The 72089-nt window shown below is 42.5% G+C and overlaps 2 protein-coding genes across 4 annotated transcripts in view; both read right to left on the bottom strand.

Annotated features, from left to right (window-relative positions):
* LOXL2 (lysyl oxidase like 2) overlaps positions 1–13660 on the bottom strand; it is a gene marked incomplete at its 5' end in the record, with an annotated part of 95268 nt that extends 81608 nt beyond the window's left edge. Inside the window, one exon of one of the 2 annotated variants that reach the window (XM_081076972.1) lies at positions 13401–13660. The remainder of the gene's footprint in view (positions 1–13400) is intronic. The other variant, XM_081076970.1, reaches the window with a different exon arrangement.
* Positions 13661–31454: 17794 nt separating this feature from the next.
* On the bottom strand, positions 31455–63930 carry ENTPD4 (ectonucleoside triphosphate diphosphohydrolase 4). 2 transcript variants are annotated; one of them, XM_081076911.1, is made up of 13 exons: positions 63739–63930; positions 58457–58555; positions 56478–56675; positions 55750–55955; positions 52787–52937; positions 52124–52227; positions 46922–46981; positions 46499–46653; positions 44684–44850; positions 41740–42064; positions 38091–38176; positions 37009–37170; positions 31455–35551 (listed from the first exon to the last, which is right to left on the bottom strand). In XM_081076911.1, the coding sequence occupies exons 2-13, from the start codon at positions 58462–58464 to the stop codon at positions 35323–35325; spliced, it is 1851 nt and encodes a 616-aa protein (XP_080933037.1). In that variant the 5' UTR covers positions 58465–58555; positions 63739–63930; the 3' UTR covers positions 31455–35322. The 2 variants fall into 2 exon arrangements, with proteins under 2 accessions (XP_080933037.1, XP_080933038.1); XM_081076912.1 differs by having other exon boundaries at positions 46523–46653.
* Positions 63931–72089: the final 8159 nt, after the last annotated feature.

Raw genomic sequence — 72089 nt, 5'->3', positions numbered from 1 at the left:
TTGATCATGAGAAACGTTACTTGTCTGACAACCATGATTCATTGGTGGACATCTTTAGCTTCGAAGTTTATGTCGCCCCAGGAACTTTCTGGTATATTCTAGAAACAATGATTTCTATGATTCCAGGAGTGGCATTGTACTGATAATGGATGAATATTTGAAAATCCTTTACTTAATTTTGACCCAATAGGGTTCCAAAAGGAAAAGGAGAAAATGTAAAACGGGGATTTCAAGAGTCCCTTTCTTAGGTTGCTATTTTGACAGATGATTCATTCCACCTCAGAAGGAATGTGAAAGCCCTGCTCCCCCAAAATCTCTGAGTCTCCAGATTTCTTTGGGGCTTACTCAAATGTTTTTCCTCCCCCAAAAGCAATCCCATTTGAATCACTTTATCATCCACGTGAAAAAGGCATTCTGGGTTGTAGAACTTGCCTAACAATCTTTTTTGCAAAGCCAATTTGCTATTGACTTCCCTAGTGCATTCTTAAACACTATCACACAAACTGTGGCCTCTTGTCATGACACCTCACTTTGTGGCACCCTCTAAAAAATGCCCAGTGTGACCAACTGAGTCCTAGTTAAGTCCTATTCAATAACAAGGGCACACACAGATGGGGGGGCATTATAAAAATCATACACTATTTGTGCATAGTGTATTTCATGCACGTAAGAAAAGCACTGTTCTTACACAAGCTGATCCTCTTAACTGTTTCCCCTCCCGATTCCCACCAACACCTCTATCTGGGGCATAGAACTTTCCCAAAGCACGCCTTGTCCATCCGGCTCCAGCTCTGCTGACAGCTCTGCTGCTTTAGGCCCCTGGTGGGCAGGGAAATGATTCATTCCTTCCTTCACTTGCTCCACACTGTGTGCTGGAGCTCCCAGTAACGGGTTTGCCTGCTCCAGATAGGCCGCATCACAGAAACAACCGTGCCACTCTCTAGCCAGGAGCAGTGGCCCCTGGTGCAAAGGGCACTTGCTCCATTGTTAAACAATGGAGCGCAGGGCTCAGCTGGAATCTTCCACCCAGGCGGAATGCTTCCCTTGACGTTTCTGCCAGATGTCGGCATTGAGCTCTGGGGTCAGGGGTGGGGTGGGGGCTGTCTCCTCCAACAGATCCTCCCCCACAGGCCCCTGGGGACTCCTGCTTGACCAACAGCAGTGATGAATGGTCCCCATTCAGGGCCCAGCACACACTGGGAGAGGCTACCCCAGCTGTGGTCCGGTGCGACTCTGGACTCACAGGGAACACATTCCTTTGCGGAGGAAGGCTGTCTTGGGTGAATGAGGCGTGTTCAGAAAAAGAGGGAAACTGGTGGGGGTCACAGAGGACCCTTCTGAACCACCTCCGATAAGAATGCTGACTTTGACACCAGGCTTGGCCAGGGCTGGTCCATTTGGCCCCTGGCCAAAGATTCCACCTCAGTTTCATCTATTTCTGGCCACAGACTGGGAATATTCAGGGCACAGTTTAATGGTGCGAAAGTAGGCATACAAAGCTGAGCTTTTTTTTTCAGCCTCCAGAAAGAGGCCTTTGTCAGGCATAATTTGTTATGACCAATGGGGGTTCCCCACAGGCCACCACCAGCTCTGGGTGGAATCTCATGGTTGACCAGGTTGTTTTCAGGGGAGGCTGAAGGTACAATTTCAAACACTTTAAAATGTGCCTGCCGGAGACTCTCGGATTGGATCAGAAAGAGAAAGCCAAATATTTAGTGTCTGTATGAGACACTTCTGATCTCTAAAGCACATAGCACATAGAGAAAGGGCAGGCAGGGGAAAACCCCAAATCAGTACTGCTACTAAAAGACAGTACCATTACACGTGTTTCCCCGAAAATAGGACCCATTCGGACCATCGGCTCTAATGCCTCCTTTGGAGCAAAATTACTATAAGTCCCGGACTTTTATTATATAAGATATGGTCTGGTATATTATATTACCTGATATTATATTTATTATACCTGGTATTATATTATATTATACTATATTATATTACATTATACCCGGTGTTATATTATATTATATTATATTAATTATATTATACTAATTATATTATATTATATCATATCATATCATATCATATCATAAGACCCAGTCTTATCTTAAAATAAGACTGAGTCTTATATTAATTTTTGCTCCAAAAGATGCATTAGAGCTGATGGTCCAGCTAGGTCTTATTTTCGGGGAAACACGGTAGTGGCTTTCCACGGTAGTGGAAAGCAAGTGAGGTGTGGATGCCTATTGGGTTCAAATTACCCAACCCCCATCCCCTAAATAAATGGAGACATGGTTGACTACAGGATAACATATAATAATTGAAAGAACATGGTGCTGGCATTTGAGAGTGGTCTCAGATTAAAATCCGGCTTTTAAATGGAAAAGAAAGGATCTTAGGGTCTTAGCGGGTTACATAAGAAGTATCAAGGGCCTAGTACAGTGACTGGAACATAGCAATTTTCAATGAATGGTAGCTATTATAACTATAAAGTCGTGACAACCTGGAAAAATTGTTGGAGGGGCATCCCTTCACCCACTGACCACTCTTAACACACCCCTTGGGGGACAAGTTTTAACCATCTTCCCACCTCCCCCATCACACACCAGAGATACACTGATTTCCAGAACTAACAGTCCGTAGTCAAATTGGTCTGAATTTCTGTGCCACTTTGAAGGAGATACTGAAATCCATAAAAGTCAGGCAGCAGGAGAAGAACAGAAGTCAGGGCCAGAATGGTGTGTAAACTTGGCAAGCAATCCAATCATTGCAAAAAGTCTGGTTTCCATGGGAGTAAGTGGAGTTAGCATGGGGCCACCTGCATGCACATTCCTGGAGGTGGTGGGTGCCGAGGGTTGGTCTAGGCACAGACACTGACACCGGGAGGGGCTTGGACAGTGCAGGTAAGGAGAGAATACCAGGTGTGAGGTGGAGGGAGTCCTGGGCTGGTGGGAATGTACAAATCAGTGTTACTAAGAGATGGCCCCTCAAGTAGCCAAGGAGGCATCTCCTGACATCAGTTCCTAAGTGATGTCTTCCTCAAGCCTTCCCTGTTTAGCTTCCCTCATGCCTCAGGGCACGCTAGTCATAGAAAGATTCACCTTTGGCTTTGTACACCTTCTGTGTCTCCAGGAGCTTCCAGGCCAGGCTCCCACCCAAGAGAGGCAACCTGGACCAACAGTCAATTCGTCAGGCCTGAGCCCCTCCGATGAGAACTAGACCCAGAGGGCCCAGTGAAGGAAGGAGCAGCTTGTACAGAGCCCACAGTCACATCTCTGACTTATCTGGAAATGTTTGGCTACACTGGAGAGAGGATAGGAGTCCTGTTCTAAAGTTTGTTAAGAGCCTATGATCTGGGATCCTGCTGTCCATAGAAGCACTGGCTCCCTTCCATAAGCCCAGTGAGTAATAGCAGCAGGCACCAACTGCCACATCACCAAGGCTGGCCAGGCTCAGCTGCACAATGCCAGCTGGTACTGTGTCACTGGCGATCATTCCTGCAGATAATAGCATCCAGAGAGCAGCGGTAAGTAGAGCAAGAGACCTACAAGTTCTTTCACTTACTGAGGGAAGCAGATACTTTCTCAGCTACCTTTGAACCTGATCAATGTCATTGGTGCCAATCATAAGTCTTTTTTGGGCCTCCTTCTAAGAATGGTTCTCATATTCTTACTGCATCTCCAAGCATGGCATGACTCCCACTGGCCTCCACTCTCTTTATCATGACACACACTAGCTTCAACCTGCAACCCTGAGCTCTAGCCACGCTGACCTGAGTGCATATGGTTCCTAGAAGACATTTGCTTCCACCCTAGTGCCTTCGGGCTTGCTGTTGTTCTCTGTTCTAGGACACCACATATCCACTTCCTGAATTCCCCCTCTTTGTTTAGAATAAATGTCCAATAAATTTGAGGTGAACTGAGAAAAAAAAAAGATACTATCAAGAAAGAGAAAAGACAACCACAGAATGGGATAAAATATTTGTAAATCATATACCTGATAACGATCTAGTATCTAGAATATTTAAAAACACTTACTACTCAAGAAGAAAAACTCAAGCAACCTATTCTTTGTTGAAGAATCTACTCACATGAGCAAATAAAAAATTCTAAGGAATCTGCTAAGACTGTGGGAACTGATAAAAGAGTTCAGCAAGGTTATAGGATATAAGACCAATATACAAAAATTACGTATAGCTGTTTCAAAAATGAAATTAAGAAAATAATTCCATTTATGATAGGATCAAAAAGAATAAAACACTTAGGAATAAATTTAACAGATGCAAAGTTTATACCCAGAAAACTACAAAACACTGTTGAAAGAAATTAAAGAAGATCTAAATAAATGTAAAAACATCCCATGCTCATGGATTAGAAGACTTAATATTGTTAAGATGAGAATACAAACTGATCTACAGAGTCTTCACAATCCCTATCAGAATCCCAACTGACCCTTATGTGGAAATTGACAAACTGATTCCAAATCCATATGGAGTTGTAAGGGACCCAGAACAGCCAAGACAATTCTGAGAAAGGAGAACGAAGTGGGAGAACTCACACTTCCCAATTTCAAAAGGTACCATAAAGCAGCGGTTATCAAGACTGTGGTACTTGCACAAGAACAGACATAGCGATCATTGGACTAGAACTGAGAGTCCAGTAATAAACTCATATATCTATGATCAATTGATTGGAACAAGGGTACCGAGACCATTCAATGGGGGAAAGAACAGTCTTTGCCAAAGGTAGTACTGGAATAATTAGATAGCCACCTGTAAAAAAAAGAAGTTGGACCCTGACTCACACGATTTACAACAACTTGATTCAATACATATCCAAGACCTAAATATAAAAGCTAAAACTTTCAGAAGAAACTCTTAGAAGGAAACACAGGAGTAAATCTTCATGACTTTGGGTTTGGCAATGGCAACACAGGCAAAAACACAGGAAACAAAATGGAAAATCTGTATAGTGGATTTCATCAGAATTAAAAACTTTTGTGCATTAAAAGGAATTGTCAAGACGTTTCGAGAACCAGGGCAGCAGTAGTAGATAGCATAAAGGGCATATTAACCAAGTATGTATTGTATTTGCATGCCTGTTTCCCTCCTAAGACTGTGAACCCCCTAGAGGGCAAATACATCTCTAGATCCTCTGTCCTTGGCTCAGAACAAAAGTTCAGTAAATTTGAGGTGAACTGAGAAAAAAAGGAGATACTATCAAGAAAGAGAAAAGACAACCCCAGAATTGGATAAAATATTTGTAAATCATATACCTGATAAGGATCTAGTATCTAGAATATTTAAAAACACTTACAACTAAAGAAGAAAAAACACAAACAACCCAATTTAAAAGTGGACACAGGACTTGAATAGACATTTCCTCAAAAAAGATATATGAATGGCCAACAAGCACATGAAAAGATGTTCGATATCATTAGTCACTAGGGGAAATGCAAATCAAAACCGAAATGAAATACTACTTCACACCCACTAGGATGGCTACAATTATTTTTGTTTGGGGAAAAAGTAAGTGTTGACAGAGATGTGGAGAAATTGGAACCCTCCTACATTGCTGGGGGGCATGTAAAATGGTGTGTCCACTGTGAAAAACAGTTTGCAGTTCCTCAAAGAGTTAAACATAGAATTACCATATGACCCAAGCAATTCCACTCCTACCGCGTTTCCCCGAAAATAAGACCTACCTGGAAAATAAGCCCTAGCATGATTTTTCAGAATGACATCCCCTAAACATAAACCCTAATGTGTCTTTTGGAGCAAAACTTAATATAAGACCTGGTCTTTTTGGGGGGGAAACACGGTACTTATATAACCAAGAGAACTCAAAACAGACGTTCAAAGAAAAACTTGTACACAAATGTTCATAGCAGCATTATTCATAATAGCCAACAGGTAGAAACCCAAATGTCCAGCAACAATGAAAGGATGAACAAAATGTGGTGAATCCACACAATGGAATATTATTTGGCTATAAAAAGGAATGAAGTATGTATATGTGCCATAACACATTATGTGTCGTGAAAGAAGCCAGACAAAAATACCAAATATGATTCAATTTATATGAAATATCTAGAACTGGCAATATACAGAGAGAAAGTAGGTTAGTGACTGTTTAAGAGTGAGGGTGGGAAGTTGGAGGAAAAGGGGGCAATCGCTAAGGATACAAGTTTCTCTTCGTGGTCATGAAAAGTCCTAAAATTGACTGTGGTGATGGTTGCATGTGACTAGACTAAAATCCATTAACTTGAACACTTTAAATGGGTGAATTTTATGACATGTGAATTATAGCTCAATTAAGCTCTTAAAAAATCTACTTAAATGACACTTCGGTTTAGTAATATCTATTTATTAAGCATCTGCTTAATAAGAAACTGTACTAGGCACTGGGAATTCCAAGATGAATCTGTCATGGGTTCTGTCTTCAAGGGGCTCACAGTGTACTTACAGAGCAATAAGAGTATAGAAATAGAGGCAGAAATAGAACTAGGAGGCAGTGATTATACCTGGGGAAGCGGAACCGGGAAAGCTTTAGACAGTTGATATCTGAGCACATTTTGAAGGAAAGTTTGAGTGTGACAAGGTAGGTGTGGGGAGGATGGGGGGATCATTTCAGGCAGGTCTGTGTGGTTCACAATTACAAGATGGAAAGTGGAAGGGCTGGGTGAGTGGCTGTGGTGAGAAGTAGAAGATGTGAGGTTGGAGAAGCAAGCAGAGGGTCATGAGGAAATGTGAATGTCATGCTAAGAAATGTTGAGTTTTCTTTGGAGGATGAAGAACCAATGAAAAGCAAGCCGGAGGGTAATGGGGGCAGATCTGTGGTCTAGAGCAGCAGTCATCAAACTACTGTCCAAGGGCCAAATCTGTAAATAAAGTTTTTGGAAATAAAGTTTTATTGGAACACAGCTATACTCATTTCTTTACTAGTTATGTATGGCTGCTTTCCCACTAAAACAGCAGAGTTGACCAGCTGCCACACAGGCTGTATGGACCATAAAGTCTAACCTATTTGCTATCTGGCCCTTAGAGAAAAAAGTTTACCAATCCCTGCTCTAGAAAGATCACAGTGGCTACCGCATAAAGGATGGTTTCTTATGGGTTAAGACCAAGGGAAAGGAGGCCACTTAGGAAACTTGCAACTCCAAGCAACGGATGACAGTGGGTCAACATCATGACTTTGTCATAACAGATGATATAAGAGGTTGGTAGTTGGGTGGAGAGGCGGGCATGGCTTTGAGAGATGCGGGGAAGAAAACGCACGTGGGGAATATCAATTTAAGAAAATTAAGAATGCCAAGAGAACCCACAGGGCTTCACAGACATCGAAACTTTAGTTTTTTCTTCTTAATCATTAAAATGGTCCCTAAACATCATGTTTAGCAGAGTGCTCTCTGACGGAGCACCTGAATTCAAGGAAGCTTAAAAGTATTGTTAAAAACGATTCTTACAATTCGCTTAGGGGCATGCAAATAACCTGATGGAGAGTCTTCCTCTGTTCATGTATTACAACAAGTGCAACTCCACAAATTCTTTGTCTATGCTCTAGGCGGCTGTTGGCACTAGGCAAGCACCATGGGGCTGGTTGCCAGGCATAGAGTATTCTTTTTTTTTAATTAAAGTTTATTGGGGTGACAATTGTTAGCAAAGTTACATAGATTTCAGGTAAATTCTGTATTATATCATCCATAAATCACATTGTGTGTTCACCACCCAGAGATTCTTTTTTAAAAAAATTATAGTTGACACAGAATATTATTCTTGACTGGTGATGTATTTTTCAATACACATGTCAAATATCATGTCATTCATTTTTGTGTCTCCTACAGTGACTGGCAAATGTCTGGTACATAGAAAGTCACTAATAAGTCATTTTGGCTAAAAAGAGGAAGAGGACCAGGTGGGAAGAGAAGAAGCAAGGAAAGGAAAGCAGAAAGACAGGATAGGGCCATCACATTTTTCACTCAAGACTTAAAACTCATGCTCTAGCAGAAGCTGACAAAAGATCAGAAGTTCTCCAGGTACGCGAAAGCCCTCTGGGCCCAGGAATAGCGAAGAACAAAACTTAGTGGTGATATCCTAATATAACTACAATCGCAAATCCCAAATATGCTGTACTATCTTCCCTAGATGGTTTAGGGAAAAAGGTTGCTGAAATCTCCCAACTATTCTTGTGGCCTTCCACGTTATAGATTGCATTTTTTCAAACATCTCTTCCAAAATGCCTCATGGTAGAAAAAAATGAATATCCAGAACAGGTGTTTGGATATCCATGTTCATAGCAGCATTATTCCCAATTAGCAAAGGTAAAAATAACTGAAAGGTCCACCGACAGATGGATAGAAGGGGATTCTGACACATGCTACAATATGCGTGACCCTTTAAGACAATACATTAAGTGAAATAAGCCAGTCATAAAAGAACAAATACTGTATGATTCTACTTATGTGAGGTACCTAGAGTAGTCAAACCATAGATACAGAGAGCAGAATGTGGTTTCCAGGGGCTGAGAAGGACGGGGGAAATGGGGGTTAGTGTTTAATGGATACAGAGTTCCAGTTTTGGAAGATGAAAAAGTTCTGGAGATGGATGGTGGTGATGGTTGCACAACAATGTGAATGTATGTAATGTCACCAAAATGTACGTTTAAAAATGGTTAAAATGGCGAGTTTTATGTTATATATATTTTACCACAATAAGAACAAAAAGTTTGCCCAGGTGTTGCTTAGAATTGGTGCCATTAATCTATGTGTGCTATTCTTTGGCGAGGGAGAGGGGTGAAGAGTTTACTTTAAAATTTTTACTCAAATTTATATTTGTATTGGTTTTAAAAAGCTTCAGAAAAATGTTTAGAAAAGTATCTCTTTTTTGCTTTTGTCCCCCCTAGATCTCTGAGTCATGCAGGCACTCTGGAAAGCTTTGCTGTTTATGCCGGGACATCAATGGTTCCCAGGATAAGGCTGGGGGTAGGGGAAGTCCATGGATCCAAGATCAAGAAGGACAGTTTAAAGATACTATCTGAACAAATGAAGCTGTTCACAAGTCACTGAATAAGTTATCTTCACATGAAGTGTATGCTTTATGGACAAGCGACATTATCTCCTCAGAACATACTCTTAGCATTACGTAGGCAACTCATCAATGGGCACAAACAGGAACTGCTGCCATGGGACATCCACGTGGCCAAGTGTGTCTGCTTATCTGACCGAGACATCGACAATGAAAAAACTGAACAAGAAAACGAATCACCTTTCACATATAATAATATTAAAGGTATTCCAGTGAAGGAATCAAAACACCTTGGGCAAGAAGAACTGATTAACTATTATCCTAATCACATCCTCATTTTCTGTTGAGTTAGTTACCACTCTCCACCCCGAACTTACCACACACACAACTTGCCCAGGTAGATTGTTTCTGCCAGGGGAAATGCAAACGAGTTTTTAAAACTCTGTACGGAAATCTTATCTAAACTGCCACCGTCAGGCTTTATCACCCTCAGACAAGTGGTTATTCTAAAAGGGTGGTCCTGGAGCCGAAAGACTTCTCTGAGACAGGTGTCCGGGGAAGACTGGACAGCACTCCTGGCCAGGTTGTGTTCCTTGCCACACACACACCATGCTTTCCAGCAGGAGTACTGCTGGAATTACTCGTATAAGAATATCTAAAGACTCGCTTCAACCTAGACAAGGCTGGAGACTTAAAAGGTAAGCAGTGCATTGCTGCCGACGCATCTCTTGGACCTCTGCTTGGCTCTGCCTTTCCGGCCCACAATCACCAACGCTGCTGGTTCTGTGGCCTGGAGCAGGGCACGCACCAGCCACTCTATCTGAGGCTTCATGGACCACCCAGCGTCCAGAGCACAGGTGGGTCTGTGTGAATCTGCCATGCAGACTGACCACAAAAGACTTTCTCCGAGTAATGACAAGCTGTTCTTTTGAGCCTAGGCAGCCCCAGATGAGGAGAACTTTACCTCCTAGTGCTTCTAAAATGTTAAAAAAAAAAAAAAAAAAAAGGAAGCTACTGCAGCTGCTGATGTGGAATCGCCTAGAAATTCCACCCCCATGGAGACAGCCTGTTAGTTACGGGGGAACAGAATGGGTGGTCGCCAGAAGACAGTGTAGTTTAAGGTGATTGCTTTGCCCCTTTTGAGTTTTATAGTTAAATAATGGGATTGGAGCAACCAGTCTCTCTCTCCTTTAACCGGTTGTTTTATGGAAGGTCTGTTCCTTCCATGTCTATTTCAGGGCAATGAACGTAAGAGCAGAAAATCTAGGAGTTAAAGAAATAAGAGAGTCCATCTTCCCACACAGCCAGCCAAGGAAGAATTCCAACTCATGAGCCTCATTAATAAGATGTAAGAATGATTTCTTTATCACCCCATTTCAAAGTGAATGAAAATGCTAAAAGTAAAAATTCAGGTGTTCTCTATCCTCACCAGACAAAGGCAGAACAAAGTTGTTCATAAGTGAAGGACTGCAGAGGGAAGCCTCTTCTCTCTCATAGAATTTAGGAGCCTCCAACTAAAGATTCCAGCTGACCAAATCCTCGAGTGATGACCAGTGAGGGGTAACTGTCCTTAATGAGATTTCTTTCTGGGGCATTTGTCTCTTCCAGGAATTCCAGCTGCAGTCACTTCACTCCTCATACTTTCAGACCCAGGAGACAAAGGATGGGGAAAGATGACACCTTCTAGTTCAGAGAGCCATCTAAGCAGCAGAGATGTAAATTGTTTTTGTACAGTTTTACAAATAAACCCAGGCTTCCTGATTTTGCAGCCAATTCATCTCCAGCACCACATGGCCAATTACTAAATATTTACACAGGGATTTCTGATACAGGTGTATAGGAAGTGATAAGCCCAGGATGAAGCCAGAGCCAGAATGAATGCTTCAGAGAATAGCTGATATTCCCTGAGCAGCACTGAGAACAGAACCACTGCTGCCCAGGGGTGGGGAGGCTGGGGCAGGTTCTGGCTTCACTAATCGCCAGCTGTGCCATCTGGACAGCTTATCTTTTTGACAGTTAACTCAACTATAAAATGAATTCAATAATACCCATCTCACTCTTTAGTGGGATATTGTAAGGCTCAAATAAGGAAAAACATACAATATGAACAGAAATTATACAAATCAACAGAACTCAGATCAACCATAAAAAGATATTTTGGGGAAATTTTGAATATGGACTGGGTATTAGATGATACCAAAGAATTATTGTTCATTTTCTTAGGTATAATACTGGTTTAAAGGTTAATGTTTTTCGAGATCACACTGAAATCACACATAGGGATGAAATTACTTGATGTCTGGGGTTTGCTTTAAAACACTTTAGTGAAAACAGCGAAAAAAATAAATGAAGCAGTGAGGCAAAATATTGATAACTGTTGAACTTGAGTGAGGAGTATATGGGGTCCTTCTCTCTACTATTGTGCATATTTGACATTTGTCAGAATAGTTTTTAAATGAACGGTGCAGAATATTCCGGAACAGAATTTTCTTAGAAAGCTTCACTGATGGTCATCTCTAGAGCACAGAAAATCTTTCTCCTTCACAAGGCCCTTCCACACTGGCCATCCAGTGGTCAGAACGCAAGGACTCCGGAGAAGGGAGGGAGGGGCCAGGCAAGGACCCCAGCTATAAAGGAGGCAGATGGAAATGACATCACAGACTTTCCTGTCTGTCCTGTACTAAAATGTCAGCCAACCTGTAAATGTCAAACGCATACTTTGTCTTCAGACCTAAGTTTCATATTCAGCTTTGCCACTTAATGGCTAAATGACCTTAGAACAAGTCACTTTTTAACACAACGTCACAGAGACACACACACACACACACCACTGAGACTGGATCTCTTTGGGCCCCAAGAGCCACCAGAGGCCCATGGGGTGCACACACTTTACCATGGCTTTTGATGGTCACCCAGGAACAGATACTAGGAACCAGGAAGGTGAACAGGACACGGGGTGGGGTGGAGGGAGATGAATAATTTAGCTAAGGCAGCGTCCTGTGAGTCCAGTCATTCATTTGGGAACTGACTGACCGGGGAAATAAACACCTCGTCTTCCTCCTAAGTCCCATCTCTCACCAGTAAGTACACAATACACCATAAAAAAGTAAATAATTCCACCAAGAGTGACAAGCGGGCTTCGGGGGTTCCAGGACAGACAGGCTAGCAGTGGTGTAAGGGATATGGGTTCGAGACCCACACTGACTAACCGAACGGCCTTGAGCTTCAGCACTTTTCCTCTTCTGCTAAAAGAAACATTGGACTGATCTCCGCAGTTCCAAAATTTTAGAGGATGCTATTTATCTGGGGCACCTTTCTGGCTTTCACGCATCTCTCTCCTCTCATCAGGGCTTGGGGTTTCCTAGACATGAGTCGTTCAGCCCCCTCCCCACGCCGTGTTCTGCCTTGTCCCCTCACCCAAGGCAGGTATTTGCTGGGGTGGGGGATGATGGAGAGATAAGAATCTCGCTTTTGTCTTCCAATCATTGCTATTTCGGCGCTGATTTGCAGCGACACCGCAGGCAGGCAGCTACACCAGAGGGCTCCCAGATTCTTGGAGAGGGTGGGGACGGAGCGCAGTGGCCAAAGCGCCTGCGTTAAAGTTGCAAACACCGAGGACCACGGGAGTATCGCGCAGGACTGGGATTAGCTCTACCCCTCGGCTATCCTGCACGCGTGACCTGTAGGTTCGCTTGTGCTGGTTCTTACTCCCGGGCCTTTCTGTAGTAACGGCAGGAAAGGCTCCCTGGTTCCCGGACCATCCAGAGCAACCCGAGAGTGAATACCTGGCGTGTGGACCGCGCCTCTCCTCTCACAGGACTCAGGGCGCTTCTGCGCCCAGCTGGGGAGAAAACCCAATTCCAAGCTGTGGGCGCTGAGCTCCCAGGCGCAACCCCAGTGGCCTCCACCTCAACCCCGTTTCAACGCACCTCAGTGCGCCCCGCGACCCCGTGCGCTCTCCTTCCCCCAAAGCCAGCAGTCCCGGCACCAGCACAGCCCCAGTGTCCCTGGCCCCTTGCTGCACTCCCCCTAGGCACCAAACGCACACCGCGCCTCGACTGGCTCTGTTCTGCCTGTTTGCAGGCGCCCCTGTTGAGCAAGGAATGGAGCGAGCGCCCCGCGCCCCAGGGCGCTCCAGCTGCAGCGCTTCGCGGGGCCCCTGTGAGGTGGGGCTGGGTGGGTCCGCCCAAGTAGGGAAGGGGCCCCGTTAGCCCGCACGTCACAGCATCTCTGCTTGGCTGTGTGTCCCCGTTGCCTAAGTCTGGGAACCCCAAGCACCGAGAGACGTCCTCGCGGGGAGTGGAGTCTGGAGACTCCGCGGGGCCACCCCCGCTTCCCCCCGAACCCTGCGGGGACGAGGGGCTGCAGGAAGCGCTCTTACTTGGCAGCAGGGGTCAGCCCTGGCTTGACGGAGTCCAGCTTTCCACGGTGGCTCCTCTCCGCGCACGTCGCCGCGGAGCCCCTTTCCCGAGCAGAGGGGCCTTTGGAGAGAGAGCTCCGAGCTCAGCAAGCCGCGGGCTGGAGTCGCTCCTTGACTCTTTTTCCCGGTACTTTTAACGGGAGTCAGACGGCAAACCCCTCCCCGGGCCCACCCCCTTCCCTGAAGGCGGCCACCGCACAGGCCCGGCCCCCAGCTCCTTTTGTTGTAATTCGAGAACGCCCACTCCCGGGGTCAGAGCGGGCTGTGCCGGGAGGCTGCGCGCCAGCGGGGCAGCCCTTTCAGGCTCTTCACGCCCAAGTTTCAGGAGCCAGAGATGCTAGGAGAGGGATTTTCCTCTGGGAGATTCCTCTACCCCCCACCTCCAAATGGCTCCCTGAATTTAACCCTTCGGTGTCTTTCTCCACCAGTTTGAGGGTGCGAGCCAAATCCGTCTCCTATTCAGAGATCCCAGCATTGCGTGGCACATAGTAGACACTCAATAAAAACTGATTAAGGGAGTTTAGAAACTTTCATCCATCTCTCCTGGGTTTCTCTTCTGTGGGAAAAGCAGATTTCTAATCTGAAACAGACAGCCCTCTTTTCCCCCAGCAGAGTACATGTGTGGCCTTCCCCAAGCCTCTCTCTCCTCTGAGAATCAATTCTCTCCTTTGCGAATTACAGGGTTTGGATTCAGTGATCTCTAAGGTGCTTCCCCGCAGAGCAGGACCAGGATTAACAAGACTCGTGCTCAGGGGACTGAACAGGACACAGCTAAGAGGTGTGGATCCTGCAGAAGGACGTTCCATGCCTGGCTCAGAAGCTCACACTGGAGGCAGAGTAAGGTGGTTATGTAGGTTGGGGGATCCATCTGTGCAGATTCCCAGGGCTCCTTAAACCAGGGCAAGACTTAACCAGGCGGTAGTCAGACAGCAGTAAAACAAGAGACCAGTCTGCGGGCCTCTGTGCAGACAGAACCCGGGAGTTGGACTGTTAACAGACGCTGTCTGTATCCACCTCCCACTCCTTCCTCAGTCGTCTCTTCTCACTCCATTCCCTCTCTAGCAAACCCACAGTACCAGAGGTGATAGATGATGACTCCTATTGTCAGCCTGTCATGCAGGGTGTCAACTCCCGCTCCCCTCACAAGAACGCAGGATATGGCGAGACAAAAAAGGAACCCCAACAAAGCCATGGATAGTGGAGTCATACCACGATAGTCTCGCTGGTGGCTGTGTTGGAGACACAAGAAGCAGGAGCCACACACACTGCAACGCTCCGTCCACTTTTCTGCCAACCAACCTAACTTGTTAACTGCAATCTGCGGTGCTAACTGCAATCTGCACTTGCCAGCCACCATCATTTGCTAGCGTAGCCACAGCAGTTATATTAGTGGCCAATGGCTCACTGGTTACAGCTGACGGCCATCCAATCACAGTTGATAGCCATTTACTACCTGAGCCAGCACCTTTCCACATGAGGCTGAGAGCCTGGAAACTGCACTCCTGGCTGTGTCCCCACACTCCTCTCCAGGGTCTCGCCTCACAATCTACGCGATAAGCATCTTCCGCAAGGGGCCCTGTGCGAGGAGCCTGGAGGTGAATGCAATATCCTGGACACAGCCAGGCTCTCTGGGCACAGCCAGGGTTTCTCAGGGTACCACCAGTCCTTCTGGGCACAGGAGACTTTCTGGGCTTCTTAGGGTACCACCAGTCTCCCCAGGCACAGCCAGGGCTCTCAGGGCACCACCACTCTTTCTGGGCACAGCCAGTCTTCCTGGGCACAGCCAGGGTTTTTTAGGGTATGGTCAGTCTTCCTGGGCACAGCCAGGGTTTCTCAGGGTACTGCCAGTCTTTCTGGGCACAGCCAGTCTTCCTGGGCACAGCCAGGGTTTCTCAGCATATCGCCAGTCTTTCTGGGCACAATTAGACTTCCTGGGCACAGCCAGGGTTCTCAGGGCACCACCAGTCTTTCTGGAACAATAATGGCTCACAACCAAGGTGCTTACACAGGAAGCAAACATCCACCAGTTCCACTGCATGATGGTACGTTCCCAAGCAAACAGTCAAGCAGTCCATCAAATCAGGGATGGAAGGCAATTCCCCATAGTCCACAGTCATTCGCCAGGGCTGTGTACCTGCCCCAAAACGTGTGTCCTCTCGGCAGGGCGAGGGCTCCAAGTCCTCTCCAACCTGGGGGTGAGGGATGACCTTGACCTCACCCTCAGCTCCCATGGAGGACTCAGCAAATGTTTCTTCCTGGGACTATAAGTCCCGCATCCGGGCTGTCTCAGCAAGCACCTTTGCTTTTTCCGGCCTATGTTGGTTGGAGAACCGTTCACATCTTCCCACCCCTCCACGGGGGTCCAGCTCTCCGGCAGCTGCTCCTGCTGGTCTTCCTGAGACTGAGTGTTCCTATGTATAAACTGCTCCATTACCTTTCGGAGAGTTTCGGCCAACACCAGACCCTGCTCACTGCGCCCTGTGTCATGCAGGGTCTCAGCTCCCACTCCCCTCACAAGAATGCAGGTTATGGCGAGGCCAAAAAGAAGCCCCAACAGAGCCATGGATGGGGGAGTCTTACCACTATAGTCTCGCTGGCGGCTGGGTTGGAGACACAGAAAGCAGGAGCCACATGCTCCACAATCCGCCGTCCCCTTTTCTGCCAACCAACCTCACTTGTTAACTGCAATCTGCCGTGCTAACTGCAATCCGTGCCTCTCTGCAATTTGCAATCCACACTTGCCAGCCACCATCACCTACTAGCGTAGCCATGGTAGTTATATTAGTGGCCAATGACTCACTGGTTACAGCTGACGGCCAACTAGCCACAGCTGATGGCCATCTACTACCTGAGCCAGAGCCTTTCCACGTGAGGCCGAGAGCCTGGAAACTGCACTCATGGCTCTGTCCCCACGCAGCCTTAGCTCAGACTTCTCTCCTCACGCTATATTTGTGAATCCATTGGCCTCCAGGACATTCCCTTTTGGCCCTCTGGGCATCCCCATACCCACAGAGAAACTAGCAAGCCTCAAACTTGGCACCCTAACTCACAGCCCACCCCAGGCAGAAATGGGGTCTTCTTAGGCTCCTCCTCCTCACCCTCCACACTGAATCAACCCCTTGGTCTGTGGGCAGTGGAGGGGGTGGGCAGGAGGGAGGTGGGCAGGGTAATAAAAGGGCAACAGGAATTTCTGTGGTGTCAGCACTGTTCAGTATCTTGACTGTGGTGGTGATACAAGAAACTACACAAGTGATTAAATTGTATAGAACTTGGTACACGTGTGCGCACATGTACAGGTTACACGTGTGTGCATATGTACAGGTAAAACTGGGGAAATCTAAATAAGATCAGTAGAGTGCATTCATGTCAATATCCTGGTTGTGATATTCTCCTATAATTTTGTACAACGTCACCATTGGAGGGAATGGGCAAAGTATATGAGGGAACTCTGTATTATTTCTTACAACTGAGTGTGAACCTAAAACTATCTCAATAAAAATTTCAACTGAAAAAAAAAAACCCACAGTAACTCCAGGGCCCTCAGAAAACAATCTGAACCCTTGGATATAGCTGACAGTCCCTTCTTCAGCTTGCCCATCTCCCAGCCACATTCTCTCCTCTCTTCCATAGGCCCTACTTGCTGTTCTCCAAGCCTGTGTTTCACACCCCAGGGCCTTTGTACACGTCATTCCCTTGCCTTGTCACTCAACATCCCACACAGAACCCGCACATAGCAGATGCTCAATAAATGTCAATGGCACTGAGCTCTCTTGTCTCCTTTCACCCTTTTCTCTGATCCCTCTACTTCCAGTCCTATCTTTCCTGCTATAGCATTAACCAATAAGGCATCAAATGAAAGGAAACTAACTTTGTAAATAAAGTTTTGTCTGATTGTGAAAAAAAGCAAATTCCTTGTGGAATATTCAGAAAATAATGAAAAAGTATAATGAAAAAACTTGTCACCCTAGTGTCCTATCAGCCATAGATAAACACCTAACATTTTGGATATTTTAAAAACTGAAGTAGATTCAGTTTTTGTACCCACCTTAAAAAAAAAAAACACTATTATTTTCTGTGCATTTTCCATGGTCCTTTTAATGGTTTTAGAGTTATTCCAGGGTCTAAAACTGCCATGTTCTATGGCATCAGTTCTCTATCGTTGGACATCAAGTTATTAGCATAAATTACACCATGACAATGATCCTTGGGAAAATAATGTTTATTGAGCAGCTACTATGTATGGTTCCTGCTAATTATTATAGACGAGAAAGCCAAAACTCAGAGAGGCTAGATAATTTCCCCCAGAATCAGAGAGCTTAAAAGTGGGCAAGCTGGGGTAACAAAAGGGTACCTGACCCCTTCTGCAAGGACTACATGGCTGCACACTGGAGGCCTCAGTAAGTCCATCTGTGCCTCACCATGCCCCATCCCCAGAGAAAATGAGTATTTTCAGCTTCAGCTTGCCTAGGGTGATGCATTGATGCACTGTTGTTGAATTGAGCCCAAGACGCTGAAGACCACTTCAAGAAGTCAGTAGACCCCTGTGCTAGGTGGGAGAAAGTGATGACAGTATGCTTTATGTCTGTAAGTCCCTATGTCTGTAGGTACCACAGACCACCGCCCATCCCCCAGGTCCTGTGCGGCTGCAGAGGCAGGACCACACCGTGGATTCAGAGCATGCTTCTGCAGTCGAATCTCGGCTTCGCCACTTACTTCCCTGAACAAGTGACTGCCTTTGCCCCTCTTGCCTCTGTGAGAAGCACTCACTCCCATGCTCTCTTCTAAAGGAGAAAGAGGGCCCCAGGCACACGGGGGCGTGGCACAGTGCCTGCCGTGTGGCACTACACAGCAAAGTGCTGTTTGGTATCAGGATGCAGTGCGGCAAGGCTGCAGGGCGGACGGCACCACACTGTGGGGGCTGGGGCTGCAGACCCCACACCGTGGGAAGAAAGGCAGCACCCTCCTGCCATTGGCAGGGTGGGGGGTGGGGGCGCACAGAGATGACTTCCTTAGGATGCATTCCAGGATGTGACCACCGAGTCCAAGGGCGTGGCCTCCCTCTCCTTTCTCCTTGGCTCTGGAGCTCAGTTGCCAAATCATCTTCCTAACACGCTGGGCATGTCCCAGAAGGCACAGCCTGGTCTCCGTGGAGGCCTGGCTAATGCTGTCGTCACCAGTCTTTGCTCTCATGGAGCTTACACACCTGTGTCGGAAGGCTGGTAAGGCACAAACTGACACACAGAAACAATGAACTATGGGAGTCAGGCAGTGGCAAGTGAAAACACTAAAGCTGACTAAGGAGGATAAAAGGCGAGGGAGGCAGGGGGTGCTATTTCATCCAGGGCAGCCAGGAAGTCCCTGTCTCACGGACAGCTGGCATGAGCAGAGGCTCAGAGGAGGGAACAGGGCTGTGCGGACATTTGGGTAGGGGATCCCACCTTCCTCCAGGCTGCACAACACTTAATTTGTACCACTCCTGTGCTAGGTATCACTTTCTACTTATGTACTCAGTTTCTCTCTCTTCTGGGACTGTTATAAGCTCCCGGTGCACAGAAATCATGAGCACCTGTCACGTGAACCTCTGCAGCCAGCAGCGTGCCTTGCACATGTCACGCCCATCAATGTTTGTTGAAGTCAATCAGACTGAACCGGAAACACTTGAAAGCCTATAACACATGATTGAAATAGAAATAAGTGTATGGGTATCAATGATTACCCGAACTAATAAGAACGGAGAGAGTAGTAGTTTAAATCTATACAGCTGAAGAAGAGGCTCGACTTTGTCTACTTGTTAAATTAAAAGGGAACCAACCAAACAAACAAACATTGGTTCAGCTGTTTGGGAAAGTGATTTGGAAATGCATGTCAAGGGGCCAAGGTGTTAGTCTGCCTCTGGCTCTGGGGGAGGGGATTGTGGTTAAAAGAGCCAAGCTGGTCAAATATTTCACATATTCCAGTGGTCCTATGTTGGCCAGATAGCTATCAGGACCTACTATCTGGCTTTCTCAGATTCAGAAATCTGTAATGTTCTATTACAACCGCTTTTAATGAGTATAGACAGGCACTAAGAGAGAAGTTTGGGACAACTCACACTTTCTCCTAGGAGGCAGCGCCCCTAGTGGTCTACCTCTCACACAGCATTGAGCGTTTGCACTCCTCAGGGCCAAGTTATAAAACTCACAGGTTTTAGGGAGTCGGATCCAAGCATCTTGTTTACAGACCTGGAACCAGAAACCCAGAGAGCTGTCGACAGGACCACGGTCTCTCAGCAAGTTAGCAGCAGTGCTGAAACCAGATCCAGATCGAGGTCTTCTAACCCCTAGGAGAACTCTAAATTTGCTCAGAAAGCACAATTGTAAACTGCATGTGTGTACCCTCAGGAGTGGTTATATTTTAAAAGTATAATTTAATTCATATAATCTGTTTTCTAGGATGTATAATCATTCTTTGTCACGCTCTATGGGCTAAGCTTTCCCCATCTCTTTTTTTTCCTTGTCTTATTATTAAATTATTATTATTTTATTATTATTAAGCACGTTTGAGGGTACAGCAATTTATTGGGGGAGCTCAACGCTCCTCAGAACCTTCTCCCATGAAGAAAGCAGGGCAACACAATTCTTTGCATTCTTCAAAGAAGAACATGAAGTCTAAAAAAGGGGAAGTCTGTTTTGCATGATGAACCTGCCGTTTCTGTCCAGAGCTTAGGATGGCAGCTACTTGGCCCCTCGGATAACTGCCGGGGCTTGCAGACCATTTGGGCTCCCATTTAGTCTGTTGTTGCACAGTGCCTACCAAGCCCTGCAGCCAGACCAGGGTATGTACAGTTTGAGGAGCCTATGTACACGCATGCTTTCCTCTCCTGGGAGCTGTCGTGTCTGGTATCCCGCCATTAAAAATTAGTCTCTGATGAATAAGCTACTAATGCATGCAATAGTATGGTTGAATCTCAACAATTTTATGCTGAGAGGGAAAAAACAGCCAGCCAGAAAAGACCAACATACTGTATGATTCCATTCATACGAAACTCTGGAAAAGTCAAAACTAAACTACAGTGACTGCAAGCAGATCAGTGGTGGCCTGAGGCTGGAGGTGGGCATGGGGATTCGCCTGGGAAAGAACATGAGGGAACTTTCTGGAATGATGGAAATGATCTATTTCTTGATTATAGTGGTGTTTACATTGGTATATGTACTTTTCTAAAATTCAAGAAACTGAACACTTAAAATGTGTGAATTTGGCTTTATGTAATTTTTTCAGAAAAAAATTGGTTTAAAACTCTGTCCTTTTGCACCGCTCCCCCCATCCTCTTTTAAAATGAAAGTCGTTTGGAGAAGAGGAACGCAGGGTGATGTGTGGTTAGCAAACAGCACAGTACCTGGAGCAACTCTTCCTAGGTTTGAATCCTAACTCCATCACTTATGAGCTGTGTGAGCTGAGCATGTTATTTAACCTGTCTGAGCCTCAGTTTTCTCACCTGTAAAATGTGGAGGCACCTGACAGAATTCTTGTAAGGCTGAAATTAGTTCATACATGTGAAGTGTTTAGAACACAGAGTCTGTCCCATGGCCAGTGCCAACTAGTTTAAAGCCAATTTACGTGGATGTGTAAATGTCACTTCAAGTTGACTACTTCTTTTCTAGTTACTATTGTTTTTAGAGCAGTGTTAAGTTTACAGAAAAATTGAGCAGAAAATACAGAGAGCTTCCACGTATCCCCCATCACAGAGGGAATTCCCTCTATTATTAACATCTTGCATTAATGTAGTACATCTGTTACAACTGATGAAGCAACATGGGTACATTACTATTAACTGAAGTCCATAGTTTATATTAGGGTGCACGCTTTGCATTGTACGTTCTATGCATTTTGACAAATATATGATGTGTCCACCATTACACTATCATACAGAATAGTTTCACTGCCCTAAAAACCCCTGTGCTTTACCTGGTCATCATTTCCTCCCCACAAACCCCTCGCAACCACTGATCCTTTTACTGTCTCTGCAATATTGTCTTCTTCAGAATGTCATATAGTTGGAATCATTGACTTCTTTCACATAGTAATATGCATTTAATGTCTCTTCACGGCTTAATTGCTCATTTCTTTTTATTGTTGAGTACTATTCCACTGTCTGGATGTCCCACAGTTTATTTATCCATTCACCTACTGAAGAATACCTTGGTTGCTTCCAAGTTTTTGCAATTCTGAATAAAGCTGCAATAAATATTTGTGTGCAGGTTTTTGTGTGAACATAAGTTTTCAACTCATTTGGGTAAATACCAAGGAGTGCAATCACTGGATCGTATGGTAAGAGGATGTTTAGTTTAAATGGTATATACATACAATGGAATATTATGCAGCCTTAAAAAGGAAGGAAATTCTGACGTATGCTGCAACATGGGTGAACCTTGAGGACATTGCGCTAACTGAAATAAGCCAGTCACAAAAAAGACAAATACTGTATGATTCCACTTAACTGAGGTACTTAGAGTGGTCAAATTCATAGAGACAGAAAGTAGAATGGTGGGTGCCAAGAGCTGAGGGGAGGGGGAACAGGGAGTTATTGTTTAATGTGTACAGAGCTTCACTTTTACAAGATAAAGGAGATGGAGTTATGAGATGTTACAGAGAGTTCTGGAGATGGATGGTGGTGATGGTTGTACAACATTATGAATGTATTTAGTACCACTGAACTGTACACTTTGAAAAAGCGGTATTATGTTATGTGTATTACCACAATAAAAACGATTAGAAAAAAGTCACATAAAGCAGAGTAATTGTAGAAAATAAGAATACGTTTAGTTTTATAAGAAATTGCCAAACTGTTTCCAAAGTGACCATATCATTTTACATTCTCACCAACAATGAGTGAGAGTTCCTGTTGCTCCACATCCTCTCTGCCATTTGGTGCTGTCAGTGTTTTGGATTTTGGTTACTCTAATAGGTGTGTGGTGGTGTCTTGTTGTTTTAATTTGCATTTCCCTGATGACATCTGAGATGGAGTATCTTTCCATGTGCTTATTTGCCATCTGCTTATCTTTTTTTTGGTTAAGTGTCTTTTCAGACATTTCTCCATTTTTTAATTGGGTTGTTTGTTTTCCTATTGTTGAGTTTTGCATTTTTGGCATATTTTGGACACAGTCCCTTATCTGATATGTGCTTTGCAAAGATTTTCTCCCATTGTGTGACTTGTCTTCTTATTTTCTGAACAGCTCTTACCAAACACCTAGAGTATCATCATACTTTCTTGTCTCCGTGTGAGTGTGTGTGTGACTGTGTGTGTGTGTACGTGTGTGTACTAGAAATAAATAAAACTTGATGCAGTCCTCAAGGAGCTTACATTGTGATTTGGGAAAGAAGGTCACATAGACATTAAATAACAAGACAAAGCAGTATGAGACTCCATGCAAAATGCCTGACACCAGGCCTTGAGCAGAGATCAGAGAGACTGGAGAGTCTGGGGGGTTGTGTAGAGTCTGGGGAGGTGTGGAAGGGGGAGTGAAGAGGGTAAGGACTAGACAGATGAGCAGGAGAGGAGGGGGAATGAGTTCCAGGCTGGGCCAGATGGGAATAGGGAGAGAAAGACACAGGCTTGGGAAACCGGCTTAATCCTTGTTCAGGGAGAAGGCCCGGGACTCCTGGGAACAGGTGGGACGGAACTGGGCACAGAGTGGACCCTAGAAATTTGGCAAAGGCAGAGAACATGGGTGATAGGTTCCAAAGACAGACATTATCCACATTATAACTTTGCTGCTTCCCTCACTTCCCACTTTCCCCCTCCACCAGGAAGGTTTTCTGTTGAAGCAATAGGGAGACTCACCTAGAAGAGTCACTTAGAGGAAAAGAAGTTAAAAAAAAAAGTTAAAAAAAAAAAAAAAAGTCCAAATCTCATTCCCAGACACCTGGCTTGTGCCAGCTCTGACCACCTTGTCTCAAAGTTGCAGCCAAAATAGGGAGGCAGTAGGGGTGGGGGTGCCAGACAAAAATGGAAGCTTTTTTGCAGCTCGATGTGCTGGCATCTGGCAGGGCCCTTGCTCCAGGCCACAGCCCAGCAAAGCCTTGCCGTCTCCCAGAAAGCATTTGAGCAGCCTGCCCAGGTCACTCAGGGTTGGCTGAGGACACAGCCTGACTCTGTTCCCTTCCAGCCACTGGCATTTACGAGGCACACCTAGACCCAGTTCAGCACCCTAGGGAAAGGAGAGGAGGTGCAAATACTGCTCTGCCCGCCAGCCCCCCACTCCTGGGGGAAAAGGCCCAGGATAAGCCCTCAGAAGCAGTTGCCTTATTTTAAATATCTGGAGAGGATGGGAGGTTCAGAGGAATCCATGGTTCAGAAAAAGTCCCCAAGCTCCAACATGGCTAGTCACCAAAATGGCAGGAACGCTGCTGTGGACTGAATTGTGTCCCCTAAGTTCATATGTGGAAGCCCTAACCCCCATGGTGATGGCATTTGGAGGTGGTCTTTGGGAGGTAATTAAGGTTAGATGAGGTCATGAGGGTGGGGCCCCCATGATGGGATTCGTGGCTCTATAAATACAGGAAGAGAGACCAAAGCCCTTTCTCTCATCCAACCCTGTGAGGACAGCGCAAGAAAGTGTACATCTCCAGGGAGGGAAGCAGGTCCTCACCGGGAACCAAATCTGCAGGCACCCTGCCCTTGGCCTTCCAGCCTCCGGAACTCTGAGAAATAAAAGTCTGTTGTTTAAGCCGCCCAATCTGTGGTTATTTTGTTTCAGCAGCCTGAACTGACTGAGACCAACACACAAGAGCTGCTTCCTTCCTAGGCTTCCCAGCCACAGCTGGCCGCTGGCCACCTGTGTGTGAAGAGAGGACCCTCTCTGTCCTCTCTTCACATACAGCTCACTCACTGAGCCCCCTACTGCCTTCCCTCCCACCAAAGGAATCTTCCCTACAGATGTGTGAACATTGCTGTGACTCTTAACACCCCTTCTGCTCTGACTTTCCTCCAGGTGATGCCCCCTTAATGCTTTATTTAGACTAGCAGTGCTTCTCAAAGTGGGCTCAGGGGACTAGGGAAGGTTCTAGGGGATCCGCAAGGTCAAACTATTTTCATAACAAAGCTAAGATCTTATTGGGCCTTTTTTACTCTCCTTCTCTGGAGCTGACGATGTGCCAGGTGCAGCCAGAGCTACTTCCTCCAGAAGGACAGACCCATGTCATCGAGAGCTCCAGGAACACCAAGCCACTTGGGGTCTAGTCCCAGGTTTTACTCCTCAGGAACCGAGGGTCTGAGTTAGCTAACAAAGACCCCTCCTAGCTATGAAGATGACATTGTTCTATTTGCTCTGAATCTTGATGTTCTTTCTTGTCGATTGAGCAACAGTTATATCTTTCCCACCTACCTCACAGAGCTGTTGAGAAGGCCAAAAAAAAAAAGTGCATGAGAGAGGAAGATTGCTAAAGAGACGATGTTGCTCCATTGTTATCAGGGGTGCTTATGAAGAGAGGAGCAACCCAAGGGAAATCACTGCAGTCAGAGGCCTGTCCCCAGCTACCAGCCTCCTGGCTTGCTAGGAGGTCAGAGCAGGGATCCCCAGGCCAATACAACATCAGTTTCTGAATGCAGCCCCTTTCTCCACACAGTTTCTACCTTGAGAATTGTACTAATTTTCCCTTAAAGGATCCCTGGCATTCCTGTGCTGAAGTAAATAATAACAATAATTAATAATAATAATAATCTAATAAATAATTTTTTTTTAATAAAAAGCAACTCCCTATGGCTCAACATACATAATTTCTGGCAATTCAGTCTCATTCTCCTGGTTTTTCCTTGTTGTCCATCTATCTATCTGTCAATCACCTATCATCTATCTAGTTCAAAAGTTTTAAAGTTATGACGTATAACCTATGTACACAAAAGTGCATAAAACATAAAGATGGGCATAAGGAACAAATATAAAGCAAACACCCATATAATTACCATCCAGCTCAAGAACTAGAATATTACTGCCATCCTGGAAGCATCCCCACAAATCACTTTCCCAAAAGTCCCTCCCTGCCCGGAAGGTAAACGCTCTTTTTTATGGTAATGACTTCCCTGCCTATCTCTCCCTGACTTCTTAGGAGGGTTGCAGGGCTCACTGTGGGTGACCCCATTCAGGCTCCTGGTTCTAACTGCTTCCAGATGCTGCCAACTCCCAATTGTTTGTCTCTAGCCAGCCCCTCTCCCATACTCCTCAGACTTCTGTATCTAACTGTATGTTTAACCTTACCACTGCGTATCTGAGTGACAGCTCAACTGTGCTATATACCAAACTACACTCCTGATCTTCTCATCTGCCCACGTCACAAAGGGTAAGGCCATCCTTCCTGCTGTCGAACTCTTTTACTTTTAACTCCCAGATTCACTCCAGCTTTGGAAAGAATGTTCACATGTCCAGATGTCCTGAGATCCAATATTCAGACTGCCAGCCCTCTGGAAGACTACTAGACCAATCCAGAAGCTAAGAATGCAGGGCTAATTCTTCTCAAGAATGTATCTTTTACTATAAGAACACTTAGCTTTTCTTTCTTCTTTGGAACACGCGGGCTATTACTTAATTGTGTAGACCCTAAGACCCTTGAATAAATCGTTGCCATTTATTTGTAGCCAAAGCCTCCTGACTCTGTGCTCGACTAAGGTGAAACGATGACTACTTTTACTTCAGGTTCACAGAGGGAGCAGGCCAGCGTGTATGCACAGCCAGGAAGGTGGTGATAACACTTTCTGCAACTGGATGGGAGGCGGACGCCGCCCCTAGACCTGCCACTCAGGCTCTTGCTCAGGCCCTGAGGGGAAACTACCCAGATGGAATGACTGAACTGCACCTGGAAACTTATATATATATATATGTTTAATATATATATATATATATAAGTTTAATATATATATTTTATATATCCACAAAATATATATAATGTGAATCTGATGCGCTATTGGAGACTGATTAGATGGAGAGAGAGGATGATAAGAAAGAAACCATTTAGTGACTTCCAGGTTTCTGGTCTAAGTGACCAGGTAGTGCATAGAGAGAGACGTGGGGCAGGAAGGCTTCCTGTTTGGACATGAGTTTCAGACTAGTAGGGGACATCTAAGCAGTATCTGGTAGGAAACAGAAACAAGGATCTGTAACTCTCGAGAGGTGTCTGGAAGGAAATGAAAGACAGAGGACGGTATCTTGGAGGCAGGAAGTCCTTCACTAATATTAAGACCAGCAGAGGGTAGTGGTCTAGACTTGAAGTTGGCAAACTACTGCCCGTGGGCAGAATTGGCCCCCCCAGCTGCATTTTGTAAAGAAAAAAAGTTTTATTGTAACAAAGTCACACCTATTTATTTGCATGTTACTCATGCATGATTCATTTCACATTATAAAAGCAGAGTGAAATAAGTTTCCGACAGAAGTCATATGATCTGCAAAGCTGAAATATTTACTATCTGGCCCTTTGGAGAAAACATTTGCTGACTCGTGGTCTAAAGCAGCGCTTCTCTGTGTTCAGTGTGCATTAGGAACGACCTGGAGAGCTTGTAAAATGAAGAATCTGGTTCAGGTCTGAGGCTGGCGTCGAGTTTCAGCACTTAAATTGGGCCTCAGTGACACTATGCTGCTGGTCCATAGAAATATAATGTGAACACACAGGTAATTTAAAAGTGTCTAGTGTCCACATTAAAAAGGCAAAAAAAACCCCACAAAAACATGTGACATTAATCTAATAACATATTTAACTTAGGATAGCCAAAATATTATCATGTCTTATGTAACCAATATAAACAGGTATTTTACTTTTTTTGGTACTAAATATTTGAAAGATAGTGTATAGTTTGCACTTACAGCCCATGATCATCGGGACTAGTCCCATTTCAGGTGGCCGGTGGCTGCCATACAGACTGGAGCCAGGCTGCCAGTTCCACCATTCACTAGCTGTGCAGCTGTGGGCAGTTAGAATCTCTCCACTCTGTTTCTCCACCTATAACATGAGAATAATGAATGCACCGCCTCAGGACATTGTCTTTGGGATTACAGGAGTTCATAAAGTGCTTAGAACAACCCCCTTGGCACCTCAAAGGACATTATTATGCTATTATGTTGATTCCATTGAGAAGCACTTTCTTTCCCTCCCCTGCTTCCTAACGCCCCCCACCCCCCAGCCCCAGGGTGGAGTTAAGCCTATTCTTCAGTTCTCAGCTCATTGTTCTTTCAAGGATCTTGTCTTAACATTCCACAGATCTTTATTGAGACTTTACTGTGTTCCAGACCCTGGGCCAGGCCCTGGGGATACAATATGGAAACAAACACGAAAACCCCATGGGTGGAGTACAGTCTCGTAGAGAGACTCACAAGTGAATACACAGTGTATTAGAAGGAGGTAGTTCCCTTGTGAAAAACAGAAACAAAACAACGAAAGCAAGGGTTAGGGGGATGGAAACTGCTGGGGTGGGGCAGAAGTTTAAGTATGTGTTTTCAGTTTTAAGTAGGTGGCCAGCTGGGCCCCCATGGGAGAGTAAGTCAAGAAGGTCCTGAGGCCAGCGGGGCTGGAGCTGGGTGCGTCAGGAAGAGAAATGAGATGTGGTCAGAGAGGTGTGGGGGCACACTGTGTATGCCTTACAGGCCATTATAAAAGTTTTGGTTCTTCCTTTGAGTGGTGTGAACGGTGTCATGATCTGAATTAGGTGTTTTAAGGCTGTCATGTTGAAGATACTGGACGCTATCTTCACTGGGTAACCAGCCATCCCATTGGCCGTGAACTGACAGCATTGCTGAGATGCGGGGCTTTCAGCACCAAAACCCAAGAGACTCGGGCAAATAGGTACGGATGGTCAGCCTAAAACAGGAGACCAGTTTTGTCTTTTGTCCTCCTTTCATAACCAGTCAGTGTCCCCCAAAACATCCATTTTAATGTTGGATAGTCAAAATATGCATATGCTCATGACATGTAGTGTTGTGTGCCTTACACTTACGTAAGTGGCATTCAGCTGCAAATCTCATTGATTTGTTAAGGATTCAACCGTACTTTTAAGATCCAGTGTCTGTAACAGCTGCCCAGTATCCCATACTATGTCTTCCACCTTCTCCTTATCCAAGAGCCTCCAACAACACAAAGACTCAAATAGCACTGCGAAGAGTGTTATTGGACCCAGGTGGGAACTTCTCTGGGAAACACTGGCTCTTGGACATATGCACAGCTACTAAAGTGCTGCCAGCTTGCTTTCCAGAGTGTCTGTAGTACACTGCCACCAGTGCGCCGTGAGTGACTGTCCCCACATCATTGTCGGCATAAGGTAGTGGCTCTTTCATTTCATTTGCATGTCTGTGGCTCACTGATTTTCTCTCTTCACGTTAAGCATTTGGGATTGTGTTTCTGTGAATCACCTATTAATAGCCTTTTTCTTTTGATTTCCTTTTTCTTGTTGATTTGTAAGAAACATTGTATAACATATATTAATCCCTGTTCAGTTTTAGTCATCGCAAATACGTCTCAGCCTGCCATCTGTTAGCTTTGACTGTGATGGCTTTCAAACAGAGCCTTACTTTTGATGTAGCTAAAGCTATCCTTTTCCCCCTTACATTTGGTGCTTTTTTTGGGGGGCGGGGGGAGGTTCCAAAAGTAACTAATACTTAAGGACAATTTCGAGTGAATAAAATTCTGAAGTTATGCTTAGAATAAGAGCAATATACAGAAATGATTTTCTCTGCACTGGCCTTTGCCCCTACTCACCACTACCTCATCCTGGGGTTTCTTTCTTCCTTTTTTTTCAAGACTGAATAGGTTAAGAAGAAAAGAAACCATTCGAAGTAAATTTGGTTCTCCTACTTTTTCTAAACATAGCTTTAAAATGCAACACCCCGTTAACAGGCTTTATGGTGGGAGCGACAAGTGGACAGATGAGTAAGACAGGCCTGGAATTACATTTCACCTTTCACATCACATTGTATGTGGTTTTAAAACTGCACAAAACTCTATCTGGAAAGAAGAAGACTGAGAATCAAAGATTTGCAAAATATTTGTTTTACAAACCCTGGAAACCTAAAGAGGTGATTTGACAAAGAAACCAAATTATGATTATTACAAATATTTATGAAGCACTATGTGCTACAACATATTTCTTTATTGGATTAATTATAAATGTAGAAATACACAAACTAAACATGTCATGATCCATGTTCAAAAAGGTTCAGGGATGGAACAAATGCACTGACAGATACCAGGGCCACAGAAAGTTGAGGAGAATTTAAAAATGTAATTTGAACATTATGGAGAATGGCCAGGAAATTCCAAAAAATTCTCTTGTGCTGTCATGACCAAAAGAAAAGATGTTATAAGGCTGAGTAGAGCCCATTAAACATTTAAGAATCTCGATCTTTCTGAATCTATAATCTAGGGAATAAATACAGCTGGTACCAGGGGGAGAAGATAGAATCTTAGGAGAAACTGCTGAGTCTGATTCCTGGCGTTTAAGTCATGTAATCACAGGCGAGAAGAGGATGATTCATCTTACCAAAAATGCCCTCTTCAAACTGATTATCATGAAGCAAAAAAAAGTGAACGGTGATATTAAAACGACCAATTATAAACCTATGAGAAGAGCAGGAAAAGCCAGCCTGCGTACTTTCTAGAATCAATACATGGAAAAAAATCAGTCCCACACTGGGAATTAGGAAGACATACATTCTTTGCCTTCTGATGACCTGGCCACAAACTTTTCCACCTTCTCCTTTCAGGAGGAAAAAAAATCTCCTTTCCCCTCCATTTCGTTGCATTTCTGTATTTAAACAAGAAGCCTGTCTTTCGTGCCTGTCATCATTATGTTCTCTTAGGAGCTTTCAGGATTTTTCTCAGAGCAGAAATCCTTCTTAAGGCCAGTTTTCTTGTTTGGGCTTCTCGTGTGAGTCTCTTACACACAACAGGCTGTTGACAGAAACCTTTAAGTGGTTGTGAAGTCTGGAGCCTGGATGTAATTCACCTGTCAAACAGGGATCAAGGGTGAAGGGCAGAGATAGAGGACCCGAGCAGCTAGGGTGTCCCCTGTGGCAGATCTTCATTACCCTTAATGGATGTATTAATAGAAAGAGGCAATACCGCACTGGGGAGGGCAACTAACTGTGCCATAAACAAATGAAACAGCCTCAACAGATCAACTCTTCTTTTGTTAAGAGGAGGTGGGATCACAGGCTGAGGCCATCCGGCTGCCAGACAAGCTGGGGCTGGGAGGATATGTCAAGGTATTACTTTTCATCCTGACCCTGAAGCTCCAGGCAAATTGCTGCTGCCGAATCTGCCACGTTAGGCTTTGGGATTAAAAGTCGTCCCTGTCTTTTGAGGACCTTTCTTATAAGGAGACAGCCAGACTCTATCACAGAGATGACGTTCACTTCTCTGCTCCCAGACCAGGTGAGTGCCACAAATCCATCTGTGCAAACCATTAGCATTTTAGGATCTTAAAAAAAAGATCTACTTGTGTATTCCAGATTTATGGGACAAATGAAAACAGATGAAAAACAACAACAAAAAAAACCAGTACTACTGCCTTTCAGATCTCTTAACACAGGCAGCCACTAGAAATAGGTACTTATGTCAGGCCCGCCTTGCTCCTCCAGGAAAACCTCTATTTATATATTCTCAAACAGGTGAAAAAGAGCTCTAGCTTCTAAGAGTTATCAGTAACATTAAAAATGAGCTTCATATTTCTCGGAAATAAGCCCATGGCTTTAGGGTTAGGTTGAATTGCCAAATAAAGTCAGCATTTGTTTTCACTATTTCTAAGAGAAATACGTAAATTGGTTAATTTCATTTGTTTCCTTGTCTGTACGTAGTTAATAGGTACTTTAAAATCACCTTACAAACACTTGTCTTGGTATGGCTTTCACTGTTGGTGAATGGCTCATGTTACATCCTTAGTAACTGTTTATCCTTGTGGTATGTGGTTTCTGTACCCCAGGACGTCCGGACCCCCCTCCCCCGCAGCGTGTACAGCAGGGCTTCACTATACGTACATCAAATACAGCAAAGTCACAGAGTACACAGTCAGACAATTTATTTTACTGAATTTGATTCAAGTTCAACTAAGCATCGTAACAGGTAACAAGATTCAAACATCAGAGAAAAATCTATTGAAACCACAAGAAAGCAAGCTCACACAAGTCTATGGGCTATGAATGAACTTTCATTTTGATTCTCAACACCCACGGGTGTGCCTGTGGGAGGCTGCCAAGTACGGAAAGTGACAAGCCACCACCTCGTCCCCCAAAGATAATGACTCTCACCTTGAACGGAAAACATCATTTAAATAAAACACATTTAAAGACGCTCCCTGAAGTTCTGTTAATGCCTGACTGTAAAATATAATCTTAGTAACAGAACAAAGAATTCTCCTTGGCTGAAAATCATTATCATGAAAAAACCAAACACCGAAATAGAAATAAATAATTTACTCGTAGGTAGCTTTGCTGCATTACCACGCAAAATCCTAAAGGTGATTTAAAAAAAAAAAAAGCTTGGAAAATACGTTTGCCTTTTTGAGTTTCTTGCCAAGCTATGCCATGCTTCTTACAAGCAAAACCGTTCTGTGTAGGCCTGAGTTTAAAAGGTACCTATCTGTTCATCTAGAGCTTGCCAACCGAAACACACAGGTCTGGACCACAGGTGGTGCCCTAGTGACCTTCGCAGCCGCCAGGGTGGCCAGGCCGAGCCACTGGCAGCCTCTTCAGTTTACCCCCAGGCTGGGGAGCGCTGCCTAATGCCAGCAGTTCAGGGTGAAAATGTGCAAAAACCACTGGGACAAAACAGTATGTTTGTCCTTTTACTGTGATTTCCTTAAAGGGATTGTAAAATCTCTGAGAACATCCTCTGAGGTTAAAAAAGGAGCAGCACATAATATGAGGATGGGGCAGACACGCTGCTCGTAGGTGTGCTTCTGCCAAGGTGACACGTAGAACGTCCTTCTCTGACATGCTTTCTGCAAGTGCCCACCAGTCCAATTTGTTTTGCTTTCTATTACGAGTACTCAGAGTTTACAGCCTTCTTGGCCAGCCCGTAAGTGACAGTAATTCTCCTGAGTGAAGCTCCTCCCCAGCTTGCCTCGCCCCAGCTCCCCTGCACCACGGAAAGCACCTGTGAAAAAGGGCGGTGAAAAAACCGTGTGAGATCGGCTTGTGACTGCCGATGTCTCAACACAAGGCTCAGCAGGGAGCTCTCCTGAAGAGCAGTTTTTAAATTCGGAGTGGGGGGGCTTGTTTCCTGGTTTACTAGAAAACTGATCTTGAAAGTAACCTAGAGGAAAGGTTAAGTGAAATTCTGGGGCATAAACAAACTATAAGATTGCAGTTTTGTCACCTCTCCTGCCCACCTTTTCATGCCCATGAGTGGTAACTACGTCTCTCAATTAAAAGGATGCTACTGTATGTCTTTCTTGCATGAGACTGTTCATGCAGGGGCAGCAAACGTTTTCTGTACAGGGACGTTTAGTAAATATTTCAGGCTCTACAGGACACACAGTCTGTTGCCTATTTCCTCTTTTTCCTTTTTTTTTTTTTGTCTTTACCCTTTAAAAATTGAAACACCATTCTAAGAGTCTTCTTGATTTTCCCTGTGGGCAACAGCCTGCCACGCCCTGCTCCAGGGAGTTCTTTGGCAGGAGCACATGGGCACCGAACTGTGCAGTCTCAGGCTGTTTGGGCCTTGAAACCCTAATTTGGGGATTTCTTTTGGAGAGTGAGGTGTCCTTGCAGAGGGATCCGTATGCCGGGCATAAAGCAGAACAACTCGGTCTGTACGCTGCACGAATGGCAAAGAGCTGGACCACTAAAAGTGGCTATTTACGGAAGAAAGTCTTAATTAAGGCCTATTTAAATCTGTGCCTATGCTGGCTTGATTTTAAAGGCAAAATCACATACCTTGGCATTTGAAAATTTTCATTCTGCAGGTTAGGGCCTTACTATTCCAAATGGTTGGCGGGAGAAAAGCTAAAGTATAAACTTACTTTCGCTTGACCACTAAAGCTAGCCACAGCCTACAGGGCGAACCCATCTAAGAATTCAAGAAGCATACCAGCTCCCTGTACTTCCAGGGTATCTATGACACAGCAAGTTTATGGCTGGGTCTTAATAAGGAACAGTGTTTAACAGGGAGCAAGGATTTAATATCTGGAGACCAGCATTTCAGAAACTGGCTTTTCCACAGGGACATGTAGTCCCATCCCCTCTGAAACAAGACTCTCTCCACAGGAGATACAGCTCCTCCAACTTTCTGGGTATCTGAGAGGCAAATACTCTACCAATAATTTTTTCATTGTTAGAATATTCACTTTAAAGAGCAGAGAATAAGAGAATTTTTACTTGTTTCATAAATAAATTTGTAATCTTTTAAGTTAACATACAGTATGCCATGGCTTTAAGTAATTAATAAACAAGATAAAAATCCAACTTTTTTTTCCTAAGTTAAATAATGGCTTCAGAATCTGAATTCTTTTTCTAATCAATGATTTTTTAAAAAGAAGTTGATGGTTCTCAAAATATAATTTGCTGCCAGCTAGATGAATTTAGCTGTTCTGGAGTTATGAAGCAGCGTGTGTGTACACACACACACACACACACACACACACACACACACACACACGGAACTTTACCTAAAAAAAACTATGTATGAGAATTCCCAATGGTTCCAAATTAAATAAATAGGGGAAAGACAACTAATCTCGCATATGCCAATCCAGTTGTCCTTTTTAGATTGTTGTTTAAAATGTCAAACTTGTTTTCTTCACAATGTGGGTTTATTTCTTGTATTAAATTCAGACCCTTTTCTTAGTGTGGATTTACAGTGGCGTTGCCAACACAGCCTCAACCACAGCAGTGATAAAGAGCACTTGTCAAGCTAAGGATGGGGCCTCTGAAATAAAACTGCTGTGACAATTTTTAATTAAGAGGGGGAATACCAACTTGAAGTGGGAAGAAACCCGGAGCACAGCTAAACAAGCAAAAATGTACCACTAAGAAATACTACAGCACCTGTCAGTTGGCACCAACTCGAGTTCTAGTAACACTGAAACCAGTGAAACTTTGTGAATTTTCCAACTCATTCAAAAACACAGTGTTCTAAGGCCCCTGAAAGATGGGATAAAGACAATAATTACCTGTGGTCAGGAAAAGATAATGGTAATGGGGGATTTTTCTAAGTAAAATGAAATGAAACAGTAAATTCTGATGTGTGTGTTTTTAAAAGAACGAGCACTGTATTCCTTCATTCTCTTTCATTAGCATTTTACACACACACACACACACAGAGCACTCTAGTCATTATTTCACATTTTTCAGGTCTCTTCACTATCTGTTTTAAAAACAGTTCTCTCCTGGTGACTATTTTTATTTATTTTGGATATAAACGGTTTTGATTTTTTAAACCTGCAAAGACATAGTGACAGATCTGAACAATAAATAAAAACTAAACATCACCCTCGTTATGGCAGAGCTTTCAAGACAGAGGAAAAAAAACTAATTACAGTCAGCAAGTTTTTTGGTTCTGTGAAAAGTATCACTCTTCCTATCTCCACTGATAGACAACATCTTTGCCATTTCCCTCTCATATCAAAGTGCGTTTGTTTAAAATTAAACATACCTTAAAGAAAACCCAAAAATTTTAGGAATTTTTGGCAGATATCCTATGCAGCAAAAATGAAGTGATTTTCCCTTCTTCCTGTTCCTCAATTTAAAGCTACACAAAACAGGCTAAATGCAATACTTCCAGGACAACAGAGTTTACAAATAATGGATTTTGTTTTTGTTCCAAGGAACAAAAAGGGAAAGGAAAAATAAAACCAAATGGGAATAAAGAGGAGAAACCCTGAGGCGAAAATGGCTTTTCCTTTAGAAAGTTCCTGGGCTCTGCCTCCTGTTCACAAGGTGCCCGCGCTCGTCTGGGCTGGAAACCCCTCCTCCAGCCAGAGGGTGGCGGTGGAGCCGCTGCGGACTGTCCGCCTGTGGATGCGGCGCAGCCGCAGCAGGTACAGCAGGATGGACAACAGGACCACCAGGAAGCAGCCGGAGAACAGGTAGTGATTGTAGACGAAGGAGAAGCCCCGCCAGTGGGTGTGACTGGCCCGGAAAGTCTCTTGCTGGATATCTCTGCCCACGTGGAAACAAAAACAAACAACCCTAATGAGAGGTAACAGAGAACTAACCTGGCAAGGAATGTGACAGCAGGGAGCACAGGAATGGGCTGGGGGGCCCCCGGGTCAGGGCTCAGCTCCACAGACAAAAACTGTAACCTCCTTTTTGAGACTCAGTTGCTTACCTCTAAGATGTAGGATAATATGGCCTAACAGAGGGCAGTTGTAAGTACCGTGTTTCCCCAAAAACAAGACCGGGTCTTATATTAATTTTTGCTCCAAAAGACACATCAGGGCATATTTTCAGGGGATGTCTTATTTTTTCATGTACAACAATCTACATTTATTGAAATATAATCATGTCATCTTCTTCCAGAACATTGTCATAACGTACTAAATGTGTCCGTCTTGCTGACGATCTTACCTGGGGCTTATTTTTGGTGTAAATCTTATTTTCGGGGAAACATGGTATTAAAGAGATAAGGTGTAAAAGTGTCTTCACAAGTCTGTAGCAGTTACCACCATTATAATTTGGATAACAAAAATCAGAGACATTAAGAACTGTGAGGGTTTTGCTAATATACATAAGCAGATGTGGAATCCAGCCATGTCTGTGATCAGTAATACCCACTACTCACAAATTTCGCAGTTAATCCAGCTACATGTACTGCGGAAGATGCTCAATGAAATGAATCATGGTGGGGTGGGGGTATGGGGGGGCAGGCAGAAAAAGCTAAGACCTCATTTATCAATGAACCAGGGTTCTTATGTGGGGGTCAACTGACAGCTGGGTCTGTGAACTTGAATGGGGAAAAACGCAGTCTTTATTTTACTAATCTCTGACTATAATGCAGTATTTCCATTGAATATGAATGTGGACAACAAACTACTATAGTATCAGCAGGCCTTGTGACTTTGCTCCTAGTGAAACTCACAGATCTTTTATATCACACTGTGGTGTTTTACAGGTGCCTCAAAATATCAGTGACACATATCACTACATTGAAGTTACAGAAGGTACTAGTTCTGCTGCCAGATCTTGTTGTTTCATGTGTGAATAAAGAACATAGATTACTATATCACAGATTTGTTTTCTGTAATATTTTGATAAATAGATTTCAATACAGTGGTTTCCTCAGTAGCCTATGTATTAATGTTATGCATTAAAAACAATATTTCGAGAAGGGATCCAAGGCCATAAAAGTTAAGAACTCTGAAATAAATCCTGTGCAGGGGTTAGGGAAGAGACAGTTGAGAATAATCAAACCCTCTGTGCTGCATATGATGGGATGGGTAGGATGGGAAGGGAAGAAGTACTGGAGAAAAAAGAGCAAAGTCAAACTTCACCGAGTACAATTCTGCCCACGGCCAGTGCTAACAGTGCCCCAGACACCCACAAACCATAGCTGCCATCATGCATCATAATTATCAAAAAGAATCTTCTGATTCTCGTTACCAAATTCACGGCCATACCTTAAGGGTAAAAAGCGGGTCCTGTAAAGGATTGCTCCAAGGGTCCATTGCACCTCCTTGTCATAAACTTGCAAGGCTGTCTTTAAATTTTTATAGCTGACAGGAAATGAAAAACCGCTGTGAAATACCTCGAACATCCAGGCAGATTTGAAGCACTGATACCTATAAACACCAAGCACAAACAGAAGTGGGGCTGATTCACTTGTCAAAATGAACTGTACACAGAGACGGCATTCCCTTCTGTCGCCAGTGTGGGTGCACAGGCTTCCCAAGGCCAGTGCTCTGAGCAGCCAAACCAACTGTATGCATTGCAGGTTGATGTACTTGGTTTATGCCCCTTGTCCCACAACATAATACAGTCCGCCTGTCAACATCAATCAGCCCATGGCAACTTGGTCTCCATATGATTTACTATATTGCCAAGACAGATTATTTTTTTTTTCAGGCATTCCATCTTTGATTCATTCAGCAAATACTCAGCAAGTTCCAACTGCTTGGGGCCTCAGTTTCTTTATTATAAAATGAGAAGAGTGGAAGGTCCTTTTCAGCTCTGATATTCTATGATTCTAAATATTTATCAGAGGCTTACTTTTGGCAAAGCAGTGGGCTAAGCAAGTTATGAGATATAATAAATAATAAGATAGTCAATGCACTTAAATGACTTATAATGAAAGGGTTTTTAAAAAGCAACAAGTAACTATAAACAAAGCAGAATATGATAAACACCACTTGAGAGGCATATGAGTGCTCTGGAGACTCAGAGAGAAGGATGGAGTCTGGCTAAGTGGGCAGAGAAAGACTTGAAAGGGACAGCCTCTGATCTGACTCTGTCATCCGGGCAGGATTTCAATAAGCAAAAAAAGAACAGGGGAATTCCAGGTGGAAGGAACAGCAAAACTGAGCAAAAATATGTCTTGAGCAAGATGTGTTTGGGCATAAGTATTTGTTGTCCTGTTTGAAAGGAGCCCAGTGATTGATGAGGACAAAAAGTCTGTCACGGGCCAGGGTGTGGTGAGCCAGGGGGCTGATACTGTATGCACAGTTTCTTAAAAATGCCCTGGACATGGCCGTCTACTACTTACTTTAGCCTGTGGAGGTCAGCGTGAGAGGCATACAGTCCTCGGTCAAAGCGCTCACGTAAGACTGACCACTTTGTTGCACAATAATCCTGAAAGAAATTTCACCCAAAAGAAATCATTAGTAAAGTTTCACTAAACATTTAAAAAAGGGTTTACAGAAACCATCAACAAAACAAAGAGGCAACCAACTGAATGGAGAAGATATTTGCAAACAACGCCTTCGATTAGGGGCTAATATCCAAAATATATAAAGAACTGACACAACTCAACAACAAAATGACAAACAATCCAATTAAAAATTGGGCAGAGGACCTGAACAGACACTTCTCCCAAGGAGACATACAAATGGCCAACAGATATATGTAAAGATGCTCAACTTCACTAGCTATTAGGGAAATGCAAATCAAAACCACAATAAGCTATCATCTCACACCTGTTAGAATGGCTATCATCAACAAGACAAATAATAAGTGTTGGAGAGGCTGTGGAGAAAAAGGAACCCTCATACACTGTTGGTGGGAATACAGACGGGTGCAGCCGCTATGGAAAGCAGTGTGGAGGTTCCTCAAAAAATTAAGAATAGAATTACCATATGACCCAGCAATCCCTCTCCTGGGTACCTACCCAAAATAGTCTGAAAACATTTATCTGTAAAGACGTACCGTGTTTCCCCCAAAATAAGACCCGGTCAGACAATCAGCTCTAATGCGTCTTTTGGAGCAAAAATTAATATAATACCTAGTATTTTATATTATATCACATTATACTATATATGTTACGTTATGTTACGTTACGTTACGTTATACCCGGTCTTATAGTAAAATAAGACCTGGTATTATATTACATCGTATTGTATTGTATTGTATCGCATCGTATCGTATCGTATCATATCATATCATACCTGGCCTTATTTTACTATAAGATAAACTTTATAGTAAAAGAAGACCGGGTCTTCTATCAGTTTTTGCTCCAAAAGTCGCATTAGAGCTGATTGCTTGGCTAAGTCTTATTTCAGGGGAAATACTATATATACTCCGATGTTCATTGCAGCATTATTTACGGTGGTCAAGACATGGAAACAACCAAAATGTCCTTCAATAGATGATTGGTATACATACACAATGGAATACTACTCTGCCATAAGAAAAGATGAAATAGGAGCGGCCAGAAGGCTCAGTTGGTTAGAGCGCTAGCTCTGAACTACAGGGTTGCCGGTTCGATTCCCACATGGGCCAGTGAGCTGCGCCCTCCACAACTAGATTGAAGACAATGAGCTGCTGCTGAGCTGCTGGAGAGGGGGGCTGGATAGCTCAATTGGTTAGAGTGCGAGCTCTCAACAACAGGGTTGCTGGTTCAATTCCCGCATGGGATGGTGGGCTGCGCCCCCTGCAACTAAAGACTGAAAACAGCGACTGGACTTGGAGCTGAGCTGCACCCTCCACAACTAGATTGAAGGACAACGACTTGGAGCTGATGGGCCCTGGAGAAACACACTGTCCTCCAATATTTCCCAATAAAATTTGAAAGAGAGAAAGAAAGAAAGAGAGAGAGAAAGAAAAAAAGATCTGCACATTTAAAAAAAAAAGATGAAGTACAAAGATGAAATTTGCCATTTGCGACAACATGGATGGATCTTGAGATTACTATGCTAAGAAAAATACGTCAAACAGAACAAGTTGAAAACAATATGACTTCATTCATATGTGGAATATAAAACTGAAAGCAACAAAGGAACAAGACAAACAAATGAAGAAACAAAAACTCACAGACACAGACAACAGTTTAGTGGTTACCAGAGTGTACAGGGGGAAAGGGATAGTGCAGGAGGGTAGAGGGGGTCAAATATATGGTGACAGAAGAACTGATTCTGAGTGGTGAGCATACAATGTGATATATAGATGACATATTACAGAATTGTACACTTGAAACCTATGTAATTTTACTAACCATTGTCACCCCCATAAATTTGATTTAAAAAAAAGGGTTTACCAAATTCATATGCATAACAATACCCTTCCAATTAGGAAACACAAGCTTAACTTATGTATGTGTAGCAAGAAGACCAGACGTACACTCAGTGAATACTTGGATTAGCAAAGACAGTGCTTGTTGTCTTAAAATTCAGCCAAAGTTACTATTAAAGAGAATTTCACTGCCCACAACAAATCTCTTCAGAACTGCTTAGTTTCTCCCTCCGTGCCTGCATGTGACAGGCATAAACTTTAGGAAAAGTGAAGAGTATTTTAGCTAGTTCAGACTGAGTATCTATGTCTGTAGTTACACAGTGCGAAGTTCTGGGAACACAAACAATTACAAATGGCTCTGTCTTTAAGAGAAGGGAAAGAGGTGCCATCTCTTCTTGAAGTTAGTTGTAACAATATTAATAACTAACATTTATTGAGCACTGTGTAAATACCTTTTCTAAATATAGCACTTTAACACTTAAAATGACTCCTCAACATGGCTACTATTCTAACATCTATTTAAAGGATGAAGAAGCCGAGGCTCAGAGAGGCAGTTTGCAACAAGGCACACAGAGAACAGCACTCAGCCTGGGGTCAAAGAGTAAGGACAGGCATTTCAGGAAGAGGAAACATCACGAATAAAGATGAGATTGGAAGTAGCACAGATAGGGGGGAAATGAATAGATGTCTGATACAATTACAGTATAAAGTTTTAGGTGGGGAGAGGAGGCTACAGGGTGGAGAGGACATGCTAAGGGATTTGAAATTCATCCTGGAAGCAAAAGGGAACTGCTCTAGATTTTAAATGGGAGAGCAGATGACCACACTTGTGTTTAGACAGAACGCTCTGGGAGGGGTTGGAAGATGAATGATGGAGGAAGACCAGATGCAAAGATCAACTGGGACGTTTCTGCAATTGACGGAGGGCGGGACTAACACAAGAGGACATCGGAAAGCAGGGAGGGGTTTGAGACATATCTATGACATCACACAATGTGCCGGACAGTTGATTGTATGGGGGTGTTGAGCAAGGGATGAACGAGTGTGTAAGGGCGAAGTGTGTAACTCCCGGGTTTCGGGGAAAGGGACTGGATGGTTAGTGGTGCTGTTAACTGACACAACATAATAGGAACAGAGGGGGAAGAAGATGGTGGGTGTTTGGAGTTGTGACATCTAGCAGGCAACGGGCAGGGGTCAGGACTGCAGCCTCTTCTTGAGAGGCAGCAGCGATCCATGAGCACGGATGAGACCATCCAAGAACTTGAAGGTCAGAACACCAAGAGTGGAAGTCTGGGCTCACCAAGGTTTAAGGTCATGAAGCGGGGAACCCTGAGAGAGCCTAAGAAACTGTCAGAAAGGCAGGGAGAACAAGAGATTAAGAGTCCTGAGTACTGTCAGAGAGTAATTCTGACAGTAATATAAAATAATCTGGAAGCCACTGATGACCAGAGTAGTTTATGGAGTGGTGGGCAAAAGTCAGCTCACAGTGGACTTTTTACTTCCGCTTTGCCTATCTCTCTCGCCCAACCAAGGGAAGAGGATTCGCAACATGTTGCATGAGAACCTTTCATCCTCCACCTTTTCCTTCTCTTGACCGGGCCTCCAAATGTGAAAAGGGGACACGACCTGCCACTGTCTGCGCCAGTCTCTCCAAAGCACACAGGAGACGATGGTTTCTTTGATGTTACCTTTGCAGCTTTAGTAAATGCAGCAGCATTGTAGTCTCCTCCCATTCGCAACACATCCTCAGTGCAGTAGTAGAATTCAGAAAAGCCATAGAATTCGCTGTTCTGGAAGTGAATCGGGGGCTGGTAGACCCCGTTGAGGGAAGTCTGCGTCTCGTTCGTTTTGTTCATGAAAGGCTGGAGAGTCTCTCGACACAGGTCAAAGTCTCCCGTTCCCCGCAGGTACATGGTCTGTCCGTTTTGCTGGATTTCATCTTTAATGTCCAGGGGTAGGCAGGGATCCAGGTAAGGAGTATCAGGAACCAGACCAGTCTGCTTCCCCAGGAGCCTACGGGACAAAGAAAAACTTTATCATGAGACCGACATAAAACTGCATTCTGAGGAAGTAGCTACAAGTCAGTGCCTCTCAGAACGTGTTCCGTGGAACACGAGCCCCGCTAGGTGTTCTGTGGGAATGCAGAAGGGTTCCAGGATACTTAAGTTAGGAAAAGACACTCGAGCCCCTCTTGGAGATTCATGATACACATTCATACAACAGGCACCTTAACAGAGTCCAGTGAAACAACTCCCGGAGTGAGGGAGCCGAAGTTTTGCGTCCCCTGTACACAGCCTGGTGTTCCGGCCGCTCACTGCTCACGGTCAGTGAGCTCCCCTCAGTCTCCTGTTCACGGCAGGGAAATGCCCACCAACTGTGTTATTCCCAGCCCCATTTCTGCCACGAGTGTTTGTGATTTTAATCATATATAGATGAAATGTGGCTGTGAAAAGAGGTAAATGGTCCTGTGAAAATGAGATTGATGCCTTCGGAAAATATGATAAAGACAAGGTGCCAGAAAACTGCTGTCAAATTAGGTGTTAGCAAGATTTAAAAAGAACCGAGAAAAATTAATAAAAATCTAGGCAAATTTGGTATCAAATTGCTTCACAAATGTCTTTAAGTCCTTGTTATTCTTTAAAGAAAGCCAAAATGACACCAACATGAGTGGGTGCAGTATATGCCAGAGGAAATGATGAGCATGGCCTAAAAAAAAACACACTTTAGTCCAGAGCAAAAGATGATTGGCAATTAAATGCATAAGTTAAAACAAAATGCTTGAGGTTTGATTATGTTTTTATGATTCTCTGTTTCAACTGATTTTAAAAAAAAATAATCCACTACTGATTCCAATTGCTGCAGATAACAGTGTTTCTATTGTGTTACAGGTTTGGAGAAGTCCCATAGGAAAATCTTAACTTTGCTCACTAAAATGTACGATGCTTAGTATTTCCCAATGAAATTTCCAGGCACGAAGGTCTGTCATCCAGCTATGTATGCTCAACGGGAGGTAACTGAGGAACAGGAATGAGCTCCAAACACTGGCGTTAGGTTAGTGTTTGATACCATGAATCCCACGGGCCTGAAAAGTATTTAACTATTAAGAGAGTGCCTGAATTCAGTATTTAATCACTGACAGTAAGTTAAGTTTTTACTTGCCACTCAACTGACAAGTTGTTCATTCGTAAGATCAGGACAACTCAAAATGCACTTGAATGTAATAAACTGAGGTCTTTGCCACAATTAAAAATGTTTAATTAATTTAAAAAATCAATCATCATTACCAATGGCAAAAAGATAAATGTGTATTTCAAGGCTCAATTCATGACATATGTAAAAAGTGATGACTAACATTTGTAATTATCATACAAGTCCAAGACTAGTCAAACGTACTCTTTATGCCACTGTTTTTAGTTGCTTCCCCTACATTTTATTAAGAAGTACCACCAATTGTTCATTATATAAGCTTCTTGGCAGTAAAACCAATTAGTAAAAAGTAGAGCTGCAGAAGGTGTTTTTCCAAAATTCTGATTCAAATATCATTTACAAAATATTTCTATTTTAAGACTATTGTAAAAAAATAATTATACTAAAATGTGCTATATAATATACCACTTTAAAAAAGAAACTATGGGACTACCAATCACTTAACTAACACTATTCAATTAATGTCTGGAGCAGACAAAAAACTAAGTTTTTATTCACATATATGAATTCATATTCACATATAGTTCTTATTCACATATATGAATTTCTGGCAATGTGATACTAAATGGCTCTGACTTGGTCTCCTTAAAGTTCAGGCCTCCGCAGCTTTAAGATGAAATTAATCAAAGAAATATATTAGTATTTATCCCTATGAATTAGGATTTTTCTCCCCTCAAAATTATTTCATGAAAACACACAAAATAAAACAGTAATTAATAGGATAGTTTACATAACTCTAGATGTCAGGTATTTTTATTCATCCAAATGGCTTTTCTGTTTTTATGGACTAATTTCAAATAAATAATTATTATATACTTCAACTTATAAAGTAAATTTAAACTGATATAGTGTTGCTTTTATTTGTTTTACATATCTTCTACAGTAGAGCTCTTCACAAATGCACTTGTAAAAGTTTCACGACTGTAAGTGTTTAAAACCAGTAACTTTGACTTAGTCTAGATCATTTCTTTCTCTTGAATAACTTCCTTTCTGGTCTTATCCAGAAAACAATGGCACAGGCTGGTTTTCCAGAACATCATGGAATTGAATTGTATCAATGACGACAATGTGATCATCACTTACTGCGCAGGCTCTAGGACACCTGCTGTGGCCCACGAGCTGAGTTTCCCAAGGACTCTGCAATCTGGAATGCATTACCCAGGGCTGAAAACTACTGTAATGTCCTCATAGTGACATTTCTAATCCCTCAGGGGAGGTGGGTCTGAGAGAGACCTGGTGGGATACAGGGCCCAAGGCACGACCTGGTGTCCTCTCACTTCTCCCAGCTCAGCTGGCAGGGAAATAAAAAGCTAACGGTGCTGACACGCTTCTGCTGACTGAGGTCTCCCTGCTTTGTTGGATGTATTTTCTATGAGGAGAGACCTGGGTTTGAAAGTGACTGCCAAGCAGTGGAAGGTGCTTTACCTGTTCTTTTGAACTGTGTTGGCAAATATCTTGTCTTCATATCGCTGTCGAGCAGCATTGCCACCAAACCCAAGAAACGTGGCCACGTAGACTCGGTACACGTGCTCAGTCTGGTGAACGTCACATCCCAAGTTAAATTCAGCTAGCAAGTTCTTCGCTACTTCTTCCTGAACACATAAGGATAACAAACTTTAATATTTTAAGCAATATAAAAACAATTACCTTCTGTAAAAAGAAGGATCTAAAAAGATTCTCATCTAAACCGAGCAAAAAGTTCTGCTTCTGCATTTTCTTCTAAGGGTCCTATGACAATTCTGACTTAAGGAATTTCAGCTGTGCTGCCCATTTGTGGCATTGTTACAACTTTCTGAAAAAGGAAGTCAGCAATATTTAGTTCATAGCCTCTGATCTAGTAAATCTATTTATGGAATCCTATGCTTTGGCAATAATCCTAAGTATTGAAAAGTCTCTATATACAAAGATGTCCTTTGCAATTCTGGGACAGAAAAAACTGGATGTCACCTAAACATACAACTCCTAGGAAGGTTTTTTAATAAATTATGGTAACCAAAAGTTTATGGAGGAACATGTGTATGTGCTGTCCAAGGACATAAAATTGCATAAACATTAAGATTATAACAACCATATTTTTAAAAACTATAAATAGGACAAAAAATGAAAAGAAATACACGAAAATGCTAACAATGATTTTTTGGGGTGATGCATTCATGGGAAATTTTTAATCCTGATTTTTCAGTATGTTTTCCAAACTTGCTTTGTATCTATTTTTTAATTTCCTTTGAAGGGAAAAACATGACATTTTACAAAGAGTGTAATACTTTCTGGAAGCATGTCTAGATGGGAAGTAGGAAACACAGATGGTAATATATGAATTTACAAGGTGTTTTTCAAAGGAGCTTAATTAATGTATCAATAACATGTACTGGGTGACCACTAGGTACCTGGCAATGCATTAGATATATGCACTATCTCATTTAAACCTCAGAGTAACACTATGCTATAGGCACCTGCATTCACATTTATAGATGAGGAAACCAGCTCAGAACGGTTCATTGACATGCACAAGGTCACAAAGCTAGTGAGGACGCAATGATGATGCATGCAGCCTAGGCTCGTCCAGAACCAGTCTTTTTTATCCACTACACTATGCTGGGGGAAAGTGTAGGAAACGAGGCTTTGGTATTAATTTAAGAGGAATGGAAAGAGAGATAAAACATGTAGCAATTCAGGAATACATCTGGAAACCCTTGTGGGGCTCTCCACACAAGGCCACCAGCCTACTAGCAAACTACAGGCAGTGACTGAGAGCACTGAACGTTTGGAGACAAGGCAGAGTAAACCATAAGTTCAGAAACGTGGAAGCAGTGGCTATAAACCTCTGCTTTTTTGAGAAAAGTCAAAAAATGTCTGATCCATTAAAAAAAATAGTATTATCCCCAATAGTAACTTCAGAAATCTGACGTGATTCTATTAAGTTTTACAATACCTGTTGAGAAAAGAAGTGATTGAGGAGACAAATATAAACAAAAACTCAAGCATGTGGCTGACATATATACCAAAGAAAAATGCTATGTAAGTTCAGAGAACAAACCAGCTGACTTCAATGAACAAACACAAACGGCTTAGGGGAGGACTGCCTTGGTTTCCTCCCGTCTCCTTTCTCCTTGGTTGAGAAGGTGGTACATCAGGAAGCACAGTAAAGATGTGTTCAGACTCAGAAAACAAAACAAAAATGGATGGAAATATGTTAAATGAAACCAAATCAAAAAGAAGGAAATTTGTACAGATAATAACCTGCTGTGAGGAGGCAAAGCTTACAGTTTTGGGGACTTCGTATGCTATCTGGGTCGACACGCCTCCCATGTCGAGAATACCGGCAGTTCTTTTACGGAGAATGGCTTCGCTGCTTTCACTACCAGGAATGTTAACTTCCACAACTGCCTCATCATCTGGAAAGGGCGAGAAACATCCATGGGAATAGAACAAAACCAGAAAACTGGGATCTTTTGAAGAGTCATCTTATTTTCATGGCACATTTCAAGCATTTCTAGGCCTATTCCTCCCAATTAAAATCAAGATAATTGTGTGAAATAGCAGCTTCTCTCATTACTACACACTCAGCTGTGCCACAAAACTTCGCTCCTTCCTTTTTCGTCCTTTAGATAGAAAAAGCCACCATTTCCAGTTAGTCATATTAGTTGGAAACGTGATACTCACCATCCTCAATATGCTCAAAGCGTCCAAGGACAAAATTAATGCCGATCCAAGCATACACACCTATAGACATTGCACAGGGTGAAGATAAGAAGAACAGAGTTTTAAAATATTTTGTATAACTCTTTATCAGTGCAGTCAGTGCAAACATTTCATTTATTTTATTCCCTAATAACCCGTAAAAACATCATCTGAAATAACACATTTCTACTAATGTAGTCTATCTTTTCCTAGAGTTTTCCCAAGAATTCTAAACTTTAAAATTTACAGTTTCATTTCATTTACATAGGTTGAAAACATTTCCTAAATGCTAGTTTTCCTTAGAAATTTACAGGTTGTTTTGAAATCTGGAGTTTTTACTTTTTATGAAGTTAAATCTATCAATTGCAAGATTTTAAAGTTAACTTTGACTTTCATTTCTTTTATCTCCCACTTTCATTCAGTTGTCACATCTGATTGTCTTTTTACGGTATTTCCTACATTCAATCTTTACCCATTTTCATTACCACCTTGATTTAAACTGTTACTACAGAGACCAAATCAATCTTCCCACCCCTACTCTTCCACTCCAACCCACTGTTTTCTGCTGTTGGACTGATCTACAGAATGAAGCCCAAACTCCACAGCCTGACACTTCCAGACCCAACATTTTTTACTGAATAAATTTGACATGTAACATTCTGTAAGTATGGTGTACAATATGTTACTTTGATACATTTATATATTGTAATATGATTGTCCTTACAGTGATATTTATCACCTTACATAATCATAGTACGACATTATTGTCTATACTCACTATTTAACAGTTGAATTTTTAAAATCTGCTATAAGTGGACCTGCACAGTTCAAAGGTCAACTATACTGTGTATTACATTTCTATGGCTTATTTGCTACTCATTACAACTTTGTACCCTTAAGCACCATCAGTCTTAGTCCCCCCCAATCTTTTGGCAACCACCATTTTATTGTTTTTTAGGGGTCTGACTTTTTCAGATTCCACAAGTAAGTGATATTACATAGTACTTGTGTTTCTCTAATGACTTATTTAGCTTAGCATAATATGCTCAAGATCCATCCATGTTGTTGCAAATGGCAGGATATCCTCCTTTCTCATGGCTGAATAACATTCCACTGTGTATATGTACCACATCTTTTTTTATCCATTCATCATTCATGGGTATTTGGGTTGTTTGCCTATCTTGGCTATTGTGAATAATGCTATGATAAACATAAGTGTGCATATATTATATCATGTCAAAGCCCTGTTTTCATTTCCTTTGTGTATGTACCTAGAAGTGAAATTTCTGGGTCATATGGCAGACCCAGCCTAGTTTTTGAGGACACTTCATATTTTCCATGGTGATTGGACGAATTCACATTCCCACTAACAATGCATCAGAGTTTCCTTTTCATCACATCCTCACCAACATCTGTTCTCTCGTCTTGATGATAGCCATTCTAACAGGTATGAGGTGACAACTCATTGGGGTTTTAATTTGCATTTCCCTGATGATTAATGATACAGAGCATCTTTTCATGTGCCTGTTGGCCATTTTAATGTCCTCTTTGGGAAATGTCTGTTTAGTTCTTCTGCCCATTTTCCAATCTGATTTTTTTGTTATTTAGTTGTATGAGTTCTTTATACATTTTAGATATTAACTTCTAATCCAATAAATAGTTTGCAAAAGTTTTCTCTCATTCTGTAGGCTTCCTTTGCTATGCAGAAACTTTTGGGTTTAATGTTATCCCATTTGTTGATTTTTGCTTTTTCCGTTTGGTGTTATGTCCCCAAAATCATTGCCATGACAAATATCAATGAGCTTTTCCCCTACGTTTTCTTCTAGAAATTTTGTGGTATCAGGTTTTATGTTTAATCTTTGATCCACTTTGAGTTAACTTTTGTGAGTGGTATGAGATAGGGATCCATTTTCATTTTTCTGCATGTGTTTCTCCAGTTTTCCCAGCACCACTTGTTGAAAAGACTATTCTTTCCCCCATTGAATGTCCTTGGCTCCTTTCTTGAGGATTAGCTGACTAAATATGCAAGGATTTAATTCTGTGTTCTCTATTTTGTCCTTTTTTGCAGACGCAAATTATCTTCATTTGCCTATAAAGGTTCCACCCTTTTACTTTTCCCCTTTTATGTTTTTGATGTCACCAAATATTTCTTTTTATGAGATTTTGTTACCAAGTTGTAGTAGCTAAAGTTATTTTTAATGCTCTCTTTGAACCATTATGCTATAATTGTTTAATATAGTACTCTAAAATAGTTGCAGTTTTCTAATTCTATTTATCACCTTAACCAGAGCTTTGTGTACTTCTGTCTTTTCATTTCAGCTTGAAGAGCTCCTTTTGACATTTCTTGTAAGGCAGGTCTAGTGGCTGGTGAACTCCCTCAACTTTTGTTTGTCTGGTAAAGCCTTCATTTCTCCTTCACATCTGAAGGATAACTTTGCTGGACAGAGTAATAATCTTGACCGGCAATTTTTCTCTCTCAATACTTTGAATGTCATTCCACTCTTTCCTGGCCTGTAAAGTTTCTGCTGAGAAATCTGCTGACAGCCTCATGGGGGTTCCTTTGTAGACTGCTGTCTTTTTTTCCCCAGCTGCCTTTAAAATTCTTTATTATTGACTTTTGACAGTTTTAATATAATGTATCTTGGAGGTCTTTTTGTGGTGAGATAATAAGGTGTTCCACTAGCTTTGTAGACTTGTATATTCAGTTCTTTCACCAAGTTTGGGAAATTCTCAGATATTATTTACTTAAATATGCTCTCTGCTCCTTTCTCCTTCTCTTCTTCTGGAATACCCATTAATCTTATGTTGTCTCTTCCAACGGATCTATAGTTCTTGTAGAGTGTCTTCACCTTTTAAAAATCTTAGTTCTCTCTTCTCTTCCACCTGAAACATTTCTATATTCGTATCCTTGAGCTTGCTTATTCTCTTTATTTCCAATGCTTTCTAATGCATTATTCATCTCATTTATTGAATTCTTCAGCTCCAGAATTTGTGTGGTTCTTTTTTAGAATTTCAGTCTCTTTGGTAAAGTACTCCTTCTATTCATTAATTTTATTCCTGAGATCCTAACATTGCCTTTCTGGGTTTTCTTGTAGCTCAATGAATTTCTTCCTAACAGTTTTTTTTTTTTTTTGAATTCTTTATCAGTTAGATCACAATAGTCTTTGTCTTCAGGTTCAGTTGCTAGAAAACTTTCGTTTTCTTTTTGTGATACCATATTACCGTGATGTTTCATAGTATTTGATGAAAAGTGCTTTTGCTGCCACACTTCCAGTACTGACTATCTCTCTTATTGAGGTAAGGCTTGGTTTACTTTGATTCTAACAATTCAACATTTTGGTAATTGGGAGACTTCCCACTGTCTTCCAGAAGGTGGTGTTATAGCACAAGTTTTTCATTTCTTTTACCAGAGCTGAGTAAGGTTGGGCGCATGTGCGTAAAAACTGGTGGAGAGGGAGAAAAAGGGTGGTTGCAGAGTTGGGGGCGGTATGTGCTTAGTACGTGGTGGTTTGGGTGTGCCCACAGACCAGTGGGGGGATCTTCCAGTGGGGGGTGTCGCAGAGGTCTGTGGGTGGTCCTTTTGCCAGAATCCTAGGGCAGACAGCAGGTTACACATTCCTTCAGTTCTCTTTGCCTTCTTTCCTTTCCTCCCCACCTCCCACACCCAGTCACTGTGATCTCTTCTCAGAGAGCAGCAGGTCCCTCCAGCTGCAGCATGCGTGGCCAGGTAGACTCCTACTTACCACCTTCACCCTCCACTCCTCTGCCAGAATGTTTGTACCAGTCTGCTGCCACCCCTGCCACTGCTGCCTCTCCTGCCACCCACCTAGGTCCGCAACCTCCTCTAAGATCCAATCCACCCACCTTCGGGTACATACGTGGATGGATCACTTAGGTGCACCGGTGTGCTGTGCAGACGTGCTTATTTTTTGTTATGCAAGTCTCATTAGTTATAAAATCGAAGGGGAGAGAAAAAAGGAACGACTCACGCCACCATGATGATGACGTCACCAAGACCTGTCCAACTTTTCCTACCGTGTTTCCCCGAAAATAACACCTACTCTGAAAAAAAGCCCCAGTTAAGATCTCAGCCAGATGGACGCATTTAGTACATTATGACGATGTTCCAGAAGAAGATGACATGACTGCATTTGAATAAATGTAGATTGTTGTACATGAAAAAATAAGACACCCCTGAAAAATAAGCCCTAAAGGAACAAAAATTAATATAAGACTGGTCTTATTTTGGGGGAAACATGGTATTACCAACAGAATTCAAATGGGCTATAATCCAGTCAAACTAAAATATTTTTGTTCCTCTGTGTATAGCGCCGCTTTTCCAACCTTTGTTGACTCAAACCATGGTTTTCTGTCTGGAATGCGCTTCCTATCCCTCTCTCAGAGCCCTATCATACCAGGCCCTGGCATGCTGTATTTATAGCTACCTCGTTAGGCATAGTTCAAATATCATTTTATCCATGATGCCCTTAGCTAGAAAACAAAATACCTCCCTCTTTCAAATTCCCATGATACTTTTCCTTATCTTCCTACAGTACCTAAAATTCTACCTCATATAACAGCAGACTCTGAATCTCACTTGTCTGTAAATAGCACAAAGGCAATATCTGAATTTCACACAATTTTGTATTCTCTACAGTGCCTTTCATAGAGGAGGTATTTGCTAAAATGATAGATGATTTTGAAATAAGTGCTTCTTGGTCTCTATTTCTAGCAAGGTATTCCCCCAATAATTTCATTGACCTGTCATTTCATTCTCAATGGAATCATTTATTTGAAGTTTTCTCAGTGTATCAAAGTCAAGATAATTTCTCCTTTCTAGTTAGTATATTAGTAGAAAGCTCCATTCAATAACTCAGTAATTATCATAATTCCAGAAAGCTGTATAGCCTAGACAAGGAACAGAAAACTTTTCTATCAAAATGAGTCCAACATTTGCTTCCTAAGTGAGGTGAAGACAAACTAAGTTATTTTTTTTAATGGCTTAATGTTTGGATAATAAAGACCAGCCATGTAAGAAGCTAATTTCGCCATTTAAAAATTATAATATTTCAAGGCTTTGGCTTTCCGAATTTTAAGATATTAAAATGGAAAATGGAGACAATTTATGGGGAAAATGGAGACAATTTAAAGAAATAGTTTCAAGTTGAAGACCAATATACCAACCTTCTTGTTTCCCTGAAATTACTTCTGCATGAGAATCAGAAAACAGAAAATCAAAGTGCACGGGGATATCAGTCAGAAGATCTTCCAGGATGGCTTTCTGCTGGCTGTAAGACAACCCAAAAATTTACATTATCAAAATATTACACCCTGAATTTTTGTTTTTTAAAAAAGGATAAAAAACCACTATGGTCTAGTTTATGTTCTATGAAAACAGTACATTTTAAAACCAAAGCAATTCATTGAAGAGATTATTTTAGGAAAGAATTTTCAAGAGTCGTGGGAATGTGATTCCTAGATGTAAAACCACAAATGCACACAATCCTTAAATTAATAAAATAGAAAATCAGTTTTTAAAATAACTTTATAATTTACTATTTATAGTCATACATATATTAAAAGATATTTGGTGAGTTCTGGCTAAGGGAACATTTCTGGTACTATTATATATTTGAAGAATTTTTAAGATCTTCCTTTTGATGATGATCAGAAGAGGAGGAGGACAAGGGACAGGAGGGGGAAGAGGAAGAAAATAAAACACCACCACGCAGCCGCCGCTGCTGCCGCCACCGCCACCACTGCCACCTCCACCACCTCCACCACCACCACCATCACCACCCCCCACCCCCAACCACAGGCCTGGCCTGCCCTTGTGCAGAGGATCACCTTTCGGGAAGGATTCTCATTCCAGCTGTGCAAAGAATGTAGAGAGGGGTCTCTTTGTGTTTTGCCCGTGGTACATGCTCTGCAGCAAAGTTCAAGAGTGGAGAAATGTAATCACTGACTTTCTCTGGAGAGGTAGCAAATTCTGAAATGCCTACAGAAAAAGGACACTTCTGTTAACAAGCAGCTATTTTACCTCAGAACTTATGCTTTTTCAATGTGGCTAATTTGAAAGAAATTCAAGCTACACACCTTACTCTCCTAGTATTTTCCTATCCCTTTGGCAATTCCTTCCAGTTTCTCTTCCTCAATGATAGTGGAATATTCAGTCCTATGCTCTCTTCTCACTCATAAAAAAAAAAAAAAAATCACAGACCTGACTATCTACTATATGCCAGACATTTGGGATCAATGGCACATGAGCTCGCCCTCAAGAAAAGTGCTATTTTCCTCAGGCAAGCTCACTCACTCCCATGGCTGCCATCATCTATGTCTCGAATCTCCAACTCTTATCAGTCCCACCCAGATCTCTTCCCCAACCTACAGATCTGTATGTGGTAATTGTCCACTGGACAAGGCCATGTGCTTGTCCTCACAGCACCCCTACAACTCAACCTACACAAATCTGAACTCGACATCTACTACAAACCTGCTCTTACTGCTTGTTACCTACCTCAGTGACCACCATCACTGGCCATCTAGTAGCCCAGTATTCTGAATAAAATTCCTCTCCCTCACCCCAACAAATGTTCTGGGTTTCATCAGTTGTCTCTCACTTGGTTCCTCTCATGTTTTCACTTCTCCTGATCTCTTTTCATCTGGCTAACTCTTGCTCATCCACTGAGCTGCTTCCTCTGTGGAAGTCTTCCCAAACAGAACCCCGAAGATGAGCTCTTATTACATTCTATGCTTACCCTTATCTCTAATTGTAGCACTCATTACCTTATCAAAATTACCAATTTACTTGCTTATCTCATTTCAACTGTAAGTTTCTCAAGGGTACAAACTGTCTTGTTCAAATTTATATTTTCAGCACCTAACACTGTGCCTGCCAAAAAGTAGGTGCTCAGCAAATATTTGCTGAATAAGTATATAAGTGAATGAATATTTCTAGCTGTCATTTAGCCTATAATATTAAAGATGAGGGGGATTTTAGAAGTTCAAAAATTCCTTATTTCACAGAATAGGAAATTGTGGACCCAGAAAGATTAAGTGATTTGTCAAAGCAATCACCAAAAAGCTGACTGAAAGCCAGATTGTTTGACTCCACATACAATACTATTTCAATGGACACCAAGCCCCAAACTATCCAGAATCTATTAAGGATATTTCTAGAGCTTTGCTGTAATGCTATATACAAGAGTCCATGCTTCAGGACAGAGAAGTGTTATAAAAAGGTTCTTGAATTTCCACTTCAAACACTTCCTATAGCATTAGAGAGAACCACGTTAAGCCTGATTTTAATGACATTCTAGGGTCTACTTTGGGATGCTGTTGTAGCTTTCCCTTTGTTCTCAAAGGAAAACTCTAAGGTGTGAAAGGTTTTATCTTATTCCATGAGAGCAGTTTAGTCATTGATGGAACCTGGTTTGTGAGGTTAGATGAAATGCAAAGTGCTTTATAGAGTTTCAGTTTTTAGTCCTCTTATGAATATTGATTTGATCAATATTATTTTAACCCTGAAACTGTTTCCACATTAGGGATACATAAAAATTTCAGGGGGCAGAAAAATAGAAAAGTAAAAGTCATTCACTAAGGCTTATAGAAAAAATAATCTTCATTCATGGAACTGTATTTGATATCAAAATAATGCTTGTACAAGAAACACAGATTAAGTTCCCAGTCTCTAACCTAAAAAATGAGGTAGAGAATTTGAATTTTCTGAGCAATGTGCTGGTGTCCAGATGCCCAAACATCAATGAAAAACCACTTGTTGAGGGCTGCCTGAAGAAGGAAGTGGGGCCTGAATTATTCAATGAAGAATGAGTAGGATTCAAGGGGTCTACAATCTATGTGGTCATGAACCATTTTATAAGAATGGGTATTTTATCATTTTAAAACTGAATCTCCTTTTCACTCATATTTTTAAAATAGGACATAAACTATGATTATTTTTTATTAACATCCTCTAATATTTTAAAAGATAAAATCCTTGGATTGTCTGTATTTTAATATTTTACTACCTGACACACTAGCAAGATGAAATGAAAGTGCTGAATCTCTATGAAGACCTATGGTTCACTGTTTTAAATCAGTGATTTAACTGATTTAACTAGTACGATGCAGAATGCCTATTTCAAGGTATTCCTGTCACCTTCCATTCCTAATAGTTCTGACAGAAGGGGGCTGCACATGGAAATGTTGTACATACAGAAAATGGTTAAGAACCATTGATTTAAATAGTCTAACAGGAAAGGCAAATCCCAAGTTTTACATAACACGCTGCCTTACGAACTGTGGTATCATTAAAAACTGAACGTAATGGTTATCAACTCTTGTATGCTCTATGGTCACCAATATTAAATAATCTAGGTAATTAGAAATATATTAGAGCAGCAATTTTTAAAAATGGCATATATACCAATCTATTAATATAGATTTCCATGAGTTATCTGAAATTACGTTGCATTAAGAATAGAAACCAATGGCTACCAAATAGGGAAAAAAAATCCCTCCAAAATTAATGTCAGCCAGCAACCATTTGAGCAAACACCATGAGTAAGGCACTATGATACGTGGCAGGAAACAAAAGAAAGGCGTGGTGTTTGGACACTTTATGAAGGTGTTAGTCACCTTATGCAAGATGGATAGAAAAGAGAAAGTGAAACAAGGAGACCAACTGGGTCCCGGCGTGAGCTCTGAATGAGGGCGATGACCGCGGGGAGGAAAAGGGGAAGCTGTGAAAGATATCACAGAGATGAAAGGACAGAACCTGCTTATCAATCAGATCTTTGTCATTTACATACCAGGTTTTATTTTCATAACCACTGGCTTTCGGTTTTTATCCCTCATTTGTCTGATATCCAACAGATCGTGAGGATTGCCATTGTGCCTGGGCCAGCAGTAGACAAATATCCGAGACCCGCTGCTACCACAGTCGATCACGATGCCATAGTTCACATTGGGGTTATTGGTGTCTGTAGCTTCAATGTCAGTAACTCGTGCCCAGTACCTTGTTTAGAAAAACAAATGTGCACTTTTACTGAGATGGAGAAGATCATCCTACACCTCACAGAGCAAATTCAGTAAACAAATACCACGTCAGTGATTTCTAAGCTGTGCAGTGGCACCGCTATAACATTTTTACAAATGTCAAGTGATTAGTCAAAAGAAAACAAAACAAGTGATAGTGATAAAGGTAATCTAAATCAGATATGCACTCATTATTCCTTAAAAGATGTTCAAAGATGTTCTGAGAAGTAAAACTAATTCCAAACTACCAACATTACTGAAAAATCAGCTTAGAAGACATCATAGGAGAAGCTTATGTTTAAATCCTCTTATGATGTAGATACGGTGGTTAATGATTGAACAGTTTCTAACAGTTTAATTTTTCATGCCATGTTGTGTACAGTACAGCATCTGCTTCCTACAGCCACAGGCTACTTAAATTCCAACCTAATCCCAGAATCTTGAAACCATGAAATGAAATTGTGGCACCCCGTCTAGAAAACAAATGTTTTTTTTCTCTCACCTTTGAAACTTCTTGTCTCTGGATAGCCGCCCGTACTTACTTCGGATTATGACAACAGAAAAGTATAACAGTGAAACAGCAGCAGCTAGAATGCTAATAACAACAATCTGGCGTAAGTTGGTATTCAGAATTCGAGGACAACCCACTGGAGAGATGCTAAAATGCCAGGAAGCAGGAAAAAGACAGGAGATGCCGATCCTGAAATTTCGAAAAACAGATTTTAAAGCAACCTGCCCCAAAGAGGCCTCCCCTCAGCTAAACTGATTGGAAACTAAGACATTCGATTTGAGCTGCTCCTGTTTTCCTGCCGGTAGGTACCTGTGTACCAGCACCTTCCGTATTACGATGTTGCTACATAACCCATTATTATAAAATTATAGGAATGAGAATTAAGCCCTGATGGTTATGACACTTCTGTGTTTCCCCCCTTTCTTGAGTGTATTACGTAGACTTTCATTTGTACCCTGTTTGGGTCTAACAAAAGAATTAGAGACAGTTTCTAAAAATAAGTTCAATAAGATAAACACTTACATCTAGAAGGAAATCAGGTTTAAGGAAGATGAAACCAAAAGACAATTTAGGACACGGAAGTACATGTAATCAAGTAGGCCTTCAGCGCTAAATGAGCATCCTGTGGCCCAAACCTTGCCCATTAGATTAGAAACATACAGTCACGCGCCGCATAATGATGTTTCGGTTTCGACCAACAACGGCCCGCGTGTGGGATGGTTCTCATCTAAGATTATAATGTAGCTGAAAAATTCCTATCGCCTAGTGATGCTGTACCACTGCAGTGCAACGTATGACTTGTGTGTGGTGACGCCAGTGTAAACAAACCTACTGCTAGTCACACAGAAGTAGAGCACATACCATTGTGTACAATAATGCTAATACATGACTGTTACTGGTTTATGAATTTACTATACTTTTTATCGTTCTTTTAGAGTCTACTCTTTCTACTTACACAACAAAGTTTGCTGTAAAACAGTCTGCCGTATTACACTGGTGGCAGCCTCAGTTTTCCTCATCTCTTGAGCGCATTATTTTCTCTCGTACTTGAATTAATCTTGTGATGTTTGTACAGGTTTGTAGCCTGGGAGCAACAGGCTCTCCCATTTAGACTCGGTGAGTAATAGGCTATACCATCTAGGTTTATGTATGTACACACTCCATGATGTTCGCAAAAGGAAACTGTCTAACAACGCATTTCTCAGAACACATCCCCATTGTTAAACAGCGTGTGATTGTAAATAGCTCCGGAGGAATAAGATTTTCGTAACACTGGATTCCACGGCACATTTCTCCCTGATGAAGAAAATAGTATCTTTAACAATATCCCCATAACAAAGTCAACAAATAAGTTTTGTATGTCCTGTGCTTTTAGAAATATTCCTGAGACATTTCTGCAAATAAACACTTTTCTTCTCAGTTTATGTGAAGAATGAGAGACTATTACTAGACTTTAGCAAAAGAAAATAAAGAACCTTGTTTCCTTTTGGATCAATTTTGTTGTTTTACAGTTCATTTCTAGTCTTCCCTTTAAAGAGTGCTTCATGGACTAAAATAGCTCACAGAAGGGGGAGGTATCCTGCTAACCCAATGGAATTTTCTATTTGTATTTTCTAGTCTCCACGTGGATTCTTGGGCCAGTCATGGAATTTATCATCCCCTCCCCACACCTCCAAGGCTTAGCGACAGTTCTCCTGTGCTCACTACAACCCCTCTCAGGTTCCAACGTGCACAGCCCTTTACTATAAACTACATTAACCCCTATAGAATCCACCTGGCGTTATCATTTTCTTTCTGTGACAGGCACCCCTTGGGGCCCTCGAAGAACAAAGGTGTCAAACAGAAATGTAGCACAACTTTGAACACTTTTCAGTTGGGATTTAGATATATTTTTCCTCTAACAAGCTGCTTCTGTGGCCCCACAATCTCGGATTTTATTCTAGTACCAGTGATCAGGCCCCATCACTCACCTCCCCATGCTGACGGGTCAGAGGTCAGGCAATGTCCGGAGAGTCAGTCTTCATACACCATTATAGAAACAATGGGGTCCTCCCAGAGTTAGAGCCCTCCTGTTCCAGGAAATGAGAAAGATCACAATGATAGTACAATCCAAGAACACGTCTATGTTCTTTATCAACTGTGTTTAAATCCAACCACACATAATCTTGTACATGATCCTTGCATTGGAGCTGTCAGAAGGGTTTATTTTGAGCATGGAGCGTCTCCATTAGCACTGATCTAGTCCCTGTCTATCTTGGTCGTCTTATCCCCTGGCAGGAAGACTAGACAGATATGGGCCCCATGCTCCAGCTACATTAAACACAAGCTGCAGGTCACTGAAATGCCCCACACTCCTCTGCATTTGTAGAATGACTCTCTTTTGGTCACCTGGTACAGTTCCTATGGAATCCTTATGACACAGGTCAAGCACGATTGCTCTGTGAGGACTTCCCTACTCCTCACATTCACAGTATCTGCCCACCGCAGTGGTGGGCTACAGCATTGTCCTTTGGGTTGACTTTTTCATCCCACGGCAAGCCCCTCACTGGCAGGGATAGCCACTTACTCTTCTCTTTCCCCAGTGACCAGTGCCTATCACACAGTGATGAGCAACCATTGTTTGTTTCATGGATGGCTGGAAATGGGAGATACAAAGATGAATCAGACATAGATTCGGCCCTTAAAGAATTTATAATGCACACACATACACACCCACAAACACACACAACATACACAGTATTAATAATGCCTACCTGACAAAGGGGAAAAAATATCACTATATTTAGTTCAGGTTTTAATATGGTGTACTCACTGTACCATATACCCCAAACTTAGGACAAACAATATTCGTGATTCAAAAGTTTAAGCAAAAAGAAAAAAATATGTCAATTACCTAGGTGTTTAAATGAATTTTAATGTGTTTTTATAAAGTAGCTAGTTATCTTTTAGTATTTGAATATAGTGAGATTTCTACATGACACTTTTATTAGAATTCCAATGGCTAAAATATTTAAATATTAAAAATATCCATAAAAATATAAGATGAAAATGTAGGTAAGTATTTACATAATCTTGGAATGGGTAAGACAATGATAACAATGTCTGAAACCATAAATGAAAGAAAATACGTATATACATGGGTTTAAGACTTCTGAATGTTTTTTTAAAAAAAAATTCCCTTCCCAAATACACAAGGCTTGGGAAAATTACTTGTAACATATATGACAAAAGGTAAATATTCCTTACATATAAAAATTTCATAAAATAAATACATAAGAGGAACACTAAACAAAAATGAGCAACACTAATTGGAAATTAACGAAATAAGAAATACAAATGGCTGATAAAAATAACATCATTAGTACTTAGAGAAGTATAAATAAAAACAAGATTTCACCATTATCAGATTGGCAGAGATTAAAGTCTGAAGATATTTTGCTAACAAGGGGGAAGGGAAAAGGTCATGAATACTGCTGGGGCGAATCTAAATAGGTACTAACCTTCTGGGGGCATAAGGGTAATAGATACGAAAGTTTTTAAACATGCTTACCCTCTGCTCAACCTATCACACTTCCAGAAATTCATCCTTAGGAAAACAGGGTAAAATCACTAAAATATGTATACAGATGTTTAGCATAGTATTGTGTACAAGAGCAAAACATTGTTACTAAACTAATGTGCATTACAGGGGGTGGGTTAAATGAAACATGGTCCATTTATGCAATGGATACGATGTGACTATTAAAGGTGATGATGCAGATCTATATTGACCTGAAAGATGTCCATGATTTAATAAGAGAAAAAAACTTCATCCAGTATAGAGGGGGGAAAACAGTGGTCAGTAGTGAGATAATGGATCATCTTTATTTTCTTTCCTAGGCGTGCCTATATTTCTTAAAGGGCACATATTAACCTAATCATCAGAAGAAACAACAGAACTATTTTTAACAGCTACCTTGACTGACAGCTCCGTTTTCCAGCATCAAATCCTCCTCTGGATGTATCAAGAAACCCTATCTTAAAAACACTTCATCACATAGGAATTCCAATCTGAACATTTTAAAAAATTGACAATCATGTGATAGCTGAGCTAAGAATAAAAGAACATTTTAGTTAACAGCTTAAAGTCAAGGTCCTTGGGGAAAGAAAGGCCTTTAATGATTTGATGATGATTATTAAGAAGGGACACGAAGGGAGCTGACGAGTCACAAACCTGACTCCAGATTTCAAGGAGTTTGCAACTGGTTACAGAGAAAATACTAATACCGAGGAAATAATCAAGAGCATAACAAAAGGAAATGTTAAATTATCCGGACTATAAGCGTTCAGATAAGAGTACAATGAAGGTTGGTTAACAGGAAAAGATTCCTAGAGGTGGGAGGCCGACTTTGGATGGGGAAGAACAGAAAATATATTTCAAAAGAGAAGATGCACTATTAGAATCAAAGCAAAGTGTCTGTATTAGGACTTTTTTTTTTTTGAGATATGTGAGGAATTCAATAAAAAGGGATAAATAGATATTTTTGCAAGTTACAAAGCCTATATTTAAAGACAGAGGGAAAATGGGACAGCTTATAAATTGCTGAAATAATCACTTTTATTTAGGACAAAAGTATGGCTAACTATTACCATGCAGTCAACAATATGGTAATTTGATCTTAAAATGTAAACTCCAATTGTCTTTGCAGCTAAGAATCTTGGCACCAGCGTTTAGGGAGGCAAACTCTTAGTACATAAAACTGCCATGTTTTTAAAAGGCCTAAATTGTGTTAGACCTAACATCAGAGAGATGCATTAACTTTCATGATTTCAGCTAGTCAGGTCCTCCTTGGCTGAACATTCTTTAGTAAAGCCTATCCTGGCCCTGGGTCAATGTCTTTGTCAGTCTCTCACTTTCAGTTTTAAGAAGACCAGTTGAAAACACAATACAAGTCAATTGCAAAGTGAAATGGTTCCTGTGGTGAAAAATGCATGAGGCAATGAAACAGACAGCAAATTCTCGAATCACATGCAAACAAAATCATAGACAAATGAGGCTCGGGAAGAGCTAGACCTCTGAGTAAGAAAAGGTAAGAGAATGTGAATGGTGCTTCAAAAAAGAATGATATCAATATCAAAGGATTACAAGAGGACCTTGAAAAATCAAAGCCCACCAACACTGAGGCAGAATTTTGTAAGAAATAACTATCTTTGTGAGAGAAGCCCAAGTGAAGTGAAAGATGCTGTGTGGCACTCGCTTGTGGGAAAAACACATCAACACAACTTGATTCATTCTTTAAGAAGAATGCATGTAGCTGCATTTATGACCTACATTTTCTTTAACATTTATTTTTAACTTTAAATTTTTATTGTGCATTATCAACTCCTACTCAAACTACCTCACCATTCATTTGCAAAATTCTGGCCCCCATTTTAAATCTTTTTCTGGTTACACTTTTCTGCATCACCTCTATAGTTATCCAAATCTGCAACTCTGACTTTCTTCAAGTTCCAATTCCACATCCTGAGTTTATTGAGGACACCCCGTTAGGGCAAATTCGTTTCGTCTAAGTCTGTAGTCACAATCTTTTGACACAAACTAATACCACTTTCCAAATTTCCAGGTCTAAGAGGGTCTATCACCATTGTATGGGGTCTCTTGGTTCTAACTTTCTATTCCCACTCACCCACTTGTTGACAGATGACTGATACATCAAGGCAGCTCCCCAGGCAGGTCACCCACCTTCTGCCTTCGCTGAGAACACCGCTCTTCAGAAACACATCTTTGTAAAACACTACCTTCAAAATATGACCAGCTCAAGAAACTTCTGGAACCTCTGGGTCAACACCAATTTCCCCGTGTGCTATCTGAAACCTCCGTTCATCAACCGATCCCATCTAATGTCACCAACATGTTGTCTCCTTGCCCCAGATAACATCTTTCGGCTCCAGTGAGGTGTCTCTGCTCTCCAGCCGCACAATTCTCATCCTTGCCTCAGGCCTTCACTAATGCCATTTCCTTTAAAATGTCCTGCTCTCAATATTGCACTTCTTTTAAGGCACAGGTCAATGTTTTTCTTTGTCAAGGTTTAACTTGTTATACTTTCTAATGTTTTCCCGCTCTATGAATCTTCGCTTTACTCCTTTAAAAAAGCCATGCTGAATAAGTATGCAGAGAATATACATACAGGTAAAAATATAAACCCTGAGATGAACTTTAGTTTCTTTTTCTTCTTTCTAGACTGTATATATATACACAAGGGTTGAGATCACGTACTGCTACCTATTAGGGCTAGAAGAATGTAAACCACACATTCCACACGCCACAAACACAAGAGATGATAAAACAATTGTTAAGGTAAATACGGAAACAAACGACTTATATAAATTAGTATTCCGTTTTACAATCCCGCCAATGTACCAATTAACAAACTGATACAAAAACAAGATAACATCAAATAGAAGACAACAGAAAGAATACGACTTCCTTGGGCCTCTCCAAGGCTAGAAAATGAGGTCTTTTCATTGCACAAGGCAGGACAGGAAAGGCTGCAGTGTGAAATTAAACCAGAGCTTGCAGTCTCTAATTTGGAATTCTCGAATAACCTCTGGCTTATCTTCCAGCTCGGCAGTTCCTGAGTTGTGAAGCATCTCCTTTGGGTGCGAGCAGGGACACGTGTTCTCTGCAAATGCTCCGCACCAGTTCACCTAACTGGGTTTCGGGACACATGCCAGAGCACGAGAGCGCGACTCCCTGCAAAGGTGTCCAGGCATTACTCAGGTCTGAGACACCGCCCTCACCAAGGCTTGACCGCCCCATTAGCTCCATTTTTCAAAGGAGAAAGGTAAAGCATGAAATTTAGCAAAAAAAAGGGGAAACGATGCTGAACGTGCCAATGTCACGACAGGGGGCAGGCGAGAAGCGCTGGGTCCTAAGCGCAGCATCCCGTCTCCCGGCCAGGTCCGTCCTCAGCGTGGGCTGGACCCGCCCACACCACGTGGGAGACGGAGAATCCGGCGCGCCTGCCAGGCTTGTCCGCCGGGGCTGGGGGCGCACCTGCCGCCCCGGGTCGGGGGCGCCGCGATGTGGCCGCGCCGCCGGGCCGCACGGACGCCCGGGAAGACCCCCGGCAGGCGCGGGGAGGACCGCAGGCGAACGGCTTGCCCGCAGCCCTCGCCGCCCCGCCGGGCCTCACGCTCCAAGCGTCTCCGCCCGGGCTGGCCGCTTCGGCCGCCTGCTCTCCCCTCTTCTACGCCGGGAAGGCCTCCTCACCTGCTCGGCGGCAGCGATCGACCCCGCGGCAGGGATTCCCAGGAGCGGGGAGCCGCGAGTGGCACGCATCACGGCTACCGCGGCGAGGCGGCGGCAACACGGACCCGCTCCCCCCACGCCCGGTACCTTCCCGGCAGCCGCACCTCCTGCCGGCCTCGCCCGCCCGCCGTGCGTCGCAGCCCAGCCGGGAGCGCGCACGCCAAGGGGCGGGGCCTGCGCCTGGGGGCGGGGCCTGCGCCGGGATGACAGGCGTCGGGTGCTGAGCTGCACCGTGTAACCACGTGGGAGCCCTTCTGCGCCGTGAGCGCCAAAAGTGAGAGTCGTGTCACGGAAGTAACCAGGACTGTGGTTTGCTCACCGCCCCGTCCTCGCCCGCCTGGTGGTCAGCGAGCCGCAGTGTGCTAATGACACCGCGGTTTATCTTTCCTTTGTGCTCCTAAGGATTATGGAAAAATAACATGAGAAAAATCTAACAAGCACTGGGCAGTTTTGCTCAACTTGAAGTTGAAATTTTTACAACTCTGCCAGTAGGTAGTCCTATTTTACAGATGGGGAAACCAAGGCTCAAACTCATTCAGCGAATCTCTTAAAGCCCACATACTTAGTAAGAGCCAGGATTTCATCCTTGCCAAAAGTTGCATGTATCAGCGCTTATTCTGCGGGAGACAAAGAGCCCCTAACACACGCAATGGTTATGAGAAGAACTAGTAAGGTGAGCAGCACCGATTCCTGAGGTTGACCCCATGACCTGATACTTAGCTCAAGGTTCCTGTCTCTAGCTTGACCAAAAAAAAAATCAAACAACTGCCTTGAAGTCACAGAGCTGAAGAGAACACGAATGAGAATCATGGCTTCCATTCTTTCCCCCCCCCCCCCCGTTTTTCTTTTTTCTTTTTAAACAGGTGAATACACTGCTTTCCAAAAAAAGGAAGTGGCCAGTCAGCATCGCTACTTTAAAAAGAAAAACATTTTTTAAAATGAGAGCCCTATTAACGTCTACTCCGTTACTTTTGTCAAATAAAACAAGGTTGGACAGAACTACTAGTAATGCATTTTAAGCAGAATCCTTCTTCATCTAGCACCAGCTTAGGTCATCTTCTCCTTGTGGTAATATTTCATCCCTGGTTTCAGATACTGTTCATGGAAGAAGGCTAGCATGACCAGGAGACTTGTGCTTTAGAAGTAAATACTGTCTTTTTACTATTGCTCCACATTACAATGATAAAACCACAGATTATTCCAGCCAAAGGGACTGCAGGAACTGTCTAGTCTAAACCATCTCCTTTTACTCTTTTGGAACCTGGAGCCCAGAGAGGTTGGGTGACGTGTGCAGAATCCCCTGGAGGCAGCGAGGAAAGTAGAACCAATAGTTCTGACTTCTACATCAGTGCTCTTTATGGCTCTGTTGCTGTATCAAAAAAAATGACCATTTGGATAGCTTACACATTAGAAACCTCTGTGACTTGTGCCTTCTCACAGCTAGCTCTGAGAAGCTGAAGTAGCTAACTACTAATATGCTGTGAGTTTAGGTTCAGGCTCCCTCACAATTGTGTGTCCTTCAATGTCCTTACCATTTGAGGTCCTGGTTTAGCTTACGGTAGCCTCTTAAGGAGGCCTTCACTAAAATGCCAGACTAATATTATAACATCATCAGTATTTCCTAATAATTCATGTATAAAAATTATCTGATAAGAGCTAGGATAAAAAAGTGTGAAAACATGTAACCTTGTGCATTCGTTTCGCAGATCTGCCATAACAAATTACCCCAAACTGGGTGGTGTAAAACAACAGAAATACAAACTTTCACAGTTCTAGAGGTTAGAAGTTTGAAATCAAGGTGTTGGTAGGAATGTGTTATCTCTGAGGACTCTAGGGGAGGATTCTTCCCTAGAAGGATCTGATAGTTGCTTGCAATCTTTGGCATTTCTTGATTTGTAGATGCAGCACTCTAATCTCTGCCTCTGTTGTCACATGATGTTCTCCTGTGTGTCTCTGTGTCCAAATTTCCTTCTTATAAGGAACTCAGTCATATTGAATTTAGGGCCCACCCTAATTCAATATGATCTCTTCTTAATGTAATTACATCTGCAAAGACCCTAATTCCAAATAAGGTCCCATTCACAGGTTCTGGGTGGATATGAACTTTTGGGGGATACTGTTCATCCCTATAGATGAGAGGACCATCCCAGTCTGAGTCATCAGTGAAGACTTCTTTGATGAAGTGATGCTTACGTTCACACCCATAAGATGAATAGGAATTAACCAGGAAAAGGATGAAGTCTGGGCTTATATGAAGGAGTAGTGCTTCAGGCAGCAGAAACAGCAAAGAGGCTCTGAAGGTGGAAAGAACACCACTGTCAGAGTGATCCATCAACTTATTTTCACTTAGAATATAGTATAATAACATATCATTCTCCTTCTCAGCATCCTTCATTAATTCCTCATCAACTCTAGGTTAGAGTTGAAATTCCTAGCAAATCAACTCTGGGATTCAGTGGGGGTGATTAGATTCATTGACAGGTTAGCCTCACCCACCTCCTTAGCATGACATCCCAAGGCCACAATCAAGAGCCTTCCAACTTTTTACTCTCATGTCCTAACACTTCCCCATACATTTTCTGTGTTCTAACATTTATGACTGGCTTGCTCCCAGACCATTCCTTATTTTTATGCTTCTGTATCTTTACACACATTTTCCTATGACTGAAATAATTCCCTTTCTTGACTGCCTAGGGGAAAAAACAACAACTACTCATCCTTCAATTTACACCTCTGAAGTTGCGTTATGGTCACAATGTCCCCAATCTCTCCAGGTGAGAGAGTTTCTCTCCTTCATTGCTCTGTACCATTGTTTGGTATACCTACTGTTGGTCTCTGCTGCCGTCTTATTCCTCTGTGTATTCCTTGCCTGGAGCAAACATGAGTTCAACTCAACAAATACATTTTGTGTGCCTGTGACCTGTTCCTCCCATGTCCTGCAGAACTAAGACTCTAGCTCCCTATTTTCCACAGGCAGAAATAGGTGTCACCTCTCCCATCCCCTCCTGCTGCAATGCTTCTGCTTTTGCGCTATCTCCAAATTCGTCCCTGTTTGAAATCCACACTGTTTTTTTCTAGAATAGGTGCTCAGTAATGTCTTCTTGAACTGAATTGAATATGTTGTCTTCTTCAAGTAAGGCTAACAACTTCACTTGTCAGAATTTTTGGAATTCATATTTTATTATCCAACTGACTCATTATCCTTCTTAGCTTTGAATAACATTTAATTGTATACATGTCTTATCTCCCAAATCCTTTCCCACTGGACTGTAATCTCTTTGAAGATAGGGACTGTGTCCTCTACTTCCTACCCTCTGGAGTGCTTAACACAGTGCTGGCACATTAACTGAGCAGTGAATAAATGAATGAATTAATGCTATTACTTTTCTTCTTGATCAGAGGGCAATGTTTATGAAGACAGAGCTTATAAAGAGAGGTCACTGCTCTGCTTGCCACCCTTCAAAGTCACTGAAGAGAGGGGACAGAAAAGGGAGAGAAAACAGTGGATGATGCCGAGATAAGCTCTCTCTTTTCTTACAGTATTCTGATCCTACTTGTCAAATCGTGTGCTTAGCAGGAAATTGGTTGGTATTTTGGGGCTTGAATGGAGCATTTTCCACTAGGATGATGAAGGTCGAACTCTAGTGTTACATTTTTCTTTTTCTTTTTGCCATTTCAGTTGGAATTGGGGACAAGGAGTCCAACCAACGTGAATGTTCAATCCCACATCTTTCTTTGTGATGTCTTCCCTGATCTCCATGTAAAATTGCAAGTTTGACCCCAGTCTTTATGCCCATTCCTGTTTCCTTTTTTCCTCTGTAGCATGTACCACCATCTGACATACTATATATTTTATTTATGTTGTTAGTTTACTGTTTATCTCCCTATATCAGTCAGAAGGCAAAAAGGATATAGGTTATTTGAACACAAAATATTTAATATAAAGAATTGTTACCTAGTAGAAGATGATGAATTAATAAGAGAGGTAAAAGAAGATGGTTCGTGAAGCAGTACAGAAAAAGCTGGTAGAGAAAAACTGCTAGTACCTCTGGGCTAGGGGAGTGTGGACAGGAAGAAATTGGGGACCTGGGGAGTGGCCCCCCTCCTCCTTCTGTCCCCATCCCCAGGATGAGGTTCAGAGCACTCCCAGGAGGCTACCTAGGACTGGCTACATAATAGACTTGGTGCAAAATACAAATAGAAGGCTCCTTGTTTGAAATTTATTAAGAATTTCAAAAGTACAACAGCACAACATGAAACCAAATGTGGGGCTTTTCTAAATGCTGGGCCTCATGTGATTGATACATAGCTCTGTGCAGCTCTGTGACTCCTGCAGGAATGCATAGCATGCTGCTGGAAAAGAAATTTGCCCGGATGGTGCAGGCTGGCCTTGATCTGCTGTGACCCAGCATGTTGCTTGGTCTGGGCTGCTCTGCCATGCAGAAATGGCTGGTGGAGTGGGGAGACTGTGACTTAAGGACAGGGCCACAGCCTCGGTAGTTTACTGACTTTCAATGTTAGAGAAACCACAGCTTTACCCACTTTCCCATTTTGTCATCACAAAGATGTATTTTTCAAGTTAGAATGACAAAACATTTTTTTTAATTGTATGTTTCTGGAAATGCAAAATTTTTCACCCCACCCCAGACCGACTGCATCAGAAACTCTGGGAGTCGGGCCCAGTAATCTGTGTTTTAACAGATTACTCCAGGTGATTCTGATTCATGCTTCAGTTTGCATATGATACCACTGGACATGGTCAACTGAAGGCGAGAAGGACAAGAACGGAGAAGGATGAGAACGGAAATATATTCGAAATGAGAACTTAAAAGGTGGAAACAAAAATCAGGGACATAAGGTGGACAGCAAATGCAGCTCAGGGAGACATAAAGCACTAATCAGACGCAAAGTTCCAATCATAGTGATAAAAGATGGCTGAGAATCCTCAAACTGTCCTTCCAAGTCCTGAACCATTTACTAGTTATGAGTCCCTGGGCAAGTTAGTAACTTGTTTAAGCTCCAATTTTCTCAAATGTAAAATGGAGATCATATCACCACCTGTTTGGGTTGTTCTGAGGATTAAATGAAATAATCCAAGTGAAGTGCTAAGCACAGAGCCTGGCATGCAATGAACTGGTAAAGTGAGCTGTTTATTATTTACAAAGCAGTTTATGGTTTGGTAGAAGAATCAAAGTCAAGAGAGAAGATGAAGTCTCAGTAAATGCCTTTCCTAACCACACCCTACCCTACACATACATGTTCATTGCTAACGAGTCTCTCGTTCACTTTTCTCACGTGCTCAGGTGTTGTTCAGTCATCAAATTTTCTTTGTGTCTGCAGCATCATAAAAGTGTCTTTGGACTCTAAGCCAGGGTCCAGGGGCGGCGCCTGCTGGGTTCATCTCCCTTGGCCTAGAGCCCACCACAGCTCCCATAACTGCAGTCCTTAGAAGGCATTTTAGACATTAACCAGCCCTGACTTTCCTTGTTCACACAGGTCTAGTGTATGTGGCTGGCCTGACACAGACAGCATAAAAACAATGAGTAATGCAGCATCTGCTTTCACAGTTAAGCTCTCAGCATCTGGGGAGACAGGTAGAGACAGGTGTTGCCATCCCTCAGGGCCATGCCTAGTGCAGTGAAAGTTTTCCAAATATACAGAGGGTGTCAGGTCAGGCTCAAACATGGCCTCCCAGAGCTGGCCCCGCCTGGGAAGGACCTGTGTGTACAGCTGGTTTCCTGCTCCCCTGCTGAGGACAAGCCTGGCCTCCTGACCTGCCACGCTATTGTTTGTTGTGTTTCTAAACAGTATATTCAGAGCCTGCATTCTCAGCAAGAAGCCTGCTCTGCATCAGGACGTAGGACCACAGGTTTAAGTTTCTTCCTGCTCTATCCCTTAATATATAATGATTATAACAGACAAGATAATTGAAGAAGGTCCAGTAGAATATTTACCATGCCTAACATAACACCATGCTTCATTTTTTGGTACAGGTCCTTCCATATGTACAGATCATTTTACATTTCTGCCATCATGGCTTACCTCGGGCCATATGGGCAGTGAGTATATATACTTTGGATCCCTTTAATTACTCAGTGCGTGGTACAATCCCTGCTACATAGCATGTGGTCAATAAGGGAATTATTGAATGAATACTATTTTATAACATGCGGTTTCCCTTTTGCATAATAAGAATGTTTCCCTATGTTTCCATAATATGAATAATTATAATTTTTAATGGTTCCATAATGGCACAGACTAGTAATGAAAGGTTTTCTCATGTTGGAATTTTGACTGTGTCCTTTTTTTGTTGTGTTTACTATAATAGATCATCTTATAAAAATTCCTATGCACATTTTATTTAGCATCTTAGTTTCAAATAAAAAATTCCCAAGAATGGAATTACTGTGCTAAGGAGGTTTGGGCAACTTTTGATTCAATGAGTATTTCTTAAGAAGCCAAAACTTCCTGGTAGAGACCCATTTGTGCCCTCTCTATAGTACATGCTCACATATTTATTTCTAGAGTGTCCAAATCAGTGATGAGGGGCACAGAAGCCATCCCCCAGAGTCCCTTGATTCAGAACTCTTTGAAGAGTCTGAAGGCATTCACTGGAGGTCCACTAGGTAGGACAGCGTAGACCTTTTGGTTTCTAAGTAATAAATTAGATGAACAGAAATGACACTTTCCCCCCAGGTCCTGAAACAAAATCCAAAAAAAACATGGCCCCTATTAGGGCAAAGTCTCTGGGCGGCAGCATAGCTTCAGACAGTTCCTGTTTTGCTGAGACTTTTGAATGAGACTTTGAGATCTCAAAACCTACAGGAGGCCTATATTCACTTTTACTGCTCCTCTCACAAGTTACCACATCTTTAGTGGCTTAAAACAATGCAAATGATCTTACAGATCTGCTGAAGTCCGACATGAGTCTCACTGGGCTAAAAATCAAGCTATCCACAGGGCTGCATTCTTTTCTGGACCCTCTAGGGGAGAATCTGTTTCCTTACCTTTGCCAGCTTCCAGCTGCCCACATTCCTTGGTTCATGCATGGCCCTCTTCCTCCATCTTCAAAGTCACCAACATCACATGTCTCTTGGACCCTTCTCCTGCTGCCATTGCTTTCCCTCTGACCGTAGCCTGGAAGGGTTCTCTGCTTTTAAAGGACTAATGTGATTAGATCGGCCCCACCTGGATAATCCGAGCTAATCTCCCCATCTCAATGTCCTTAACCTTATTCATATCGGTAAAGTCTCTTTGGCCACAGGAGGTAATGCATGCACAGGTTCTGGGGATTAAGATGTGGCCATTAATATGTGGACATTTCTGCTTAACAAGAGATCTAAAATGGAGATATATTTTAAATGAAAAAATATATGCATTCACAGAACATATGACATTGTTTATATACTTACATAATGACTAACTTGGGTGAATCAAGTGTAAAAGTAAGTATGAGCTCAGAGAACTCTTCAAAACCCAGTTGTACTCAGAGCAAATCCTCTGGGATGCCAAGTAGACCCCATCGCCTCTGATGCCAAGGGGAAGCCTGCATCTCTGGACCATTGAATCTGCCTGTCTCCTGTGGGGACAGAGCCCCAGAGAGCAGTTTCCAGGCTCTCGGCCTCGTGTGGAGAGGTGCTGGCTCGGGTAGTAGATGGCCGTCAGCTGTAATCAGATGGCCGTCCGCTGTGGCTGGGTGGCTGTCAGCTGTTTCCAGTTAGCCATTGGCCACTAATATAACTGCTGTGGCTACGCTGGCAAGGGAGTTGGTTGGTTGGCAGAGAAGACAAAGGCGGATTGCGGCTAGCAAGTGCAGTTAGCAAGCGGATGGCGGATTGCAGATCAGATGGATCCTACTTCCTGTGTCTCACCTGACTGTCGGTGAGAATGGGGTGCAGGAAGACCTCTCATTGGGGTACTGGCGGATGTTTGCTTTTGTGTCTCGACTAGCCACTATCGAGAATATGGTGGTATGACTCCTGTATCCAAGGCTCTGTTGTTGTTCCTTTTGAGCCTCACCATGTCCTGCGTTCTTGTGCGGACAGCGGAAGCAGAGACCCTGCATGACACTCCCTTCCTGTTCAGGTTCACGCTCTGCAGAACGGCTTGCCCTGTTGGAAGGTGGGGCTGGGGCTGAGGTGTGGCATACCAGGCAAAGGGAGGGGACAAGAGAGAAGGAGGGAGGCCCTGAAGGTGGCCTGGGACCTCAAGAGACTGCAGAGGCTGCTCCAGTTTCCTAGGCTCTGTTTATGGGGGTTCCTTTTGCAAGAACAGCCTTTTCTTCTTTGGTAGTCCTCATCCCTTCACCTTCC

The sequence above is a fragment of the Rhinolophus hipposideros genome, assembly GCF_964194185.1.
Source record: "Rhinolophus hipposideros genome assembly, chromosome: 16".
In the NCBI taxonomy this organism is placed as follows: Eukaryota; Metazoa; Chordata; class Mammalia; order Chiroptera; family Rhinolophidae; genus Rhinolophus; species Rhinolophus hipposideros.
This window is presented reverse-complemented; position numbering and strand designations above follow the sequence as displayed.

Bases quoted from the DNA above. Each gene is read 5' to 3' on its own strand.
- ENTPD4 (XM_081076911.1), bottom strand. The intron at 55,956-56,477 runs GTGAGAGAAAAA...TTTCTAAACAAG, and splicing joins AGAGACAAGAAGTTTCAAAG to GTACTGGGCACGAGTTACTG. The intron at 35,552-37,008 runs GTATGGCCGTGA...CCACGTGGGCAG, and splicing joins ACCCGCTTTTTACCCTTAAG to AGATATCCAGCAAGAGACTT.